The 72,089-nt window shown below is 31.2% G+C and overlaps 2 protein-coding genes across 2 annotated transcripts; one reads left to right on the forward strand and one right to left on the reverse strand.

The window, feature by feature from the left end:
* Nucleotides 1–6,838: 6,838 nt before the first annotated feature.
* LOC107436686 (uncharacterized) lies at nucleotides 6,839–21,820 on the reverse strand. Its single transcript, XM_043046088.2, has 8 exons — nucleotides 21,262–21,820; nucleotides 18,477–18,519; nucleotides 18,160–18,378; nucleotides 15,714–15,817; nucleotides 15,170–15,302; nucleotides 13,823–14,137; nucleotides 12,092–12,184; nucleotides 6,839–8,585 (listed from the first exon to the last, which is right to left on the reverse strand). Exons 1-8 carry the CDS (start codon nucleotides 21,451–21,453, stop codon nucleotides 7,693–7,695), a joined length of 1,992 nt encoding a protein of 663 aa, XP_042902022.1. The 5' UTR covers nucleotides 21,454–21,820; the 3' UTR covers nucleotides 6,839–7,692.
* Nucleotides 21,821–30,820: 9,000 nt separating this feature from the next.
* Nucleotides 30,821–51,074, forward strand: LOC107436682 (transmembrane inner ear expressed protein). Its single transcript, XM_043046093.2, has 4 exons — nucleotides 30,821–30,984; nucleotides 42,753–42,879; nucleotides 48,338–48,481; nucleotides 50,355–51,074. Exons 1-4 carry the CDS (start codon nucleotides 30,889–30,891, stop codon nucleotides 50,624–50,626), a joined length of 639 nt encoding a protein of 212 aa, XP_042902027.2. The 5' UTR covers nucleotides 30,821–30,888; the 3' UTR covers nucleotides 50,627–51,074.
* Nucleotides 51,075–72,089: the final 21,015 nt, after the last annotated feature.

Genomic DNA, 72,089 nt, shown 5'->3' on the forward strand with positions numbered 1-72,089 from the left:
TATCGGAGATATTGCAGATTAAAGTGAACAACAAACAATTGTGACGAAGTCTGTAAGTGACTTGATGTTGAATTTAAATCCACATTCGACCCATAGGAGAGAAACCTTTTTTTCTCGACAGACACTGGAAAAAGTTCGAATGTTAAAAAAAAAGCTCTTTTTATTCACTTAATATTATTATTATTTTTTTTTTTGGTTGATGGCGGGCACTTGGGTCTATTTCCCATTGGCCTCAGAAATGTCAGAATCGCTACTCTCTTCTCGTTACCCAGTGAGCACCTATGGTTAAGCCAAGGCGGCGGGGTAGCGTCGCCCACGTCATACAACCACAAATCCGTTTATAGGGCGGATTACATTCACACAGAAGAAGGGACGTAGAATACAGAGGGAGAAAGAAACATCCAGAAAAATTCAATTCATCTTTACAACTTCCTTTTACTAAAGGAAAAAAAAACATAAACCTTTAAAACAAAACTGCATAATGTGTTTATAGTTATAATTAATGATTTAAAATACATAATTGATAGAAAAATAAATGCTTTGTGAAAATATATTGTATTTAATTAGATTTCAAATCAGGCACGAGCTTCTGTTGTACCCTAATACAGTATCTTAACTTAATCTAAGGATTAAAAATGTCTAAATGACTCAAAAAAAAAAAAAAAAAAAAAAAAAAAAAAAAAAAAAAAAAAAAAAAAAAAAAAANAAAAAAAAAAAACCGCTGAAGGGAAAAAATTATGAATTATTGAAATACGATCTGCTTCGAAATGACTTGCTGTTACTATGTAGGCAATTTTAATTTAGACATGACCAATTTTGACAAAAAAAAAAAAAAACTTTTGATAAAAAAAGGAAACAAGTAAATTAAAAAGCGAGTGTGTTATATCGCAATGAACAAAGTAATTAAAAAAATTAGCTTAATTTTTTTTGCATACAATAAATAATATGCAAGAACACTGAACAGATGAATTGAAAATATTGCATTAAAGTATTGTAAAAATTTAATTTATTGAAAAATTGGCATTCTTTAATTATTACAAAATATTAAAATATTACATTAATATGTAAGAATAAGCATGATTCTTATTTCTTTATTAAAAACACGTCCTTCCCCAATCTTTTTGTGATTAGTTGTGCTGTCTATACTATACATATAAAAAACTATGAGACTAACCCATTAATGCCTACTTTTTATATAACTATTGCAAAATATTAAAATATTTAATCATTACATTAACATGTACAAAATATGATTCCTACTCTTTCATGAAAGGCACGTCATTACAGTCACTTATGTTATTAGTTTTACTGTCTATATCACATATTTTAACCCTATTTCTGTCGGATTCCCTCCTCCAAATTTTTGACCCCCCCCCCCCCAAAAAAAAGCATTTTGTAGCGCTGAAAATTACTATGTGTTCTATAGTAAATTCGAAATTGCAAAATATTTTTGTCAGCAAGCAGTTTTTTGCTTGACCTATTGGTAGTTGACATATGTCCACTTATCTCCAGTTTTCCCTGCAATGCACCCAAGTTTTATCCAAAAAGTACACTGTGATAACATATTTATTAACTCTATTGCTTTAAGGTGTTTAAGATAAATATCTGCAAAAAATTATTATTAAAATTAGGTAGGCAAGTACTTTATTTACGAAGCACCAGAGCTACACAATAGGCTATTGGCGACGGTCTGGGAATCATCCCTAAGGATGATCTGAAGACATGCCATCGCAAATTTGATCCTCTGCACCCTTGCTTTGGTAGCCCGACGACCTACGCGCGAAGTCGAGCACTTTACGGTAGAAGAGTTTAACGAGGACCGATACCGCGCACCCTCGGTCCCTAAGTAGACTGATCAAAGTGGTCTCCCCATCCGCTTACTGACCGCAGTCAGTGATGCTAGACTTCGGTTTTCTACTGGGAATCGTGTCCTAATGATCTGATTTGTACTACATATATATTACATATTATAAATTGTGGATTTGACTCATTAATGTCTATCTTTTGTACAACTATTACAAAATATTAAATTGTTACATTAATATCTAAGTATCAACAATATTCTTACACTTTCATGAAAGGCACGTCATTCCACACGCTTTTGTGATTGGTTGTACTATATATATATATATTACATATTATAAATTGTAGACTTAACCCATTAGTGCCTATCTTTTGTAAACTATTTTTTTATTGTGAAAGGCACGTCATTCCACACGCTTTTGTGATTGGTTGTACTATATATATATTACATATTATAAATTGTAGACTTAACACATTAATGCCTATATTTTGTGAACTATTTTTTATTGTTGTATTGTTTACGTAAAACTATTACAAAATATTAAACTATTACATTAATATATAAGTATCAACAATATTCTTACTCTTTCATAAAAGGCACGTCATTCCACACGCATTTATAACTAGTTGTATTGTATTAACAAGATTCTTACTTTTTTTATGAAAGGCATGTCATTCTGCACACTTTTGTGATTCATTGTACTGTCTATATTACATATTATAAATCGTGGACTTAACCCATTGTATATCTATTACAAAATCTTTTGTATAACTATTGCAAAATATTTAATTACTACATTTATATATAAGTATAAACAATATTCTTAGACATTCATTTTGTGATTCATTGTAGTCTATATTACATATTATAAATTATGGACTCAACCCATTAATGCATATCTTTTGCATAACTATTACAAAATATTAAAATATTTAATTTTCACATTAATATATAAGCATCAACAATATTCTTACACTTTCATAAAACATTTATAATTAGAAGATGCATTGTATGAACAAGATTCTTACTTTTTTATGCATGTCATTCTGCACACTTCTCTGATTCATTGTACAGTCTATATTACATATTATAAATTGTGTAACTAGCCCATTAATACCCAAGTTTTGTAAGCTATTACAAAATATAAAAAATATTTAATTATTAAATTAAGTTGTAAGAATAAAGAAAAGTTTTAATCTTTTAAAAAAGCCATACATATTATAAATTTTATTAATTCCTTAATGCCCAAGTTATGTGAACTAAAATACAAAATACTAAAATATTTAATTATTATATTAACATGCAAGAATGAACAAAATTCTTACTTTTTTAATAAACAAAAGAATGTCATTATTCCACTTGCTTTTGAATTTTAATACATATATGTAAATTTTTTAATAAGGTTATTGATAAAGTTATTAAAAATAAATTGCTCTTTTATGAAAGGCACATAATTCCACACACTTCTATGATTAGCTGTACTGTCTGTAGTACACATTATGAACCATGGAACTAATCAATGCCCAAATTTGTGCGCTATTAAAAATTATAAAAAATATTTGATTATTACATTAATTATAAACAAAATTCTTACTGTTTAATAAAAGTCATACATATTATAAATTTTGGAAGTAACTGATTAATGCCTAATTTTTGTAAATTATAATAAAACATTGAAATAATTATACAAAAGTCATCCACTTTGAAACCAATTAATTTATTAATTAGTTTAAATCAACTATTGTTATACTTGTTATATTTTGTTTATTTATTGTCATTTATAGAACATCATTATTGAATTATGGTCATTACATAATATTCTCATTACTACACATTATAATTGATTATATCAATTTCTTACTCCCACAATTGAGTGTGAAAGTTAATAATTGATTGTGATTCCAGTAAACAATTGATTATGAGATAAATGTCGACATTTTGTTTCAATTATTGAGCAAATAATGAAGCAGATATGTGTTGGAAAAAAATATTCGCAAAATTTTAAAATATATCTTCTACAACGCCTTTAAAAATTGCACAGTTGCTTTTGAGAAAATATTTTTACGAGCTTCATATAGCTTTAAAAGTTTCTAAGTCATTAAAAATATTTGCTGGCTAAGTCTTAATAATGTTAAAAGAAAACAACTAGCAAAAAAAAAAGTCCACAATTATATTTATAAAATTATCATATGTAGAATGCATTTTAGAAAAGATGTCAACATACAGGATGGCTTTAATGTAGAGGTATTAAAAATATAACAGTAAGAAAACTGCTGAACCAAATTCGAACAAATATAAAATCAATAATATTTAGACTAAAAGAATTTATTTAAAAATAAAACAGTTTAAAAAAATATGGCACATTGGAAAGAAGCTTAGATATACAAGGTAATTCAACATGAATATAGCGATTAAAAACGGCTATAACTATTTAATGAAAAAGAATTTATCGATAAAATTTACACAGAACGTAGAAGGAACTTCAAAATTTTGTATGCATGCGTCACAGATTTTCTATTTGACTTTCCTTGGTCACACAGACAACATCTAGGCAGTAGTCCATTTCACATCATACATTCTGAAGCATTTGTGCTGTCACCGACACAAGCGCATTACATTCTTTGAGTTCTTCAATTGTTTTGGGTTAGAGCCGCGATGGATTACTAAGTTTTGAGGATTACTAAGTTTTGAGGATTACTAAGTTTTGACCACTCATTAACGTGTGATACTGACTGGTCAAAACTTAGGACTTCAACTACTATCTAACAACATTAGATAGTAGTTGAAGTTCGTTCTAACTTCTAATAACATTTCAGAGCTGAGGTAGCTCAGGGGATTGAGCATTTGCCTTCCAATGAGATGAACCAGGTTCGAATCGCAGTCTATACAAATTCCGCATCCAGCTTGCACCGACCACTGTGCTGACGTGAAATAGCCACAGTTGTAGACGGATCATGGGTTAGAGTCCCCTTGCCGTCAGGTAAACCGTGGGAGGTTCACGTGGTCCATGTAACGCAAATGTGATTTAGCTCCATCAAAAAGACCCCCACGAAGGCAAATTTCTCCCAATGCTCGATCCAGGAGTTCCCTTGTCTTCTGGATTGCTCTCAAGACTGCAAGGCTACGGAATTGAACATTAGTAGTCGTAAACCCATAAAATTAGGTGGACAGTTCAACGACGGTTATAAAATAAAGCTTCGAAACAAGTGATAAACCGATAGTGCAAACCCGGGTGACATCACTTCGCAATCAAGCTCCAATAATAATTCAATATGTATTGTTATAGATGTATGAGCCTTGGTGGAATACTATTTCTTTGCTACTCTCATTTAGTCTTGCACCATTTATCATTTATTTTGAAGTTNAGCAAAAATAGTCAAATATTTGGAAAATTTACATTGTTGTTATTTACCATTTTTTTAATTATTTTGTCGTGTCCGGAGCAGTTGGCATCTCTGGTAAACCCATAAAATGTCGGTGTCGGATGTTCAACGACGGTTATTAAAACGACAGTTAAATAAAATTGTTTTGAGCATGGGAAGCATGCTAAAAAAAAAATAGACTTTCACATAACTCTATAGATAGAAACCGCAGGTTACAGATGAAATCTTTTCTGCACTGTGATAACAGAATGACAATTGTTAAATTCTAACATACAGAATGCTTTGTGCATGGAACTCGCCATTTTCAATAAAGAACTCGCGCATGTGCAGGATTCTGCCTCACTGCACCTTAGATAAAAAAATTTTGAAGCTCCATCTACATTCAATGTTAATCTTATGGATAAATTATTTTTCATTAAACAGTTATAGCTGTTTGTAATAACATTACTCATTTTGAATTATTCGGTATTATGAAATAATTGTTCATATAAACAACAACTAAATAAAAGGATGCTTTTTCTAATAAAAAAAAGACACGAAACATTGCAATCAATTAATAGAGCAATATATCTCATTTGTTCTTAGTTCCAGCCTAACACAAAAGGGAGGAAAAAAAACATAACATGGTTCAATAAAAACTAGCGTAAAATAATGAAAACATTTAACTATTACAAATATATTTCAATAACAGAAATAAGCTCACATAAATAGTTTCAAAAGTTTAACATTTGTTCTTTTAAAAAATATGCCGTGTGATTTTGAGCGTTTTTTTAATTTTTATTGTTGCTGAAATTAGTAATCACAAAGAACTGTTCTCATAGTCTTATACAGTTCCTGGTTAAATTATAAGACGCACTATAAGATTCTATGTAAAATCTTAATTATCAGGTGATACTATACAGCTTTATTGTTTTTAGGTGGCTGAAATTGGTTTGCACTTGTTTATGTTCGTGTATCAATTGGCTAACATTAAAATGCAATACGTTAAAAATAATAACAAATAGGATGTAATCTCCTGAATAAAAACCTATTACATGTAGCAGGGGTCTGTTTAGAAGAAATTTGGGTCCGTTAACGGACCCTTCACAAAATATCTTTTCATAAAANCTAATTATTATAATATACTAATATAATAACTGATGTAATAAATATTCTATATTTATACAATATCTCGTTTAATTAATCCAATCGTCGAATTTATATGATATATTGCCTAATTTAACCCATTGGTACACGAACGAAAACAAGTGCAAACCGGTTTCAGTAGCGTGAAAACAACAAAGCTGTATAGTGTCACCTAATAATTAAGATTTTACATAGAATCTTATAGTGCGTCCAGTAATTTGGCAAGGGACTGTACATGTATGCTCATTTCCCTTATATTTATATGGTGGAAAGTAAGCATTGTAGTAAGCACTGAGTTATCTTTGTGCAAAATCTGAGGCTCTGTCCCTGAAACTGGCTGGAAATTTGCCCACCTCCAGGTTGATGAGTGCCAGATTGTCTGAGAACTGAAAGCGGTCAGCGTGCAATGCCACCAACATTCTGTTAATCGCAAAATTATGATCCTCTGACTCCTAATGGGCAGTTACAGGAATGCTTTACTTTAAGTACAAATAAATATAGTAAATATTAAAGAAATTGATCTACATTCTCATAAAAATTCTCTTATATTTAGAAAAATCTATATGCTCAGAAAACACTTTACATAAAAATTACTATATTAATACAAACATATTTAAAATCTCATAACAACATATCAAAAAATGAAAAAAAAATAGAGTCACATGCCTTCACGTAAATTCCCTAAAACATCAGTTGTATTCATTTATAGCTATTTAGATAAATAAAATCCAAATTCTTGTTCAATAAAAAATAGTTATTTTTATACCTTCTGTTCAAGAATCATTGCAATTACAGCTTCATCATCATAAAAAACACAATCTTTGAATTCAACTAACAAATTACTTTCTTACTTACATTATAGAACCTTTCCAAGTTTTACAAAACCATTTCTTTAGAAAAGTTGCCTTTGTTCAAATTCGGTATTTAACAATTATTCTTTATGGACTCTTTGCTACAAAATTGGCAAACAAAAATCTTAATTAGGCACAGATTCAAAAAACTCATTACATTTTTCTCAAGTTATACAGTAATTTTAATTTCTGAAACATCAGTGTTTATTTATCTATGTTATATCTCAGTTTTATCAATTTTATTTCTCTTCATCATCATCATAAAAAACATAATCTTTGAATTCAACTAACAAATTACTATCTTACTTACATCATAGAACCTTTCTAATTTTTCAGAAAAGTTACCTTTGTTCAAATTCGGTATTGAGCTAATAAGTATTATTCTTTAAGTACTTATTGCAACAAAATTGGCAAACAATAATCGTAATAAGGCACAGAAGGGAAAAACTCATCACATTTTCTCAAGTTATACGGATATTTTCATTTCAAAAACATCAGTTTTATCAATTTATGGCTTCCTGGATATAAGTTATCTCTTTTCCAGTTCTTCTTTAATAAAAGGAGTGAAATAATTTTCACATTTTGCAGCTTGAGACTCATTATATAGGCTGCTTATGTATTCTTCCCAATCCTTTAAATAAATATCTCGATCATCCTTGCAAAATGCAGAATCATGCTCCCTACAAGTAACACGATCTTCACAGTCAACTGCCACATAATTATTCTCATTTAAGGATTGAAAATGCTTTTGCTCAAACCTAAGAGTCTTTGTAGTTCTAACAGCACACTCATTTTCCAAGGCTGTCTGTACGATTTTCATTTTGCCCCAAAATTCCTTCTTCTTTTTCACCGAATCTAGATCCCTTCTGGATAGTTTAGGGTATAAATTCGTAAATGGAATTAAAGGCTTGACATCAAGCAAAAAGCACAAAAATGACTTCATTTGTTTTGGAAGCTGATAACATCTGCCGATATCACTCAGGCATTCCGGTACCTGCTTTGTGCCTGAATACGGAAAACGAACTATGCAAAATCTTTTTTTCAAAGCGTTCGGTGAATTGAATATCTGAAAGGAAATGTAGTTCTTGGCATTAGGGAGTTGGTGGCACCAGTGGGACATTTCTTGGACACGGATATCCACGTCTTCTTCAAAAGTTATGCACAATCCTTCAGACATGATAAAAATAATTATGTCAGACTCGTTGTACTTACTTCTTATCCAGTCTTTCGGATCTCTGGAAAATACATATTCGCCGCCTGATTTCTTTTTAATCCATTTTTGCGGATCTTCAATTTTCCCATAAATTGTTGAAACATTAATTTTATGGACAGTTGTTAGGTAAGAGCCAAAGGAAGAAATAAAATCGTCATGAACAGGGCAGTCTTGAGAATAAACAAGCAAAGCCTGTTTGTAAGGGATTTCTAAAAGACGAAAAAAAAAATTATGACTATGTTTTTTCTTTAAAAAAAGAAAGGAGTAGGAAAAAAGACAATGTGCAATGTTTGTATGTATTTAAGAGAATTAAAAAAATAGAATGTGCATAAAATTGTATGTACATTTGTATGAATGTATTTACATAAAATGTGTGTTTATATATAAGAACTTTTTGAGGTGAAGAAAAAAGGATTCTACCTTTTTGAAATAGGATTACAAGGGCAAAGGTTGTTTGAAACATGCATGTATGTGTGTACATAAGTTCATAAAATGTATGGTTTTATGTGCAAATTTACATACATGTGTATGTATAAACTTATGAGCGTACAAAAAATATACTGTACAGTGCATCAAAAAAAAGAATCACCCGAAATAATTTTTGATCTAATGATCGGATTTTCACATTCTAGAACTCAGTCTTAATGGCTCGAGGAGGGTAACCTCACATAAGTTAATTAAGTGCAGATGATACTTTAAGTTGCTAAATTTGATACAAAAACATACTTTCTCTGAATAAACATACCATTTTTTGATGGATTCAGATTTCTGATCTCTAAAATATAGAAGGTAGCCCCAATCTGTAAAATATGGTTACCACAGTTTGGTCAGGAGAGCACTCCAAAGTTTGGACCGCGTAATGTTAATTTTATTTTTTGCGTATTTTGCTATATCTCTGAACCTAAGCACTTAAGCGAAATTAAAAAAAATTTTACAAAATTTTAAAATTCGTTAAACCAAAGATAATTCCATGCAAAAAATAACTTTTAGAAAATATTTATTATTTTTTATTATTTTATTAACTTTGGAGTCAAAAATTTTTTGAATTGTAAGATATACAATTTTTAACATCATTTTAAAAGTATGTAATTTTACATGGCAAAATTTGAGCGAGATCGGATTTTGCTCAATATTGTATTTTGCCAAGAAAAATTACGTTTTTTAAAAAGATGCAAAAAATGGTACATCTTATTCAAAAAATTTTTATGCCATTCTTAAATAGAATAATAAAAAATAATAAATCATTACTAAAAGATATTTTTTGCATGGAATTATCCTTGGATAAATGAATTTTATAATTGTGTGAAAAATGTTTCAATCTGCTTAAGTTCTTGAGATAAAATGAAGTACACAAAAAGGTAAAATTAACATTAAGCGGTCCAAATTTCGGAGCACTCTCCTGACCAAACTATTGGGACCATATTTTCCAGATTGCGGCTACCCTCTATACTTTTGGAGGTCAGAAATCTGAATCCGTCAAAAAAATTGCATGTTTATTCAAAGAAAGTACGTTTTTGTGTCTGATTTTGTAACTTAAAATATCATTTGTTCTTATTAATTAGCATATTTGAGGTCATTCAGCTATTAAGATCAACTCCTAGAACGTGAAAATCCGATCATTAGATCAAAAGTTATTCAGAGTGGTCTGTTTTTCTTTTGTGCACTATACATTACTGCATACGTTTGCAAGCAATGTTTGTATGTACATTGCACGCATGTACATACAACCAATAAAAAGCATGTAAATAAAATATATATTTGTTTGTATATTTGCATGCATATACACACAATGTTTTTTTGTAAGTATGCATGTTCATACAATGTATATATGTACATATGTATAAACAAAAAATAAGAAACCGAACACCTTAATAACTTTCAATCTAAAATTTGAGCTAATGAAACAGTTGAATGGTCTTTAGAAGTGACTTTTTGTAAATTTTATTACTCTGAAACAATTTGGCTGATTTCAAATTTTGGATTTTGCCATTTTTCATACTCCCAAAAGTTTTCAATCCAAAGAGTTCTAACTCACATTGAACTATAAGCATAATTTAATAAAAAGTAAAAGTTAGTTTACCTTACATTCAATTTTTTTTGTCCATTTATTAAATACAGTGCAGAACCCATTATCCGGAAATCAGAAAACCGGAAAACCAAAAAATCGGAACGAAATTTGATAAATTTCTCGCCATTTAAAAAAAAAATTTTTTTTTTCCTTTATGATTTTTCTTTCTTTTTTTTAAGATGTTTGCCTTACCATCATTTTGGAAATAATCATTAGTGTATTACTTCATCGTTTTTTCTTATTTTTAAGATTATTTCCAATTTTTTTTTTTTTTAGTTGGGTTTAACAATAAAAAAAACGGCTTTTTGTAGCCATTCAGAAAACCAGAAAAATCAGTTATCCGGAATAGCGATGGTTCCCTACTGTATTAAAAAGTTTTATTTACTTGTTATTATCCTATAAAATAAGGCTTTTGATTATGGAGAAATTTCTTGATCCACTAAAATAATTCAGTAAAATAAGCAAAAATTGAAAGTTGCACAAAGGGGACCAAATTTCTTACCACTATCGTGACTAAAGTATAGAGATCATATTTTCCATACTGAGACTATCCCCCATATTTTCAGGGTCAAGAATCTGTATTCAATGGGGGGGAAAAAGAGAAGTTTATTCTTAGAAAATAGATTTTTCTATCTGATTTAATAACCTAAAATATTATCATCACAAATTAATTAACATATTTGAGGTTAATCCCTCAAACTACTGCATCTATGTACTTTTGTTGTTTCATTTTATATTTTGCCCACAGCACAATTCTTTATTTTACTTTATTTATGGCCAAAAGTTTTTTAAAGGCTCTTGTTCCTAAAATTAAGTCTAAAACGATAAACTGGAATAGTCTTATTAAAAAGGTATTTAAATTAGTCTTTTAAATATTGCAAAAGAAAATATTGATGAACAGTGCGCAAAATAAAAAATAAAACATGAATGACGTTTTATCTTAAGATCAGACTTACATTAAGATTCATTGTTAATGATTCAATAAGCATTAAATATGGTGATTCAGGACTCTCCTTTGTGAGAACGGGAGTTGGAATCCAGCCGGTCGAAGACTCCCTGTATAGTAAATGGTGACTGGTGCATGCTAAATCTTTTGGGTCACAAAGTCCTCCATGTTCTCATAACAAATTATACCTCTGGGGGTATTGGATTGTAGATTGATCGTTCTCTGGTTCAAGTCAAAATTACGATCTGTAGATTAATGAATGGCTGTATGAATGGGTTTGCCCTACAAAACAGGTGTGGCAGAAGTCGAATTCTTTGCCACAGATGGCGCCACTGGAAAACAAGAACAATTGCACCTCCAAAGTCTTAATGGTCTACGACAATAACAACATTTGATGCAGATGACCTTTTAAGTAAGTAATTTTTTTTTTCTCAACACATGTGAAAAGTGAAATTAATACTAAGGAGCCCAAATTTTCAACTGCTATTATGAAAAAATCTTGTAGATGCCTCCATAGGTTCTTGAACCATCAAGATTGCTGGGCATTATATGAAAATATACTCACTAGATCAAAAGTTATTAAGGTGTTCTGTTATTCACTTTGTGCACTACACATTCAAACTACTTTTATCCTAAATATGTAATACATTGTTTTTTACATGTATATAATTCAGTCTATTTTAAAGTAGCATGCAACTTACCTTTATTGTAATACATATGGCAGCATTTTAGAACTGAAACCATAAATAGGAGAAGCAAGAAAACACTAGACACTACTAGCATCAATGCTCTACCTGTAAAGTGAATGCGATTAACATTAACAAGTTATTTTTAAAACTAAAAAGAAAAGCTTACAATTTGATCAATAGTTTATTCTAAACAGTTACAAAAGTATGTTATTGAATGGTTGACTAAGAATTCCTAATTTTCTTTTAATGATAATGTGATCATAACTTCCTGAATCATCATTTGGAAACCACATCTCTGAAGTCTTAAGTGGGTGCCATACAGCGGAAGAAAATTTTCATTCAGAATTCTTTCTCAAACGCGATGAGCAACCATACTACCACATAACTAATTTAAAACTTAAAAGAAAGAAAAAGTAAGCTATAAAGTTTCAATAGTTGAAAAAAATACTTCAAAGTATTAAAATGAAAACTAATTATTAGAAGAGAACTCCTAAGTTATCCTCTCATAATTTATTTCCATTTGAATATTTTAAAATTTTCTTTTCAGTATTTCACAACTTCAGGCGAGTCTGAACTCACTTTTTCTACACCTTAAATTTTAAATTAAAAATTAAAGAGAATTTCCTTTCACGGTATGGCGTCCTCTTAAGAAGAAAGACATTGTTAATCTATATTTGAACAGAAATAGTTCTGCTCCAAACATAAATTGGTCTGAAGGTATGTCAAAACCTATGAGCAGTTTCTGCAGGAGGGAATTTGCGTAAATAAATTAGTATTTGCATTTAAGTTCCGATTTTAAAAAAAGGAAAAAAAAATTTGACAGACAAATCCTATAAACGATCATTTAAGGTTCTTGGCAATTTCAGAATCCTCCCCAACAAATCAACAAAATCAAGAGCCCTCTCCCAAGCACATGTAAGAATGTCGTAACACCCCTAGGTTTTTCCTTTAACTTTGACACTAGAGTGCTCTAATTTTAGACTAAAATTTAAATAGTTATGATTTCAATTGCAAAATTTATGTTTCAATTCTTTTCATACAATTTTGAGCAAAATATTCTTCAGGAATTATTTGTGTTTTCCTTTTGTGAGGAAAACTCTTGACCTTTGAACTCATGAAAGAAATTTTCCCCCAACTCCGGAAATTTATTCCACAAATTTAATTCTTATATCAAATGTTTCCAAGTGTAACTTCTCCGAAATTTTTTTGTTCCCTTTTTTCTTTTAAATTTTTAAAACACTTTCAAAATAATGTGATTATAATGCCTTCTTAAAGCATTAATTATACTACTCCTCTCTAGTCAGCAAAAATAAGCAAATCTCCAACCTCCTCTTTCCCTACTAGGTAATTATGCAATATTTGAACAGAGCCCAATTAAGTCAAAATAATTGGATATGTTGTGCATAAACACATTAACTTCATAGTTGAAATAAAAAAAAAGTTTTAAAGACTACATTTGTTAAAACAAGAGAAAAGTTAACTAAAAACATTAAGTTAAAACTAATTTAATGTTTATTGCTGTGAATAAAATTACATAAATCCTTAGTGACAAATTTTGAGACACCTGTGCCTAAGCTAGTAAATGCACTTAGGTTTGGATAATTTTCCGTTTAGACCATTTTGGAGAATAAAACTCAAAGGTTCTGTCACAATTCAGCTTTAGATGTCCAACCAAACTGAAGTTTGGTAAGTGTACAAATATGATTCAGATGCTGATAGATAATTAGAAAAATATGTGCTAACCTATATTATATGGAGCAGAAACATAGAATGCCTGGGTAGCAGAAACTGAACAGGAAGAACTTTTGGAATCAACAGGCTTTACTGAAACATAATAAAAACCCTCCTCAACAGAAGAGAATTCCATAGAAATCATCTCTTCTACTTCTGGTTGAGCTATTTTATTAATAGTTTTCATAGAAGATGCATGAACTAATACCACTAAATATGAAGAAACATTAAAACGATGTGGAGCGGTTGAAAATTTGATCTGCACAAGTCCTACAGTCAGAGCATTTTTAAACACCATGATCAATGGCTGCCACTTGCATAACGAATCTGGAAGGAAAAAAAATCTTTATAAAAACAATAGTAGAGGATTGGCAAGTTTTTGCAGTGTTATTATTCATATTTGAAATTGAGCATTGTAGTGTTTAAGGTCAAATATTAAATACTAATTATAGTAAACAGTTTACCATACACTGAAAAGAAAATATCTTAAAACCATTTTATTAGTTAAATATACATTAAATATTAGCTTTTACATTCTAAGGAAAGATATGTTGTTAGCTCAATGGTTCTAAAGTTGCTTTAAATAAGATCTTTTAAATTTTTAGACATTCGAAAAATTGCTTTAAATGAGACATTCTTAGAAGATAAAATTTATTTATATTTAGTACTTAGCAGAATATGCTTACAGCAGTACTCGTGGCCTGAAGGAAATTTCACTGTAAAAGCGAGCGGCAGTCAACGTGTTAAACAGGGATGCCAACTTTCTATGCTTTTTTGTAAAAATTTAGTGATAGCTAAGTTACTGTTTTAGTGTATTATTTTTTATTCATTTACATTTATTTTCCACACCACATTGATCCAGGTTTTCTGTGGTGAGGTTTTTGATTGACACTTTCATACACTATGGACCGACGGTACGCCGAAATGAATTGTGAAAAAGTTGAATAGAACAATGTAAAGCACGCTTTTGCATAATATGTGGCAAAAATCGACAAGCTACAGAAAAAAAATCTCATTTTTGAAAACGGAAAAGTAAGCACTTCTTAAGAACACCCAATGAAAAAAGCACCTTTTAGGGCTTTTAAATAACGAAAATAAGCACCTTTAAGCACTTTTTAAAAACGCTACGCACCATGAAGTACATTACACAAGTTGTGAAAATTTAGAGTATATAACATGAATATATATGGGATTCAGAATTAGCTGCTGTTAACCTTGATGTTCTTGTCATTTGAAAAATGAGCAATTAAAAATGTACGTCAAGTTACATTTCTACATATTAAACAAAGTATAAAATGTTATACACAAATAAAATAAACAAAATAGAAATATGTGCAGATTAAAAAAAAAAACACTTACTATGCCTTAAAAGAGGAGGAATAAACACATAGTAGCTTAAACTTCTTTTCATTGGTAGAGATGTGAAAGTCATTGTTACATTTTGAATCATTCTTTCAGTCATATAATAAAAACAGTCATAAAATAATTCCATCTGAAAAATTACAGTAAATAAGTCCTTTAATAATACTAAAATAAAGAAGCAATAAATTCAATATTTTGTTGATTTATAAACTTGAAAGTGAGACAGGAATGTTATTTAAAAATTACCTAAAACAACAAGTAATCTAATAAATAAATAAGTAATGCTATAGTTCATTAATTAATAAATTGAAATTATGAAAAGATTATAGAATCAAGTTTTGACAAACCGAGTTCTGCTTAATCCAAGGGGTAAACTCATACAGAAGTTCAATTAGTTTCAATCCGAGTACTCATCAACAGCGATAATGTAAATTGTATTTATCTTAAATTATTGCATTTTTAATTTCAGTTCACAAAGATATTTAAATAAATCTGTGTATGCAAATAAATATACCAAATAAGATAGTCAAAAATTTCTTACAGGATAAATAACTCCTTTAGGGTTTAGGTCTTTAAAATCCATAAGTCTGCAAAAACTTTTTTTCCTAGAATTCTCTTTGATTGAGATTGCCAGACCTTTAACATCTATCAAAAAGAAATATTGAAAATTATAACAAAAATATGTATACAACTTTACCTTTCAATGCAATAATTCAGCTCACAGTATTATTATTAATAATATTATAAAGTAAATTCCAAAAACAGACCATTATTGGTCAAGAGGATAAACAGAGGTTAAGGTTCCATGATTTCATGACCAACATTATGATGGTGGCAATGTGATCAGCATTGTGTGATGACCACGTCTACTACCCAGACAAGTTGGAACACGCCAATCAGAAGCCTCAGGGAAATTCCCGCCACCATCGGGGCTAGAATTCTAATGCTATATAATGACTAAGTGCCTACATAATCATAAAATTAAGTAAGACTTCTCTCTAAATAAAGATGAATTTGATTATTCAATGATTTTTATTTAGAGAATTATACAGAAAACTATAAATTTAATTGAATCAGTTTATATTTGATGTCCTTAAGTATAGTATATAAAAATGCAAAGTATAAACATTTAAATTAAATTTTATTACTAAGCTTAAAAATATGAATTTTTGGGGTTTTATTTTACACATTTTAAAATAAGAATCTTTTAATTTCAAAACAGTTCAACTTATTTTTAAAGATACAAAGCAATACAGAAATATTAATGATTTGTTCATTCTTAAATGCATATATTAAAGAAAGCTTAAGACAATATTTTGATTTTTTAAGCCATTATATTTAATATGGAACCAAAATAATAATAATAAAAAATAAAAAAACAATTATTTTAGTAATCTTAGAAATATTTGCATTGTTATACAGAAAAAGTTGATGCTCGATTTAAGAGCCCCTGTTGTTAACATGAAAATGGATGAGGATGAAATAATTTGAGGTTGTTAACGATTATATAAAAATACCATATATATTTATAACTTAAAATGGTGTAAATTAACTGTAACAAAGCAATGCGTTACTTTAGTAAGAATAAGCTAACTAATAGGATAATTGAATTAAAAATAACATGCTTGCAAGTACCAATTTTGATAAATATTTTGAAGAAAAAAAAACTTTTTCGAAAAATATACATCCAGATGATTGCAAAGATCACATGTTTAACTCAAAAATAAACCACACCCTGAAACTAACGTTACAAAAAAAAGGGTGAGATAAATTTTCAGTAATAACATAAATGCACCCTTTACATAATGAGCCCTTTCTAACAGAATTAGATAGATAGTGAATACATATTCCGAAACTAAATAAAATACAAGACTTCATTCAGAGTTTTCCTTGACGATGCTTTTTTGTGAACAAGGCTTTTCATCTATGGTGACAAAATACTATGGTGATAAAAAAAACTAAATACAGGTGTCCATTATCCTTTGAAAACAACTTATTTTCATCTTTCTAATGTGGAGCATTGTATAAACAGATCTTTAAAAGTTTGTTTGGAAAACAAACGCAACCATCCCTTTAATTATGTAGACACAAACTCTTTATTTTGCAGCTCCCTGATTGAGAAATGCTGATATAGACTCTCAACACCATTTGAAGGAAGATAAAGTTTTTGTCACCAAAACGATCATCAAGTTGGCGACAGTCCCATAGTCAATAGTCTTACTTCTGTCTGCAAACTATTATAAGCTGTTAAAATACGGAAGAAAGCTAAGCTTAACCATGTACTTTGGAAAAATAGTGCATAGTAAACAATCAATAATTACAAATTTGTTTATTTCAGCAAAAAAGATAACACAAAGAACAGTGTTAACAAAGGTAAGTTATCGATACTTCACTAGCTGTGTGACCACTCATCAAGGCCACATAGGAGAAGAATCTATGGGATTGTGTCACTCTTTCTTATTTAAAAATGAATTTAGATGTTTCCAATTTAATGTGTGAAAACATCAAAAGAAATAATGGATAAAAAAATTTCTTAGAAACTTTTCTTAAATTAAATGACTAAATTTAAATCATGTTATAAGAATATTGCTGACATAAGGATGAGAGTCCAAATAAAATTGAATATGTAGAATAGCAAATCGCAATAACAAAAGGTTGGCTGCTTTAAGGAGGAGTCGTACTAAAGAGCGTAAACAGAATCTTCATAAAACTAAACTTAAAAAAAAGATAGCAAAACAAAAATATTAAAAGTTTTCACATTTTTTATTCAAAAAATTAAATCTGTTTGGCCACCCAACTTACTGATGTGGCTTATGTTATCACTAGCAGTGTGAAAATTTTATCGTTCCAAAAGTTATCCTCTTTTTCAAGTAAAAAAAGTCACTTGATTTTTTTTATAAAAAAAAGTAAAGAAAGACATTCTTTTAAAATTTGATTTAAATAAGTAAATTAAAAAATACCTATATAAACATCTAATGCATACTTACCATCTAGTATTTTAAATGTTATATTAATAGCAGAAGAAGCACTGAGAGGATATTTGATTGATTCATTATAACGAAGTTCACGCTCCTTAAATATTTCATCTCCTGAAGACAAATATAACAAAGAAGCATATGGCAACACTTGGACTGAAAACCTTGCCTCTGTTTGCGTTTCATAATCCACACTGCTACTCTGAAGTTCTGATGTTTTCTTATCACATACTAAAAAAATATTAAGGTTGTATGAGAATATAGCACATAATATATGTTTTAAAACCATAACAGGAATATTTTAAAAGCATATATATTTATAACATTACCATTCCTTGAGAAAACTGTGCAACTTTTTTCATCAACAGGGAACTAAAAAAATTTACTTTATTAAAATATTATGGTAATTCAGAAATAAAAAATATCTTATAAACAAATTTTTATTTGCAGAAAAATATAGTAAAACAAGTAAAAAGTAAATTAACTTTAGACATAAAAATATGTAAAAATAAAATTAGTATCAAATAAATAGTTTTAACTAAACAGCTTTCAACACATAAAAATTCTAAATAAAAAGTAAAATAGGGTTTAACAGTAAATACAGGTTGTGACTATAAAGTAATGATACTAATGCTCCCACAGAAGAACTATCCATGCGCCAAACAGGAATGACAGTGGTAAAGGAAGTGTGAACTTTCCCTTTCAAATGTGATCCTACCTACATTCCCCTGTGGCAGAATTTTTTCGAGTTATCTGCGACAAAACTCTCCAGCACTAATATCTTTCTGCAAGATACTTTTAATAATAACAAACATATATGCTACTAATTTAAAATAACAAAAGCGCTATGTTTACAAAAAAAAAAACTATACTATAATTTTTTTTATTTGAACATTTAATAATTTCTTATTCTAATATTATACGTGATATTCTTCCATTTTGTTGAGGGGGAGAGGAGATCATCACAATAAAAAATAATTAAAAATCAGGAAATCAGTAGTATACTAATTACTGAAAAAAAGATCGACGATTAAAGAGCGCAAATCGGACTCTCCAGAAGCGTGTTTTGTTTTGAGTTGTTGTTATAATAAATAGTATTGTTTTGTTTGTTGTAATAAATGGAATCATGAAAAAATATTGGAATTAAAAAACTATGGAGAAATCAATAGTAATAACTGCCAAAAATTCAATGGAATTATTGCCTTAAGAGTAGGCAATATATGTTTATCATGTAAATAAGTTTCTAGTGGTAATAGCATTTTCAAACTTCACTCACCTTCATAGAACTGGCATTGAAAAAGAAAAAAGACAATGTTTCTTGGCTCGTACCCCCAAAACATCACTGGTACCAGAGCACCCGCCCAGGAGGTGCACTCAACATTAGGTGCAATCGCAAGGATCAGACGGCACTTACCAGCAGCCACCTTAAGTCTCTTTCTTTCGAGGGTAGCGTTAAAATCTTTCCGAACGGCCCCAGGTGCCACAACATGCAGGCTTCTCCTCAACATATCCTTGACTGGACAAGAGGGACATTCTAGAAAATCCACTTTTGGTGGCCGACTTCCTCCGGGTCATGAATTTCATTGACATTGTTTAGCCCTGCTAACTTTGGGGATTAGGAAGAAGAAGCATTTTCAAGATGGCCAAGAAGACGGTGAAAATGATTCATGCCCAGGGTGCCCATCCACATTGAGAAACAGATAAAAGAATTGAAAAAAGTCGGTTTGCTGATTTATTCCGACTAATGGTTAAATATTCATGAGATTTCTGAAACTGTAGAAATTGACAAAAGATGTGTAAGATCTGAATTGTAGAAGAAGTGATGAGTCTTTACATCACAATGTTAATTATTCAGGGTTGGGTTTTTGCCGTCAAAAACTGGTTTTTGACATGACAGTGGTAAAAACCGTGTTTTTACCGGTAAAAACCGTCAAAAACCTACTGTTTTCTTTAATTTATGGCATATAGCGGACAATATGTTATTTTCACTTAATTGCCTTTATAAATGAATGTTGTAAATGATTGCTAATGATTTTGCAACTATATACATGTATTCTTATAGAAGGATATACATTCATACAGAAATATTGTAATATACTTATTGAAAATAGTGATACTTAACTTTTATCATTATAGCTTGATTTGCAAAGGATTCAAAATTTTGCACTTCTTAATTGTTAGAAATAAACAAACAAACAAAAAAGCTTGGAACTATTAATAAATTCAAGAACTAAAAAGAAGAATTTAAAATTTGGCATTTCTTAAATATTAGAAATAAGCTAAACAAAACTTTCAAAACTTGTAACTACTAACAAACTCTAAGTCAAGAATGACTTGACATTCTTCAGTAATGTAATATGCCAAACAAAATGATGCTTGGAAATGTTGAAAATTTTGTTTAGTATCCTAATATTTTACTTCAAATAGTATGTTTTGATATAATCATGTTGGGAAAATGCAAGAATCTGTTCTTAAATATCTTTTAACAACTTTTTTTCTAATTTTATTGCCCAAAAATGAATTAATTTTAAATTATAAGCAGTTAAACTCAAATAAAAATACAGTTTTACCAAAACTATGGGTTTTTGACAGAGGGGTTTTTGACATGACGGTAAAAACCATGGTATAAACCGGTAAAAACCGTCATGTGTCAAAAACTTGCCAACCCTGTAATTATTTCTATCAAATTACATAATTCAGCTATTTAAATCACTTTATTTTCAAACCTAATATATAACTTACAAATATATTAATCATCAGAATTAAAGTTTTCCTTCCCAGTCAGGAAATCATTTTAATGATCGACTTAAAAAAAAAATTCTAAATTAATAATAAGCTCTTGTGTTTGATAAATTTTATTTAGAATGAAAGGAAGTAAAAACAAAACAAATTTTCCTTCCAAAACATATAAAAAGAATGTTATTTTCTAATCATAATTTCAGTAAATTTTAAAATCGGCATTTAAAAAGTCAAATGTAATCCAATAGGTTGCATCAAAAACGACAAAAATTTAGCAAAAATTCTCTTCTTTTTTCGCATACAGTAGAAACGCGTAAAAAATTGAAACAGCATTAAGAAATAAATTTAATCTATTGATACAACAAACAAGTATACCATAAGAAAAGAGCAATCTTCCACTTCTTTACTTCTATTTTCATAGTCTTTTCTATTCTTATATTCCTCGATATAGCACATTTTAGATGGATGATAAGCAGCATCAACAAAAACCAACATTAAAAATCCTAGAAATAGCTGTATTGTTTTCATAATAAAGAAGAAATATTTTAATCTAACAAGATTTTTCATACGATGAAAAGAAACTAGACGTTTTCCTACGTTTGTGGTTTAATTGTTCTACCAAACTGTTTTAAATAGCACAAAAGTGAAACACAAAAGGTAGAAAAAATTGTTTTCTCATTTCAATTATAAACATACAAATTTCAAAGTCCGGTTTCATCCGTACCCTTGACCAAACCAATATTCAAGGGTCGTTGACAACATTTAGAGAACTTTTATTTTTAGCTTAATTTAAACTTCGATTTCATTAACTATAATATGAGTGAAAAATAAGAATTTCATGTTTGAAGGCCATAACAATTACGCAATTTACTGTATGTTGGTAATAATGATAAATTTTGAGCTTTATGCTTTTAAAAGTTTCAGCTTGTTGCTTGCAAAAAAGAAATTAAAACTGGAAACAGGTGGAGTTAGAGGCAGAACCAATCATGGAGGATCAGGGCCGCCTCGAAAGAAGGAGGAGTTACACTCTCATGGCGGCCCTGGGAGGATTCGCGATCGTAACGCTCGAATCCGCCATCTGGCGAAAGACCGGTTCCATGGTTGTATGTCAAGGCTTGACCCATCCATCTCTTCTTTTTCGCAGATGTATAGGAATGTATTTACTTTACTATGTTTTCCCCTTTCTTAATATTTTCTAAAATTTCCACGACGCTTTCGTTCGGAACTATGTTCAATGTAGTTTCAGTTCCATATAGTTTCCCAACTTAGAAATTTTTAATCTATTTTAAAATCAAGACAGAAACTAACGTACTTCCTTCTCCTATGACTCTCGAAACGCTAATAGTAAAGGCATGCGGAGAGGCAAAGAATTCTGCTCTACGCCACCTGTAATCCATTTCGATCGCCAATAGAGTGTTGGCTTCGTTATCATTTCATTCCAAAAACTAGGCTTTTGTTAATTTTCATTTTCTGCAAATTCAGCAACTGTTGCAGTTTTCACAATTTCGTCAGCTTGTTCATTGACTATTTCTAATATCTTAAGTTTAATTTATGTTTGACGAATTGATATGGATATTATAAAACTTGAAAAGTCTTATAAATGGCAATATCTGACGAATCCTTCTTCCTCACAGTAAACCTCATTTCAAAGTTGATCCTACCTCCCGCTACAACTACCCAGACTTCTAGTAGATAGACAAGTAAAGGTGTTACCGGTAACACATTTACTTCCCAAACGAATAAATGGAAGCACTGCCAGAGGAAGACGCTGTCGCTTCCCGGGTGACATTAAAAACATTGCCCTTAACTCAATTTCGTAAAAATAATTTTTTTTTTAAAAAATAAGCATTATAAAAAAAAATTTAAAGTCAATTCCTAACAAAGAGAAATCTTATTTCAGTAATTTTTTATTAACTAATTACAATTAATACAAATATGTAAATTCATATGACAGAATCACAATATTAAGTGGTAAAATAGAAAGCGAATTTTCTTGCAATTTTCAATTCTTCTTTCTTTATATGAAGGTGGACAATTATTTTTGATTGTTTCCATTTATTCACTTTCTATTTTTTTTTCGTTTCTAATTTATGAAGCTGATGGTGGTCTATAATTTCTTATTCTATCCATCTCTTGTAATGCTTAATTATCGCAAGGAACCTTTCCAGTGAGTTTCGAGCAGTCCAGTTCTTTAATCAATAGTCCCTCTAATGATTTCGCACGACTCAAGGCGACGTATGCTTGACCTGCTGCAAAGAGATTTCGTCCTCGATATCTCATTACTGCATAATCCACAGTGCTACCTTGCATCTTAAGTATTGTTGATGCCCATGATAGTATTAATAGTAACATTCTTCATTCAATAGTGCTGCAGCTGCTTCTGGCGGGGAATTGCACTGATATTGACCAGATTCTGTGAGCACCATTATTGCCAAAGTTCAATGTGACTGATGGAATGTCTTGTTCGGTGAAAATTAGTTCAATGACTTAACATCACTTTAGCTCCGACAAATATCTGTAATTCTGCAGGAGGACCACCAGTTTTATTGATGTCAGTTGGTATTATTTTACTCATATTTATCATTATTTTACTCATTACTCATCACTCGTATAATATGTAATCTTCGATGTTACGTGTGCGTGTAGTAACTACAAACTGGTTTTGCACTTTTGATTCTCGATATTGCAATTCCCTTTCTTCTGAAGTGTTGTAATACAGCATCATTATGTTTGTTACCTGGTCGTTGGTTGGGCCAATAACTAGTGCCTTTTCAATTGAGAACTCACATTTCCAATCATCATTGTTGCACACTTTATTCAATAGCCCTCGCATATGTCTCTGTTCTATCTCTCCGACTCTTAATGCATTTAATACTTCAACAAATCACCTTGCTGTCGCATATTGTCTCGAAGCTCTACCAACGTAACCAGTTGCCACAGATGTATTTCTAGAGCCATGTACTGCGGTTGATTGAAGACTTGTGATCCTCTGATTGGTAGTAGTTGCATCAAATCACCAAATACTATCAAATTGATGTCACCGAATAACACGATGTCTGTCTTCTATTGCTACAATCGATTTTCTATCATGCATAATGTCTCATATGGGGCCATTGACATTTCATTAATGAAGAGGAACTCGTTATCTTCCCACTGTTCACGCATGACTTTCAGCTAATTTTCTGTTAGCTTCTGCATTGACGCTATTGATGGTAATCTCAGTGTGATGTGTAATGTTTGTTGCCTCCTACCAAGCGAGCTGCGACATCCGTTAAAGCCCACACCTTTACAGCTGGCTTGCCCTTAGCATATAATTTATCTATTTGATTCCTCGGAAGCTAGAAGCTTGGGTGCAGCATTCCATGCTGCTTCAACATTATGCCACAATTCATCGACCGTAGCGACTGACGAGTGATGGCGTGCCAGTCGTTCGGCAACCATTGACCAGCCGTTTTCAGTTGGTGAGAGATCAGGAGAACGAGCTGGCCAGGACAACAGGCCAACATGTTCTGCGTCAAGGAAGGACAGGACAGTGCGGGCAACATGCGGTCCAATATGCCTTCGACGACGAATGATCCTTATTGCTGTTTGTTGATCTGATTTTTACAGTGATGACATAGTAAAAGCATTGGCTTGTTTCTTAATTCATCCGGTAAATCCTTCGTTTCTGTCAAATAGCATTATTAATTAAATTTAATTAATTAATTAATGTTTGAAAAAATTATATTAACATCAAGTGCCGTCTAATACAAGTTTAAAAAATGTATTTGAACTTGAGTGGATGAATAAAAGGTATTTTATTAACAATTGAAAATTTGAAGAAGATATATAAATATATATCGGGAGTATGAACGTGAACTAATAGTAGGAATTGAAAAAACAACAAAGCAAATCAAATTAATTTTCAATATAGTAATTGAGACGTTTCTTTAAAACTAAAGAGGCAAAATTCCACAAACGCAAACCAAATAATGAGCAATTTGAAATACAGCGAAACAATTATTTTTTTAGCATACTCTTAGCATAATAATATATCATACTTAGTACCGTAGGAAGTATTTTGGAGTATTTATCTCTGCCAATTCTATGCAGCCATACTTTCCTTCGTTCTTTATTGTGATCTCCAACAGGCAATATAATTTAAAGCCTAATTGAAACCTAATGTAACCTAATTGAACGATATAATTTAAAGCCTAATTTTGTCCTATTAGAACACCCCAATTGCGCAACAACTTGTCATTATTAATTTAAAAATGTGAAACAAATAAAGTTTTAGAAAAAAAAGCAAAATAAAAATAACAGATTGAATGTGACGATATTTCAGCTCTTTAACTAGTCAACAAAATGGCGACTGTTTACCCATGTGATCGGCGCTAGCCAATCTAAACCGAATGACGCACTTAGGTTGCAAGGAAAAAAGTGACGCTACTTAAACTAGATAATCAAGGGCTTTTGCCAAAATGACCCCCAGATGTCGTTCTAGTGTTAATTTATTTCCATTTCATTGTTTTTCCAAGATTTTTTTATCAGAGCTTTTTTTTTTTCAATTGCTGCTTTTGAGTTTTTGCCTAAGTTCTGAAATTTAGTTCTTGTTTAATGAATTAGGTTGGAAATAATCCCCCTCTCCAATTAGGAACTCCTGATTTAAAAGTTTGGCATGCTTTGAAAAAATAGCAGTTAAAAAATACAGTGGAACCTGTAAAAGTGACCACCTGAGTAAAGTGAGAGCCTGAGTAAGGTGACCATTTTCTGCAAGTTTTATTTAAAGAGTCCTTTTTAAAGACTCTTCATAAAGTGACCACCTCTATATAGTGACCATTTGACTTGGTCCCGAGGGTGGTCAATTTAGACAGGCTCCACTACTTGCTTTTATGTTATGTTATTTTATTTTATAACCGTCGTTGAACAACTGACCCAATTTTTGAATTTAACACTACCAATTTTCAACACGGCAGCCTTGTAATTTCGAACTCAATCCAGAAGACAAGGGAACTCCTGGGTCAAACATTGGATTGAATTTGGAGGACTTGTTAAGGGAATTATCCCGTATTTGCATTATATAGAGAGGAAAACGACGAAAGCCTCCCATGGTTATCCTGGCGGCAAGGGGACCTTCATCCATGATCCATCTAATCTACCACTGATAATATTTTGAGTCAGCCAGGTGCGGAATTCGCATCGACTAGCCATCACTGGGATTCGTATTGAAAAGATTTTCTGAAATATTACTTTCATGCTATTCAGAAAGCGAAATTCTTGCAAATAATACGTGATGTTTTTTAATCACAACCTTCAATATATATGTTTTAGAACCCTTTAAGAATGTAGTAAAAAATATTACATTTTATGAAACACAAATAAATATTCAAGCTAAAAAAGAACAAATAAACGCTTTTGAACTCTATCCAGTCTCTAGGGAAGAATGTGGGCTGAAAAACATCAAAACCAGTTTAATTGTCGGAGGTGCTGGATGGGAGTTACAACAGAATTATACCCTATTTCCATTAGCAAGAGAAAAAAGCTTAAACGTTCGAAAAATCAGCTTAAGGAAGCTTAAGTGAAAAAAAGGAGTTAAGAAAGTTTAAACCTGCTAGTGGAATGAGGGCATAAGAAACACTTTTAAGTTTCAACCGACAATAGTACAGGTTTTACAACCGTCTTCCTGATATTTCAATATTGTTATTATTTTCCTAACTGAAATCAAAATTTGCGCCTTTCACATGCAATTAATTTTTTACTTTGTTTTTGACAAGGATTTAAAGATATATTTCAAGAGCGGTGATTACGAAACACCATCAATATGTATGATAATTTTAGTTTATTTTATAACAGTCGTTCTTGGGTTTACGACTATTAATGTTCAACTCCGTAGCCTTGTAATTTTGAACTCAGAAAAAAAGGAAACTCATGGATCAGTACCCACAGAGGTATGATTTGTTATGGGAACATGGAGGACTTCGTGACTCGACAGATTTAGCGTGCATGAGTCAGCATTTGCTTCACGGGGAATCTTCGGTCGACGGGGATCGAACCTACTATCTCTTGGACATGGATCCAGTGCCCTACCAACCAGGCTTCCTATGCATGATATTTCTTTTATTTAACAGTAGTTTTTTGAGCCGCGATGGCTCAGGGGATAGAGCGTTCGCCTTCCAATGAGGCGAACCGGGTTCGAATCCCAGTCGAAACGATTTCCAAATCCGGCTTGCACCGACCACAGTGCTGATGTGAAATATCCTCAGTGGTAGACGGATCACGGGTTAGAGTCCCCTTGCCATCTGGCTAACCGTGGGATATTCTCGTGGTCTTCCTCTTCATGTAACGCAAATACGGATTAGTTCCATCAAAAAGTTCTCCACGAAGGCAAATTTCTCCTAATACTCGCTCCAAGAGTTCCCTTGTCTTCTGGATAGGGTTCAAAATTACAAGGTTAGGGAGTTGAACATTAGTAGTCGTAAACCCAAAATTTGGTCGACTGTTCAACGACGGATATAAAATAAAAAACATAACCGTCGTTGTAAAGCCGGCACAAATTTTGGGTTTACGACTACTAATATTCAACAGCGTAGCCTTGCAATTTTGATCCCAATCCAGAAGACAAAGGAACTCCTGGATCAAGCATTTGGAGAAATTTTCCTTCGTGGAGGACTTTTTGATGGAACTAACCTGCATTTGCGTTTCATGAAGAGGAAGACCACGAGAACCTCCCACGGTTAGCCTGACGGCAAGGGGACTCTAACCCATAATCCGTCTACCACTGAGGATATTTTACGTCAGAACTGTGGTCGGTGCAGGCTGGGTGCGGAATTCATATCGATCATCCATTGCTGCGATTCGAACCTGGTTCACCTCATTCGACGGTGAATGCTCTATCCCCTGAAGTACCAGAGCTCCATCATGCAATATTGCTCAACATTATTCATGGATGTATAAATTGGTTGTTACAGTCTAGGAACAACTTTCTTAACTACATTTCCTCTGATAACACAGCCGACTATTTCTGTATATATATAATATTCTTATGTTCTTTATTGTTTTTGCAAAATTGTTGCTATTTATTTAATTATTTTTAATTTTGAAAGTTATGGACATTAATTTATTTTTAAATTCGGAAGAATATTATGATATAATTTTATAATATAATCGTATAATATAATTTTAAAATCAAATATAATTTTAATATCAAACTTTTTATGGATTTGCACGAAAAAGAAATTTTATCTATTGATTTTAATTTTTAGTTTATTATTTTTATTTATTTAAATTACCATTGATTTAAAATTGTTTTACTCTATAGAAACGCGTTTTAAAAGCACAAACATAAACAAAGCAAACACGGGGTTTCAGATAGCTTTGTGATCTTTGAGCTAGTAAAAAATAATTTAATGTGCAGTATAAGTTGAAACAGAACAGTCTACAGTTTTATTTGTAACAATGGCTAATGCTGAAGTCATGCGAGAAAATCATTTTCCGAACATTTCTGCCTAACGGAATAATTAAAATTTGTAAACGAATTTTAGTATCAGCGGCTAAATTAGTACCTTCGAGTTTTCAAGAGTTAAAATATTAATTTTAACAGTAATAGCACAAATAGTTCTGAAGTTCTTAGAGATTTGACTGGGCGTTGTTTGACAAGGTCGGGCATAAACATAATTTTTGTAAAAAAATGTACTAGGTAAAAATTTATTTAGTAAAAAATGTGTTAAGACAAAAATTAGTGAGTTAAAAAAAAAATGGAAAAACGTAATAACAAAATCAAAATTTTTCTATTTAAAATTTATTGAAATGTATCTACGATTTTGTAAATGTATTACGATTGGATATCGATTAAAAATTGATATGCTTTCCGTTAATTAAAAATAAATCCGTTAATTAATCAATAAATTTAAAAAAACGTAAGCTTTTTTTTTAATTTAATTTTTTTTTTTTTTTTTTTTTAGAAAGCTTACCGAGTTTTAGAAAAAAGTAACGATTTCATTCGACATTTCCGTTACAAATACTTGTACTTTTTCCCTAAAAAAGTAACGAAAGTACAAGTAAAAGTACTAAATTTAAAAAGTAACGAAGTACAAGTAAAAGTACGTACTTTTTACTTGTACCGGCGGTACAAGTAACGAAAGTAAAAGTACTGCCATATATGGTCAGCACTGTGGTCGGTGCAAGCCGGATGCGGAGATCGTATCGACCAGCCATCCCCGGGATTCACACCCGGTTCACCTCATTAGAAGGCTAACGCTCTATCCCCTGAGCCACAGCGGTTCATGTACGATAATTTGCAAAAACTCCTGTTTGACAAAATCAACAATTTTTTTATAATTATCTTGTTATTTAAAAGGGAACCTAACACGCACTGTTTCCGCTCAAAGCTGATCAAATTTTTTATTCAAACAAAATAGTACTATTTCCGAAAGCTTTTCAGAAGCCTCTCCCTCCAAAACGGCCTTTAAAATTCTCCGTAATAATTTTCAATTGAATACAAAGTTAGTTATTTTAATTAGAACAATATTTTAACTTTACTTCGTTTTTACTAACTCGCTTTCGTTACTGTGAAGGTTAAATATTTCAATAGAATTTTTCGACCGTTTTAGACTAACCTGAATGCTTTTATCTCTACTGGAACTCTGTGGCTGAAGACAACATAAGAAGAAAATTTATCTTCAATAAAAATTTGACAGCTTTCAAACTAGCGAAAATGCTCAAATTTAAACTGGAGTTTTGTGTTGGAGGACAATACAACTAGCAATCGTTTCTTGACTGTTACAAGAAGAATTTATGTCGCTACTTTATCAACACTCAAATTTTTGACCACTTTTGCACATAAAAATACAAAGATAAAATAATAAAATAAGAATTAAAAAAATACATAAAATTTGTGATCGCTTTATTACAATCACTGGTTACACATTGGTCAAATGCTTTTTCTTTCTGGATTGACTCCGTTAAACGCCACAACATTTCAAATCATGGGTTGCAAAAACTATCTCAATTGATGTTTGTCGTCCGATTGGTTTTCAAATCCTGTGCCAATGTACGTGTTTTAAGACGTCACAAAATACTTTTCCTTCTTCAGTATTCATATTTATACTGAAATCACCTTCAGGACAGTAATTATACGTTAATAATAAAAAGAATATAAAAATGCTTAAAATTATTATCATGTAAATATATTAAAAATGCCTGCTAGTGAAAATAAAAAGAAAAACAGCAGCTGTCGCCATAGCAACGCACGTAATGACGACGCATGCGCACTGCTTACTATTACTCTTGAACACAATTGAAAAGTGTGTGGTCGCAATTAAAATCCAAACCAAGACAAAGTTTGCCAATGGGTAATAAAATAAATACATAAAAACTAAAAAAATTAAAAACAAGTAAACAATATTTTTTTATTCTTATTAGTCCTAAAACGAGAAACGCAGGACTATTTTCTTTCATAATAAACTTCTATCACCACTGAAAATCCACCTCATTTATCATAATCTTTCTCAAGTGACGTTGCCCTACGTTTTTAACATTTTAGTCATGAAAGAATTTTTTTTTTTTTAATGTACCTAAAAAACGTTTCAAAATTATTAATATACTACTATTATTATTTTATTTCAATAGTTTAAACAATACTATTTTCTATTAAAATAAAATAATAGTTTGTTTATGAAAATACTATTAATTAAACTAACTTTTTATTAAAATAAAATTGTTTTGTTCATAAAAATACTACTTAATAAAAAGTGCTAAGGATAAAGCCAATTGCTTTATTTTTGGTTCCTCAAAGGGCGTAGAATATAGGAGGTCATTGTAGAAAAGGCCTCGAAATAAAATATTCATACAAATCGTGAAAGCATCCACTAACATTGTCGCAAAAATAATTTCATTGTCTTTCACACACCTCCGTGGATAGGATAGCTTAAGTCAAACGCCCCCACTCCTATATTTTCTCTCTAACCAATGCCACCTAGATCAAAACTTATAAATAAATAAGGCTCTCATCTCAGGAAAAGCAGAATGAAACAGCAGACGATAATGGATAGAATTCTGGAAAAGAAAACTGCTTTGTTTGAAACTGTATCGTTTTCATTTGTTGGTTTCTGTCTTGGTCATGTAAGTAACTGCGTTTTTTTAAAAGTTTAAAAATTGAATCAAAAGACTAAGTTTAAAAAAGAAATATTTAGAAATTTTGAAACCAGTAAATGGAACTCCTTTCTAAAACTGTTTTTTTATTTTTTATTTAATGGTTCCTGTTGTAGTCATTTTAAATGCTAATTATAATTAAATGAATGGTGAATTTCAAAAGCAACAAAACATGTTTGTAGTACAATGTGTGGAAAGAATATTTCACGCAGCGTTACTTTTAATTTAATGATCGCGTTTTTACGTGATAAGCTGCAATATTAGTGGTTTTAAGTGCACTCATTAAATGTGTTAATTAATTAGTACTGCCTACAAATTAAGGCCACAAAAACATTCTCTCAACTATTTCTTTCAAAAAGGTATTAAAATATAGCCAGAGGAACTAACAAATGTTCTCTTTTTTTTGTTCAATTTTCGTTATATTTCTAAAACTAATCCGTAAGCTGCTCAAACAATTTCACTCATACTTCAAAGTTTGCTGTTTAAAATCACATTAAGAGGATATAAAAATGAGTATTTTACAATTCAAACATTTCTGTTAGCTATTTAATTCAATAGTAAAAAATTACTAAAACTAATTTTAGCATGAAATTATTTTTCAGCTTCTAATGTACTACTGAAGTATTAACAAGGTCGAGTAGGGATGATAGAATAAAATATTTTTATTCTTCCGAAAAGAAAAAAAAAACGAATTATGACATAGAAGAAATATTGCTATAACTAACAATTTTATTAATGCTTATATGTTTTGAAATATTTTTATCCCAGTGAAAGAAAGTCTAAAAACTATGGGCTAGGAATAAGATTGTTTTACCAGAATAACTCTCTAGTTTTTAAGAGCATTTTCTTATTCTTAACCAAAGCTGAGTGCACAGCAAAACTGTATTTAAAAATTTGAATACTTCAACCCTGCCCCCAATTACAACAACTTATTAAATTAAAACAATATGCTTATCAATTTATTTCACCGACTATATGTTGAACGCAGGGATATACTTTGATTTCAATTTTAGCTATTTCCAACAGATATCTGCGATATTGTTAATGTTTTTTTTATATATAAAATTTCAGAAATAATTTAAAATTCGTCTGACAGCCATTAAATCACACAAACCATCTTGAATATGAGTTCGGAACACTTCAGCAAAGTGGACAATAGAAGTATTAAAAAATTTTCCATCTTCATCATGGGATAAGATATAGTTTGTCTAAAGTAAGAACTCTCCTAGTCATTCGTCTGGACCCGTGGCGGTGACTATGGTAACCAGGTATAACTATTTAAAGTAGGGGTATGGGGTCACTGTTTAGGACAGGTTTTGTCTCGGTTCGGCGAGAGAAAGGGAATCTTTTTTTCGGCCTATTGTGTTAGCCCTAGAGTGAAGAGGAGTTACCCTCCCTGAAATGCGCTATTCTAGTTTCTATAGCAGAAGACGGCTTCAGACTTTGTGGCAGGGGCAGTTCTTACCATAGACAAACTTTAGAAAACTTATTCCGATGCTCCATTACGTGCTTTAATACTTCCTCATGCACTTTTTGAGCCATAACTATAACTGTTGCAGGAAAAAGGCAAGCCAGAAAGGCAAGAACCAGTAATTGGCGTGACATTATGAGGCACCATAGCGTTATGTAAAAATCTCTACAACCATTTTAGAAAGAATCAAAATAAAATATAAATAACTTCGTCACTAAATTTTTCTTTTCATAAAAATGCAAATTTATTCTAAATACATTTTTAACGCGCAATTAATTATTCAACACTACTGAAATTTTCACTTACGGTAATCTAACAAAATGAATATAGTGTTGCCAATAAATTGAGAAATACCCGAATTTATGATATAATAACACAATTGAAGAAATAAATTTTAAAATTATATTAGTACAAAAGAGAGTGAAATTATACACAGCCATTATAAGAAAGGTACTACGCATCAATATCTTAGACACACTTGCTCATATGTGAACGTCTTATGACAAAGTTAAAAAAAAAAATTTTAGGGAATATTTATGAACTAGGAAACTATTAATGTGTTGAAGTCATTGCATATTTTTTAATTAACTTAATAACTTGAAACTATTATTCTGAAATTTATAAATTAAGAGATAATTTATTATAAAGTTTATAAACATTAGATATTTTTCAGAATCGTGTTAATGTTTTATTAATAACTTCTCAGCGTTATGGAAATTTGACTTGAGATTTGTAACGAGCAATTCTTAAAATTTTTTTGTCCCAAAATACGCAGTATTGCTCATTTTTTATTGATTGAGGTCATGTGACTAAGATGGCTTGTTCAATTGATACACTATCTGGCCAAAAGCATCCGGTCAACCAGATGTCATAATGGTGGAAGCATATTAGTGAGGGGGTGTTTGGCCTAGGTTCGTTAGTTCCTGTGGTTGGACACATGAACTCTGAGATGTATGCGGACAATGCTGCACTCCCAACTTTATGGCAATATTTAGGGGAAGGCTCATTCCTCTTCCAGCAGGATAACTTGCCTTGTAATTTTGAACCCAATCCACAAGACAAGGGAACTCCTGGATCAAGTATTGGGAGAATTTTGCCTTCGTGGAGGACTTTTTAAAGGAACTAACGCGCATTTGCGTTGCACAGAGAGGATGACTACGAGAACCTCCCACGGTTAGCCTGACGGCAAGGGGACTCTAACCCACGATCTGTCTACCACTGAGGATATTTCACGTCAGCACTGTGGTCGGTGCAAGCCGGATGCGGAATTCGTATCGACCAGCCATCGCCGGATCGAACCCCGGTTCACCTCATTGGAAGGCGAATGCTCTATCCCCTGAGCCATCGCTGGTCCATAGACGTGGTTTGACGAAATGGGTGTTCAAAAATTGGACTGACCATGTAAATCCCATAGAACACCTTTGGGATGAATTAGGGAGCAAATTACGTAGCCAGCCAAACAACCATCTTTATTGCAAGCACTCACTTCAGTTGTGATGGAAGTCAATTCTTAAGGTATCCTATCAAATTCCAATCAAAAACTCGTGGAAAGTCTTCCTAGGCGTGTGCAGACTGTCATCAATGCAAAAGGGGGACCGACATCACATTAATATGTGACTCAGGGCACTCTTATGTCCATGCCACTGGGTGTCCGGATAATTTTGGCCAGATAGTGTATGAAATTAATAAAATTATTATCAATTTTTTAAAAAAAATTCTATTTTAGTAGAATATGGCATTATTATGCCTAGAAGAAGTATTCAAGAACAATACTTCATTTTCAAATATTCAATAATTTTTTTAAGCTTATTTCAACGTTAATTCTATATAGTAAATGGATTCTATAAAGTAAAAACAAGGAGGTATTATTGATTTTACAACCAACCATTCTTATTGATTGAACTGATTATTATTATTTTTTTTTAGTTTGTAGAATCAGTTATGTAATGTTACCTTTTTGTTTTGAAAAATATTTTTATTTAACTTCTAATACTTTTTACCTGAGAAAAAAAACTGTTAGGTAAATAGGGGAGAAATGTTGTACCTTGGTCCAATTTTAACTTTTTAGTCGTGAAAGTAATGTAGTAAATTTTTATTTTTTATTTTATTGAAAGTGACTTGTTACTTTTGTATGTCAAATGCTGTTTCATATGCAGAGAGTAACTCATTACTTTTGCATGCAGAATGCTGTATNGTATGACTATTTCAAGTAGGAGTGCGGGGTCACTGTTTTGTATAGATGGGTGATCGTGTAAAGCTAAGGGTGGTGGCGCTAGTGGTGAAATTGCTCTTTCCAGACTTCCGGGTTACTGCTTCCGATATATTTTTACGCCGCAGATTGAAAAAACGCGCCATCATATTATTGCATCATATCTTTTGCAGTATTTCACATGTACCGAGTTCTTTCTTTCAGCCTTTAAACTTCAGCATTATCATATTAATATTATAATCATTAGAATATTTTCTAATTAGGCTAACTTAAAAATATATTTTTCGCGACATTTTATTCAAATGTAGCCAAATAAGGGATAAAATACAAAACATAGCAAACCTTAAGAATTATTCACAATGAGATATTAACTTTCCAAAATTTTTTTTGGCCTTACGACCTCTGAGAATAAATACATTTCAGAAAGCTCTTATGAATGGTACAATTATGTTTAGATTTGAACTCAAATTACAATAACAAAACTGCATAGAATATATGGCTTGTTCACACATCGCCTCGTAGTCATAACATGAGCGGAGGGATACACCGGAAATTTTCTAAATTTCTTCCGGTTTAAGGACGCTTGTTATTGTTTTCATTAGACCACCCATCCATTGGTTTCAGCTCTTGTCGGCGAGAGATTGGGAATCTCTTTCTTCTTTCTATTGTGTTAGTCCTAGAGTGAAGCCACCCTCCTTAAAAAGCGCCATTCTTGTTTCCATAGCACCAGACAGTCTCAGACTTTGTGGCGAAAGGAGTTTGTTATCTCAGACACACTCGCACATATGAGAAGCTTGGTGGAAGAACCGGCTATAAGCAACACTTATAGTTTGTCTAAAGTAAGAACTCCCCTAGCCATTCGACTGGTACCGTGGCGGTGACTATGGTAACGAGGTATAACTATTTCAAATAGGGGTGTGAGGTCATTGTTTAGGACAAGTTTTGCCTCCGGTCGGCGAGAGAAAGGGAATATTTTTCTTCGGTCTATTGTGTTAGCCCTAGAGTGAAGAGAAGCTACCCTCCCTGAAACGCGCCATTCTTGTTTCCACTGCAGCAGACGACTTCAGACTTTGTGGTGGGGGGAGTTCTTACCATAGACAAACTATAAGCGAATTTGAGTAAATGAGCGCTAAAGTTTATACGCTCCTCCCCTTTCTTCTTTCGTTCAATCGTTATGTTTATAGTATGTTTGTGAAGGTATAACACAAAAATTTTTTAGGGGTCTATTTATTTGATTCTAACGAATTTATAAAGGAAAATTTTAATGAATTTTTGCGCAGTATTTGCTCGTTTTCAAGGACGATTTTTAATGTTTCTCATCGAATATAATTTTGTTTGAAAAGATAGAATAAATGTACATATATTTAGGCATATATATTCATAGAATAAAATTTTAGCAATCTTAATTTTGAACAAACTAGTATAAAATTTTATCTAGCCTTGTTAATCGGAAAACCGATCAAAAAAAAAAAAAAATTCAGAGGCTGAACTTTCGTGAGAAGTTTCACCGGTATGTATAGCTTAAATTGACAAGAATTCGACAATTCTTGATTAAAAAAAAAACATTCTTTTAAATTGCGCTGATTGAGGCCAAAATGTAATGTCATTTTGTGTGTGTGTGTGTGTTTCATCTAAATATATATCTGACATTAAATACAAGTATTTTTAATTAGTTTTAAAACTAAATATATCTAGGTATAGTTGCTAAATTACAAATTATTTTCAATTTCATTAAAAAATGATAAAGTGTCATGCAAAAATGACGCATTTTAATTTATAAAAATGCTTGTAAAACAACTTTGGGCTTTTTTTTTCTATCCTTCGTACACTACGCGTTCATGATTAGTTACGCGATTCTCATTTTTCATAATTTATGGTTTTAACTTTACGAATTTCGGCCGTTGAACACTAATCCACTCATTGAATGTGCAGCTTTTTTTATTTTCAACTTCTTAAGCTTGAACTTTGAAGACAAGAGAACATCTTTTTAGAGAACAAAGTCACATTCACCTTCAAGAAGAATTCTTTTTAGTGAAATTAATCAGCATTCGCATAAAATAGAGATAAAAACTACGAAAACTTCTCGTGGTATGCCCGATGCCAAAGGATGGAAGTCAATTCCTATGACCACCTATTTGTAAATGGTGGAAAGTCTTCCCAGACGTGTGCAGTCTGTCATCGATACAAAAGGGGGTACCAACATCACATTAATATGCGCCTCAGGTCTCTCTAAGTCCATACCACTGGGTGTCCGGATACTTTTGGTCGGATAGTGTATGAAATTTATAAAATTATTATCAATTTTAAAAAAAACAACATTTTTTTCGTTTTACTAGAATATGGCATTATAGCTAGAGGAAATATTCAAGGACAATATTTCATTTTCAAGTACTGCAATAATTTTTTTTAAAAACTTATTTCAACTTTAATTTTATATAATAAATGGATTCTATAAATTTAAATCAAGAAGGTATTATCGATTTTACCACAAACCATTCTTATTGATTGAACTGATTATTATTATTTTTTTTTAGTTTGCAAAATCAGTTATTTAATGTTGATTCATGATTTTGCTTAGAAAAATATTTTTACCTAACTACTAATACTTTTTACCTGAGAAAAAAATAAACTGTTATGTAAATAGGGGAGAAATGTTGTATCTCGGTCCAATTTTAACTTTTTAGTCGTGAAAGAAATGTAGTAAGTTTTTATTTTTTATTTTATTGAAAGTGACTTGTTACTTTTGTAAGTCAAATGCCGTTTCATATGCAGAGAGTAACTCATTACTTTTGCATGCAGAATGCTGTATTTTAAGCAGAAAGTAACTTTTATTTTTGCATGCAAAATGCTGTTTCATATATAGAAAGAAGCGTTTTACTTTTGTATGCAACTGTATTGTATTCTACTGTATTGTATGCAGAAAGTAAATTCGAGGTTTGTGGAAATACGTCACATAAAATTATTATTATTATTTGTAAGTGAATTTTGCTATGCCCTTTAGGAAAAAAAATTTAATAAGAAAAATTTATTTAAACTTTTCTATTCATAGTTAATCTAATTTACGACATGATCTATACTGGAATCCTTTTTGGCTTGCGGAGGTAAAAAAAATACATATAAAGTGTTGTCATAACGCGATCCTCAGTTCATTATGTTTTTAATTAGTACCTATTACTTTCCTGCTGCTATTTATGAAATAATTATTACATTATATAATAAAATGCAATTAATTTGATTACGGATAAGGACAACAGTGACCTTCTCTAATTTGCTCATTTTTCAATGACTCTTACATTTTGTTTCGTGTTGACAAATGAATGAAAGAAAATTTCTTACTCTGAAGCTCACACGGTGTTAATTAATACGTAAGCGAATCCATAGTTAATTAGCTTTATACATCTTCCATTAGAGAGAAAAAGTACGACGACGTATTTGTATTCAATAAAGATAAAAGCACTGAATTGAATTATCATGTTTGTTATCAGCTATAAACATTTTTTGGGTGTGTTCTGAATGCAGAATTAGCTCTCAAATTTTAGTTAACACTCTTAGTTCAGTTATAAAGTAACCTGTTATTTTCGGAATAGAAGTCATACTATAATGAACCTTAAATTTCTGTAACAAAAAATATGTTAACTAAAATTTGTGAATTTTAAATCGAAAACATGAAAGTTGTTATAACTTTTTCCTGCAAAAACGAAAACATGAATTTAAAGTTAATAATTATAATTTATAGAAAAAAGGGTTATGATAGTATTGAATTAGTCTTAACCTTTTATTATTACTTTACTGTTTTTATTTATTTCTTTAACGTAATTGGTTGTTGTGACTAAACTCAACCTCGTGGAAGTCGAAAGAACTTTCTCCTAAAGTTGTTTCTACAGATAAATGGTTTAAGGAGAAGAAGAAATAACTTACAGTTTAACAGGTTTTTTAAAAAACCTGATATTGTAAAATTCATTTAGTAAATAGGCCGGTCCTCTGGCAAAAATGCCTGATATGCTGTAAGAAAGTTTTTTCGGCAAAGCCCATGGGAAAAAAAAAACTCGGGATAGATTGTCACTAAGATGTAACAACTGAGTTGAGAATAACATAAACATTCTTAGGGTTAAGAATTGCAGAGTAGTTGCTAAGTGTAGAGATGCCCACACAAGGCTGTTGAGCCATTGTAGAAGAAGAAGAAAGTTATTTCTAATGTTCATGCAATGGAAAAACTAATTCATATCACTAAGGAGTCGTCCATAAATGGTAGTACACATTTCTGGAACTTGACCACCTCTCTCCCTTGTCACCAAGTATCACGCTTTACCATGTCCCTTCCCCCCTCTTGTCACAAGTCACATTATATTACATAAATATATACGCGCAGTCAGGAAACAAAGCACTATGTTATTGATCATGTTGTAAATTTTATTTTCAAACTTTAACTACGCGTGTTAATGACGCTTGCGAACATAACAATAATAATTATCATGTATTTACTTATTTTGAAGGAAGAAAAATATTTAACTTGCTGATTTTAAATGTTTTTATTTAAACCCAAATGTGGAGTATCAAACTTCTGATTACCCATCCCCCTTGTCACAAAATTTCCCAATATCATGAATTTCCTTCCCCCCTCCAAGCGTAATATCATTTATGAACGGGCCTCATATGTTGTACGATATCTGTTGAAATAGCTTTCAAATGCTATTTACAAGCTTTTGCCGTACGATAATTTCTTTTAAAGTGTCTTATTTTTACTCAATATTAAAACTGAAAATTAAATAACAGTCAAGAGAATTTACTATTGTATTCTTGAGAAATAAGTGTTCCTTTTGTCACCTTTTAAGTTAACCGATTCAGTGTATGCTGTAAGTATGCTTTGAGCTAAAATTTCCCTGAAATTTATCTAAAAGTGACCGAATCATGACGCTTTCGGTCTAAATTTACGGGTAGGTCAAAGTCGGTTACGGTACTTATGAAGTAATTTAGGTGTTTGAACATACTCCATTCGCTATCCTGCATCGGTTAGTGGCATTTATTTAAATGAAACATACATTTCAAATATCTTCATCTAGTAGCATTCATTTGGTGTTAAGACACCGAGGAAAGTTCTTGTTAAGGGAATCGCAACTGTATTATGTACACTTTTATTTGTGCTTTATTTACGTTGTTGTGCTTTATTCTAAGCACCACAAAGTATACCATATCCTCTTTTAGGACTTTATAATGTGTATACTCGTTTTTTGTGCTAAGTTTTGATCCCTATGTAAAATATAGTAATAAAAAAAATTTAAACATCCCTTTATGATTAAATGTCTCTCTTGATATAACTTAAAGAGATCATAGAATAGAACGATTCAAAAAACCTATTTTAAACATTGTTTTCTCAAAAAGTTCTCTATTTTTCTCCACTTAAAATTTTTAAGCCATTTGTTTTAAGGCTGTTTTTCGAAGAATCCGTCATATTATAAAGTGATGCTTTTTTGCTAATAATATGCTATTTTAATAACTGCTGAGAGTTGGCAACTGTTACTCATGACTGCTAGGTCAAGTTTAGCCTATCTAAAGCCAGCGCTTATTTTGAAAATGGCGCAAAACGTCAATATGGAGAAACGCCACAGTTTTGTGAAAATGAAAAGCGTTTTGTGGTCTAATTTTTTTAATATTTAAAGACTTACTCCAATGCTGTATTACTTGTGCTCTTAAGAATTTGCAAAAACTGAGAATAAGACAGTGGTTTTGACAGGTCCCGACTTAGCCTAATAGGGGCCCGGGGCAAAAACTTCTTTGGGGGGGTGGCATTGCTTCACTTGCTTAGTAATGAAGAACCTGACTTTATAAAGGTATTTAAATTTTCATCTCTTCATAAATAACAAAAAAATTGATTAGAACCTAAAATAGCTATTCAGTCCCCCCCCCTCCGATGTCAGACCAAAAGTCGTTCTGTTCATTTTATTGTTTTTCTGGCAATTCTATGTCCATCATGTCGAATGCAGTTGTCTGATTGTTAACTTCGTCATCTAACTGCGGAAAATTCATATAGAACGGAATTCAGCTAAAATGTCGCAATTATGATGGCTCAATTAAGCCAACAAAAATCCTGTATCTTTGTAAACATATCGCATTTTGCGATATGTAAAAACGCAGGCTTTTGATTTGCCAAAATTGTCCATTATTAATAGCGAAAATTTAGCAGAATTCCACCCTAGAAAGCCATGGATTTACGAAATATAGATTGTGTTCATATGATAGATTAACGAAAAAGCTGACATAAAACTGATGGATTGCACATAAAACTGACATTGTCATTGACATAAAACTGACGGTAAACACATTGCACTGATAATTTGTTAAAAAAAAGTTCATTAAAAAAGGGAAATGTAAAATAAATTTTCTATTCGATTTTGGGGACCCCTCTGATGTGGGGGCCACGGGGCAGCCGCCCCGCATGCCTCTGCCTTTGTCAGGCTCTGGGTTTCGATAATTTTCATCTAGGTGGGAAAATGTCGGCAAATTGGCGTTTTTTAAAAGTTTAATAACATTTAAAATATTTAAGTTAATTTTCTGTTGTAAAGATAATTCTTCACTGTAAGATTATATATATAGTTTAAAATCATCGCATTGCTTCAAGTGTAAGGCACTTAAACTATGGCTTTTTTATTTTCCTTGGCGAGAGAAATTCGAAAAGTATCATTAAAGGAAAAAAATACATTTCAAAACACTTTATCAAGAGTTGACGTGTTCCTTGTGTTAAGTTTTGAAACACTACTCTACGACAAAAAAAGATATAATTGTCAGTTTCACAAACTTAATTAAAATAATTGTTTTCTTAAAACTTATGATATTTCGTTCTAAAGCCATTTTTAATGAAATATAAATGCATATCTCAACCCTTATCGATAACGAAGTCTTTTCTGAACACTATGCTACTAAAATAATTAAAAAAAATTTCACGAACTTTTTTTTATTATCTTGATATAATAGATATAAACGCAACAAAGCACATCAACACAGAATGTTAATAAAAGCAGAACAGATGAAGCTACTTAAACTGAAAAGCCTATCTTGTGACGGTGACGCCCTCTATATCATTGCTTGAAACGAAGGATTAAATATTTTATGTAGGAATTTTTAATCTTCTTTCTTAGTTTCATTTCGATGAATTATGCAACGTGTTTTCTAATTTTCTCTTTGTAGAGGGAAAATGAAAATATTCTCTTGAATAAATGTAAACTCTTTAATAAAGAATGCCGTCCTCTAATGGGAATGTTTAGAAAAATTCTTCAGGAATTCTTGAATTAACTTATTTCACGAAAAATATAATTTAAAAAAAAGATTGTTTAACGCATCTCGCAAACAATTGATTGGAACAATTTGTAACTCCAAAATTTATATTTGGTTTTAGAAAATAATATTTCAAGCTGTTTTTCAGAATTAAGTGTGTGTTTTTTAATTTCTTAAAAATATTTTTTTTTAATTATTTATTAAAAAAAACTTAAAAAACAATTTTTTAACAAAATATTTTACTTATTCTTGAATTGTAAAAACAATTCAAACATTATTATTACGAGTAAAATTTTTTACTAGTGCACCAAAATCTGCAACGAATTTTAAAATAAAATTAATAAAAAAAAACCGGTGAGATTGAAATGTACGGCTTAGGTTGTTTAAAGTTTGTTTTGTCATGTATCATAATTAGTTACTAAGTTCGTCATAGAGCTTTCAACTTAGGAAAACTTTTGAAAATAACCAAATTTGAGCAACAGCGTGATGTGCATGGGAACAGAATTGGCTGGTACTTGTAGAAATATTTCTTTTGAAATGGTTTGACTTGGAACAGAAAACACTGTTTTGTAGTTTTTCTTGTAGGCTACCATATATACTGAGGTACTTCGTAACTAATTTTGAAACCTGATGGAAAAAAAAAACTTCTAAATAAAACGTACTTACCGTTTTTCTGGAGTTGATTCTTCAAGTCATCGGTCGGTCTTGGAGTTTCTGGTGCCTGAAGAATTTGATGAAAAAGTGTCATTACCACTTTAAACATTGTGTTTTTTTTTTTAAATATGATAGGAGTGCCCGGATGAAGTGGGAAAGCAACCGACGAATCCTGATCCAGGATGGATGGAGAGTGAAGTTATAGCTGGCTTCAGAGTTTGGCAAATTCTATTCCTCATTGGAGCTGGAATCTGTACTCTCGGTATGATTTAATTCTGCAAGATATTAACGGAATTCTGTTTTCTCAGAAATACCTATAAAAAAAACATTTCTAAAATTTTTAAAGATATTTTTTAAAAACATTTAATTTGGTTTAAAAAATGAAAATATATATTTAAATACATGTCAAGTAATTTAAAATGTGCCGGGTATCTTAGTTATAGTCAGAAGTAACTTTATTTCGATATAACAATCTATCCACCCATTTTTACATGTCCCGCAGTGAACTGATTGTAAAGACACGGTTCTCAGAAGAACACCTATAGTTTGTCTAAAGTAAGAACTTCCCAGGCCATTCCTCTGGACCCGAGGCGGGGGATATGGTAACGAGGCGCGGATATACTTTGATTTAAATTTTTGCTATTTTCAAGATATGTCTGCGATATGGTTAATGTTTTTTACATATGAAATTTTAGAAACAATTTAAAATTTGTTCGGCAGTCATTGAAACACACTAAAGCATGAGTTCGGGACATCAGCAAAGTGGGCGATAGAAGTATTAAAAATATTTCCATCTTTGTCGTGGGAGAAGATATAGTTTGTCTAAAGTAAGAACTCCCCTAGTCATTCGTCTGGACTCATGGTGGAGACTATTTTAACGAGATATAACTATTTCAACTAGGGGTGTGGGGTCACTATTTAGGACAGATTTTGGCTCGGGTCGGCGAGAGATAAAGAATCTTATTCTTCCGTCTACTGTGTTAGCCCTAGAGGGAAAAGAAGCTACCCTTCCTGAAATGTGCTGTTCTTGTTTGTATAGCAGCAGACGGCCTTCAGACTTTGTGGCGCTGGGAGTTCTTACCGTAGACAAACTATAAGTCAAGCATCACTGGCTGCGNAGAAGAAGATTTTTAAAAATACTTAATTGTTACTAATAATATTTAAAAAAATATTACATAAATTATAAAAATTCGGGCTACAATAACTTTAATGTGCACCTATGTATTAAACAATTAATGTGCAACAGACATCTAATAGTTAAGATATAAACTTCAAAAGGTTGGTATTAAAACTTACATAGTACCACACAAAATGCTTAATGAGAAAATTGAGGTTTGTCTGCTACAACCACCAGAGAATAGATATTTACATCCTAAATTAAAAATTTACAAATGTGTGTGTAAATATTTTCGTCAAAAATGAGTGGTTTCAAAAAGTTTAATCGGAGAATTTCTTCGAGAAAATTTCTGATGCACACAGGCTGAATTATACTCACAAAATACAAAAAAAATGAAATAAAAAAGAGCAACATACACGATTATTTTTGTATTTGAATAAATATTTTCTTAAATGCAAAAGCCGAGAAAATAAATTTGTATAATAAATTGGTATGTTAAAAATAAATTGGTATGTTCAATTTCACAGAAACGAAGAAATTAGGTTTCTATAAACGAGAAAAGTATTTTAAACCCATATAGATTTTCTACGAAAATTGTCCGCAAAAAAAATTTCAACTAATATATTTTAGTCCGCGGGCCGCAAAAAAGGGCTTTCTCGGGCCGGATGCGGCCCCCGGGCCGCCAGTTGGAAACCGCTGCTCTAGACCCTTGGCGGTGGCTATGGTAACGAGGCGCGCGTTATACTTTGATTTCCATTTTTGCTATTTTCAAGAGATGTCTGCGATATTGTTATTATTTTTTACATATGAAATTTCAGAAACAATTTAAAATTTCTCCGGCAGCCATTAAATCACACTAAAGCATGAGTTCGGGACATCAGCAAAGTGGCCAATAGAAGTATTAAAAATATTTCCATCTTTGTCGTGGGAGAAGATATAGTTTTTCTAAAGTAAGAACTCCCCTAGTCATTCGTCTGGACCCGTGACGGGGACTATGGTAACGAGGCATAACTATTTCAAGTAGGGGGTGTAGGGTCACTGTTTAGGACAGGTTTTGGCCCGGGTCGGAAAGAGAAGGGGAATCTTATTCTTCCGTCTATTGTGTTAGCCCTAGAGGGAAAAGAAGCTACCCTTCCTGAAGTGTGCTGTTCTTGTTTCTATAGCAGCAGACGGCCTTCAGACTTTGTGGCGCTGGGAGTTCTTACCGTAGACAAACTATAAGTCAAGCATCACTGGCTGCTGTCAGTAAGCGGGTGGGTGGCGACTTTGATCAACGTGCGTAGGGACCGGTCCTCGTTAAACTGTTCTACCTTAAAGTGCTCGACTTCGCACGCAGGTCATCGGACTACCAAAGCAGGGGAGTCGTCCCCTCTGCTGAGGATCAAAATTGCGATGGCATGTCTTTGGAACATCCACAGGGATGTTAACCAGACCGTCGCTAATAGACTATTGTGCATTTATAGTGCGACGTAAATAAAGTACCTACCCACCTTTTTTTCTTATTCGAACTTTTTTCCAGTCCAGGTGGAGCAGGGAATGAATTATTCCTTCTAAATACGTCTTTGAATATATTTTCTTAACATACACTGTTTTACAATTGCTGAGGAACAAGTAAGTGATTTATGCAAAGTTGTGTTCCAGAAGGCCGACCAATAACAGTAAATTAAAGTGTCGAGGGCATGGTAGAGCAATGCTCGTTATCTGTATAAAAGAAAAGGTACACAATCTCTTCATTCTTTCGAAAATCCATAATGTTAGGTATTTGATCAAAATAGCACCATATGTTGTTGAAGTGCCGCGATGACTCAGGGGATAGAGCGTTCACCTTCCAATAAGGTGAACCGGGTTAAAATCCCGGCGATGGCTAGTCGATACGAATTCCGCATCCGGCTTGCACCGACCACAGTGCTGACGTGAAATATCCTCAGTGGTAGACGGATCTTGGGTTAGAGTCCCCTTACCGTCAGGCTAACTGTGGGATATTCTCGTGATCGTCCTCTCCATGTGATGCAAATGCTGGTTAATTCCAGCAAAAAAAGTCCTCCACGAAGGCAAACTTCTCCCAATACTAGATCCAGGAGTTCCCTTGTCTTCTGAATTTGGTTCAAAATGACGAGGCTACGTAATTGAACATTAGTAGTTGTAAACCAAAAAGTTGGGCCGGCTGTTCAACGACGGTTATAAAATAAAATATGTTGTTGAAATTATTTCTGTGAAAGGCTATGTGGTGTTGCAATTATTAAGTGCAAAATTTTAGAACGATATCATTTGAGTTTTTACGATCATGGAAGAGAAGTTAAACGATCGGTCAAAATATCACCTTTGTGGCTGCAGTAATGGGAGTGTCCTCTTTCGACCACTGAAGCTGGAAATGCCATGAGAAAACATGCCGGTAGTCGTGGTAGGAACAACACACCTCAAGAGGATCGACATGTATCCCTAGTGTGTATCCCAGAAATGTCACTCCTAGTAAGATAGCTGAAGACCTGATAACCACTACCGGTACACTGGTTTCTGCTAGAATTAACTCACGGTGATTAAAACAAGGTAGTTCGTATGCACGGAAGCTTGTTCGATGCATCTAGCCTTAACCATGCCATCGTTGAGAAAGATTGCTTTGGTGCAAGGAACGTATTATTTGGGATAAAAAGTTAAGGTCCAGAGTTATTAGTCCAGTTAAGGTTATGCTCTCCGACGAATCCTGATTAACTATGAAAAGTGATTCTAGCTATCAGTTAGTGAGGAAAGAGAATGCAACACGTTGTGCATAACAATAGGTTCATGAACGTAATCGGTATGGCCCAGGCGTGCCGGTATGGGCAGGTGTCAAGCTCGATGCCTGAACACCGCTTCACATCTTTGAGCGAGGTAACGTTACGTCTCAGCGGTGTTACAGAGAGATTATTCTCAATCATGTTCGTCTTATTTGAGGTGTGGTAGGTTCAGAGTTTCTGTTTGAGGCCGACAATGCGTGGTCACACAGGTGGGCTAGATGTCGCACTAGAAAGTAAAGATATTGACTGTCTGTGTACTTCTCGGACCTAAATCCTATAGAGAATGCCTAGGGTGCCTTTGGTGGACGTGTTTCACAAAGAACATATCTTCTCCAAACCGAGCAAGAGCTGAAATCCGCATTGAGAGTGGGGTAAGACAGTATCCCACATTTAGTGGACAGCATAAATGCCAGATGCAATATGTGCATTAGCGTACAGTGTGCAAAAAAATATGTAATCACCTTGAATAACTTTTAATCTAATGATTGGATTTTCACGTTCTAGGATTCAATCTCAATGGATCGAAAGAATATGGGAAATATCGTAGCAAAAATTTGGCCAGGAGAGCCCTCCAAATTTTGGACTCCTTAATGTTAATTTTACCTTTTGCGTATTTCACTTTATTTCGAGAACTTTTTAAGTGAATTGAAGCATTTTTGCACACAATTTTTAAAATTCGTACATCCAAAGATAATTCAAGGCAAAAATAACTTTCAGTAAATATTTGTTATTTTTTTATTATTTTATTTAATAATGATTAAAAAACGTTTGAATTGTATGGTGTAAAGAGAATAATTTTACAAATCAAAATGCAAAATTGATTGAATTGTTCCTGAAAAATCGAATTTTAAATTTCTGATTTTTTGAAATTTAATTTCTTCTTTATTCAGAGAATGTACGTTTTTGTGTCTGATTTGGTAACTTAGAATATCGTCTGCGCTTATTAATTAGCATATTTGAGGTCACCCTCTCAAGCTATTAAGATTGAGTCCTAGAATGCGAAGATCCAATTATTAAATCAAAAATTATTCATGGTGGTCCATTTTTTTTGGCGCACTGTACATTACACATGAGGTAATCATTTCTGTTTCCTCTCTGTCAAGATGATCAATTTTTCATGGCTGTTTGGAAAGCATATAGTAAGCGTCTATTTTATTTTTAACTTTATTATTTTTCTATACGGCGATATCTGATCTATTTACTAATTATTTACTTAGTTTCATTTCATCAATCAACGTCTATTATGAATTATTTCGAAAAATGTAACTGTTACTCAGCGATTGTCAAACAGTGTACATTTTTGATTCACGTTTTTTTTCCCGTCTAATTATGGCCAAAATCCAAGTCAGCTTCATTTAAGTCAGTTTTAAACTTAGGCGATTGATATTAAAAGTAAATTGATATAATAGTTAGATTAGAAGATGCAAGAACCATAAAGGTTTTTATAAAAAGTATAATTTTTAATTTATACCTATTTACGTGTTCAATAACACTGTCTAGATAAAAGCATTGTTTTTTATACATTTTTTTATTCTAAATCTATTTGAATCAATATCGATATAAATTATAGTCTCAAGATTTTATGCGTAAAAAGGTATTAGTCAAAAAGTATACATATAGGTTTATGCTACGTTTTACAAGTAATGTTAAAATTTCATTAACAAAAAGAAATGATATATCAAATGAATAAATAAATCTAGGTAGGAAAAAATATTAAGTAATTGAACCCTCTAAAAAGGAGGTAACAAGAATGTGAAAAATATTTCACTAAATAAATAGAAGTTTGCAGCAATACCGTTTGTGATTCAATATTTTTTCTATCATTTCAGTGATTGTCGCCTGCTGTTTTAAACGGTGTCGAATTCCACGGACACGCCAAGAAATCGAAGCGAATCACAAAAGATATCAAATCACTCTTTTGTTCAGGTCATATTTAGACAGAGTTCCTTGTGAAGAAATCGATCTAATGTGGGGTAAGTAAAATAATATGAAGGATGTTCATTAATTACTCCCCTTAAAAGATATTTTCCGAACCTTTTTCAAAATTGAATTTAAAAAAAACTACACTGTAGAAATGAAAAAATTAACCTAACATAAATTGTACGAGAAGCGAGACAACGGTTAATCAAAATTTATGAATCATTATCGGGAAAGGCGTAGTTGAAAGCAAGTTTCAGAAACATCTTTGAGCTTTATGGCGCCATCAAATTGCTTTTGATGTTTCTGAAACTGCCTTCCTAATTAGTGATTCGTCACATTTTTATACCGTTTTTTTTCTCTCTCTTGAATATTAATTTGGACCCCTATGGGCATATTATTTTTTACTTTACTTTTTCAAGAATTCTAAAAAATATTTGTTGTGGAAGTAATTACCGAAACAATCCATTTATGTGTTCAATCCATCATTATCGGAGATTTAAAAATCAATTATGTATATGGATATCATTAAATCATAATCAAGTATCATAATCAATCTAAGACCTTAAGATTCGTGTGGCTACAGTGTAATGAGCAGCATACTTGCTACATGGCATAGGGAACTCATGCGAGATTATTATATGGATTGATATAATAACTACCCCTATTATAGGAATTGTCTCGAGAAGTAATCAACAAGTGTACAGATTTACAGGCCTGCCTTAGTTCCATATTCTTTCGAAATCTACCTCCTTTGATGATATTAGGCAGGGTCTTCCTCCTTCGATTATCCCACATAGGGAAAGTATGAAAGTATCATTCCTGCAGTACAGCCCAGGTGATATTGACCTGAGTCAGTATGATCTGGAAGAGAAAGATCTCCCACCCATGATATGCTTGAGTGAGGATGGAAGATACAGATTGAGAAATGCGACTGCTGATAATATTACGCCATTTATTTCTGGTGTTCTGGATAAAACGGAGCTCATACTATTCTTGCCAGACTTATTCATAGCTGTTTTACCCAGCTTACTGTTCTGATCCAGTTTACCAACTCATAAACCATAATCAAGATCATAATAGCATTAAATCAAGAAGATATAGATAAATGAAAGCATCGGTTTAGATGTGCATGAGCAGCCAGTTCATAATGAAGATGCATTCTAAGAGACATACAATTACATTTCTTCTCATTAAATTCTTCTCATTATTTCTTCTCATGCAATTCAATTCTCTATAAAAATTATTTGCCCTACGTACCCTCTAATTTTGTAGTCCCTGTAATAAATCACCCTGCCTCTAAATTTAACATATGATAATGTCTGAATATTTACACGGAATTTTAATCGAAACTAAATTTAGATTACCTACTGTCTTTTCTAGAAATTTTTACATAATTCGTGATCGCAATGCTCGAACACACCATCTGGGGAGAAGCCCGGCTCCATGTCTTGACTCTCCTCCCTTCCATCTCTTCCTCTTTTCAGTTGTATAGGAATGTACTACGATATTCTCCGATATATATTTTACGATTATATTTCACGATATATATTTTTCGCATTTAATTGTCACAATTTAGAAGTATCTTTAATGTAGTTTTCAGTTCCATATAGTTTTCTAACTTAAACGTTTTTAATCTATTTGAAAATCAAGACAGAAACTAACGTACTTCCTTCTTCTATGACCTTCCACACGCTAATGGTGAAAGTATGCGAAGTGTTGTCATAGGTAGAGAGTTCTGCTTTACGAAGCCTGTAGCCCATTTCGATAGCCAATTGCAGGGTTTTCGAGAATATTTTCAACATATCACTAAAGCACCAACAGAAAATCACTAAAAAGGGTATAATGGATCAACCTGATTGTTGTAATACGCAGAAAACGAAACTTCTAAACGAAATGCGCAATCCTGACTTTCATTTTCTATTTCAGCGCTGGATGTTGTTAAAGAAGCAGCTGAGAAGCGGAGATCGAAGAGGAAAAAAAAGAAAGTGCAGTTTCCAGACGATGTGACAAACAAGTCGGGAGAAGACGGCAGTTTAGAACAAACGGAAGAAGAGGAATCGGAAGATGTGGATCGACCAAAGAAGCCTCAAACGCTTGCTGAGAAGATCAAAGGAATTTTCATCAGGCGTCCTCCAATAGAATTCAGTGACGATGAATCAAACCAGTTCAGCAATAGTTTGGAAAACTGCTCGCTCTGAACGAAAGATTGTAATCTCTAAACTCTATGTTCAAGTTTCGAGTTTGGCATCTAGGTTCACGCCATTTTTTTTCTTCTTCTAAACAATTAACCCAACAATCAAGCAAGCAGGTCACAAGAAATAAAACAACATACCTAGGTGGAGGCTGAAACTGGACTAATATTTTATCATGGATAAGAGATTATATTTGTGACAGCACTGCTGCCATCCATGTGAGCATTTGTGCTGCCATCTATGTACACAGTGATTCTCAACCTTTTTTTTTTGTTGCGGCACTCTTTCAACGATTTCGAAATTTGACGGCACACAATGAAAAAAAATTAGATTAAAAGTTGCTTAATTACCCATCTTACACTGTGTTACATAGTTTGTGATAATAATTTTGAATGTGAAATAAAATAATATGTACTACAAAAGCACATTTATTAAGGGATTAATTATTTCTTTCGACCAATTTTTTANTCGAAATTTGACGGCAGAAAATGAAAAAAATTAGATTAAAAGTTGTTTGATTACCTATTTTACACTGTTTTAAATAGTTTGTGATAATAATTTTGAATGTGAAATAAAATAATATGTACTACAAAAGCACATTTATTAAGGGATTCATTATTTCTTTCGGCTAATTTTTTATCAGTTAGTAACAGTTATTTAGTTTTTTGCTAGTTATTAATTGTTAGCTTGTTTTCTATAGTTATTAACTGTTAGTTTTTTTTTATACATTAACTGTTATTTTTTTGTGATTTCTTGTTAACTAGGTTTTTTGCTAATTATTAATTGTTAGCTTAATTTTTGTTAGTTATCCTTTTTTAATTTGTTTTTTATACATTTGTTTTTTAGTTATCCTTTGTTAATTTGTTTATTAATTGCATAACTTACTCTAATGATTAGCTCTTATACCATTTTTTAAAATTGTGTGTCATATACAATTTAAATACTTCCATCTTATTTTAAGATTGTCAGAGACAAGACAATCGCCGACAAAGATGTTCATGTGGTTAAAGCGTGAAAAAATTATAAAAAGTATATATATACACTTTTCTTCAATTTAAACTTTACTCATAATAAAAAAAAAGCATTATAATTTTTATTGTATCATTTCTAATATTTGGCGGTACATTTTAAGAATTTGGCGGCACACAAAAGTGCCGCGGCACAGTGGTTGAGAATCACTGATGTACATCAATATAAATTAACTCATTCAACATTTTCTTTTCTTTCTTTTTTTTTTTTTTTTTTTTTTTTTTTTTTTTTTTTTTTTTTTTTTTNTTTGAATTAACATTTCAGGTGATGTTAGCTTCGTTCAACCGAAATGTGCGTATTTTTTCGAGTTAATTTACAGTCCCTTGTCAAATTATCAGGCGTACTGTAAGATTCTATATAAAACCTTAATTATCAGGTGATACTATACAGCATTTTTGTTTTTACGTGGCTGAAACCGGTTTGCACTTGCTTACATTCGTCTATCAATTGGTTAACATTGCAATGCAATACAATAAAAATAAATACAAATAGGAAGTAGAAAATGTCCTGAATAAAAACCCATTACATGCATGTTTATACATAAACGTATTGGATATAAGCTCGTCCAAAATCGACAATTATTAAAACACTAATAGTTTGGTCTAATTATTATAATATACTAATTTAATACCTGATATAATAAAAATCTTATATTTACATAATATATCGTCTAATTTAACCAATTGATAACACTAACGTAAACAAGTGCAATCAGTGGAATAAAAACAACAAAGCTTTATCATCTGATAATTAAGATTTTGTCCGGGGGCTGTATGTTAATTTTCAGATCATTAATATGGAATTGATAAATGATTAATATGGAATTCATAGTGATTAATTTATACCTTAAATTGTTTGTTAAAATTTTCTGAAGGTATTTATAAGCAAAAATAAAGTGATTTATCTTCTGCAGGGTTTGTTATTCTTTGTTTGTTTTTCCTCGTTTGTCATTACTTGAATTTTGCTACCATGCTCCTTCCTGTTTTAAATTGCTTGGATTGATTTCTTTATTCCAAATTAGAACAGCATTAACACTTAGTTTGGTCATCAGGTGAGTGTGATAATCAGAACATACCACCTTTATCAGCTTTATTTCAAATTCACCAAACAAGTTCTGATTGTGAGCATAAATTTATTACGTATGTTTATTGATTATTGTTGAAATGATGAAGTCAAATGGCATAAAATATGATTGATTGATTTAAAAGTTTATAACTACTAAAAAACTCGAAAACATTTGAGCCTGCTAGAAAACATTTACAATTACTACTAGAAAACATTTGAGAGCCGAAAAATTGCTAAATTTTTTGAAGTTTTTGCTTATTTTTCCTCATAACATCTAAAAATTCCTCCATACAAAACATTTAATTCATATAAAAATTAAGATCAGTAAATTTCATACCTAATGATCTACTAAAACATTAATTTTGGCTTTCGCGGTTTGATCAGAATCAGTAATCAAAAACCAGCAATCCCCGTGAAATGCCACTCCCAATAAAAATGTTAAAAATGAAATGCTTAGAGCATCAAAGTCTGCTTTCCGAGAGCACCAAATTTCACAATTTTGCTAAGTTAAAGCACTGAAACAAGAAGATAACTTAATCATAGCATATTGGTAGAGGAATCTATTGGGTTTCCATAAAAGGGAGGAGGTGCTCTGTAAATCATGGATGGAGAAAGTGAAGGACCTCCCTGTTCTACATTTTCTCATTGAGTTCACATGACTCTAGTTTTCACATGGATTAGATTAAGTATATCATTTAATGGCCAATTTATATTTGTACCAAATGGCGTCCTCAAGCATCATTATACAATCTACAGTGAATTAAAAATTATTCCTAAAAGTGGAATTAAAAAGATTATATAAGCTTTCATCCTACTGCAAGATAAGCAGTCTTTTCCTTACCATAGTAAATGCAATTTCCAAATGCTAAAAAGAAAAGGAAGAGGTAAAGCAACGTAGCGACAGATTTAGCGTTACCCAGGGTGCACCACGAGGAGGCCTGTCGCATTACACCCCGTTTTTTTTTTTTTTTTTTTTTTTAGAAATTTAACAAATTTTTTTTCGAAATGTAATAATTTTTTTTTTACAAAATATAACAAGAACTTTTTCTCTTTTTTATGCATAATTTATTATACGTATTACAAACAAGTTTTCTTAAGTAGTAATTTTTTTTTTTTGTAAAATGCAATGGGAATTCTTATCTTTCCTTTTTTTCGCATAACTTATAAAACATATTAAAGACAAATTTTCTAAAGTATTTCTTTTCTTTTTTTTGCAAAATATAACAAGAATTTTTTTTCTTTTTCAGACATAATTTTTTTAACGTATTGCCAACAAATTTTCCTAAGAAGCTTTCTTTTTCTTTTTTTTGAAGATACTATTGATTCATTGGCTTGTTTATGAAAATGCTCTAATATGGTATGGCCAAAACATTCTTCAATATTTCCCAACAACATAAACTTCTTTACAACTTTTGGAATTCCTTCTACTTTTTTGATGTTCTTTATATTGTGCATTCAGTCAATCTTTCTTAAACAGATCAACAAACGTTCTTCTGTAAAAATAATAAATTCGCATAAATTATAATTTCTTCGCGCGAAGTTGTTTTGTTATCAAATTTAATCGTATTTAAAAAAAATTATTGATATAAATAATATAATAATGCGAATTTTTAACCTGGAACAAAAGTTTAAAGAGGAAATGAAGCTGTGGAATCAGTTCAATTAGGAACTGTTTCTAATTATAATAAGTCTTAATAATTTGTAATTTACGGGAGAAAGTGTAAAGGCGTGATTATTATATACTTTATAATTATGCAGCTATTATTATGTGTCTCAACGAATTTAACAATCTGGAAAATAATCATTTAAAATAACTTAATAAAATGCGTTCCCGCATTGTTAAATTAATATTGCATTCATAGTTCAATTGCATTATGCATTGCATTAATATTGTACTCAGGATTCAGAGCAGAAAAAAGATCGAGTGCTTTTTATAAACATATCTTTCTCAAAAAACGTGCCCATTTTTTTACAAAATTTGTTTATGGATTGTATTAGCATTGATCAATAGTGCATCTCTTCTCTTTATGTGAAGACTACAGTGCAGGCCAGATACGAAGTTAATGAATAATAAATAATTAGAAAAAAGATCTTAATTGTTTTTAAAGTTTTAATTGTTTTTAATTGTTCTTAATTGTTTTTAATTGTTTGGGCGTAATATGAATATCTGAAGTTTTCCCCTCCCTCCAGATTAAACTTAGCCGCCATCTTGAATTTATTTGTGGCAAGGAGTCAAAAGGGATAAAACTTAATCGTCATAAACAAAAGATGTTTTTTTTTTAAATTTCCATACTAAAATCAAACGGATTCTAAACCAAGTCAATAGGACTAATAAATCAGAAGCTTTTAGAAATCTATTAAGTATTAATTAAGTTTAAGAGAGTACAATTTTCGATCTTACCTGTAAGTGCACAATTTTAGAAGAAGAAATTTTTGAGCCAACCATACAAATTACTGATGGATTCAATGAATCCTTTTCTCTCTTTGACTCTTTTTCTCGCCGTGGTTTCAACCACGGTCTCCACAATCACCTCAACACGAGTTTTTCTGTAAAAATCATTAATATTTTATTAATTAGGATTTCTTATTTAGTCAAAGAATAAATTGCATTAGAGTAAATATTGTTGATAAACTACTCTAATACGAGAAACTAACTTGGTATCTAACATTAAAGTCCGCTATCATGTAACTCCATGTGTAACAGTAACATAATTTTCGCCGCAATCTGACAAAATTTATATATATATTTTAAGTGATAAATAACAGAAATATTCTATTTGTCTACACTACGACACGTTCTCGATAGCCCCTCCCTCCCATACAATAGTAAAAAAAATTTTTTGAAAGATGAAGAAGAAAAAGTTTCAGCCCTAGTAATAAAATAAATATGAAACCTGTTTAAATTAAAATTATGAATGAAAATAAAATCTACTTGTAATTTTTTAAAGAAGAATTACAGACAATTTCATTTCATGACTTCATTTGTTATATATAATTATTAATAGTTTAATGTTTTGAATGCATAGAAAAAAAATTCAATTCACTTTATTAAAAAAAGTCAAACATGAAGATAAATGAGGTTTGATTGCGATTTCATAATAAATTATACCGAAATATTTTTAAATCATCAGCACAATATTAATCATTGAAATATATAAAGAGTTAATTACCTATCCAATACACCATGACTGGTTCGCTCATACAATCCTTTTTCAAGAAGATCGAAATCTTCATCGACCCAATTCATAGAACTAAAATTATAAAATAAAATAATGAAATATACTTGTATTCAATTAAAAAAGAAATATTTGCAATCTCAGTTCTAGGATAAATAAAATATCTATAAATATTTAGAATTTGCAATTTTAATTGCCATGGAAAGAAAATAATTTATTACATTAATTATGTCAGGAAGGAAATAATAATGATTGATTACAATTTGATATGAAATTCCTCTTAAATATTTTTTTTTAATTCATCAGTACAATACTGGTATAAATCAGTACTAATTTATTTTTGTTTAAAGAGTAAATGACCTATTATTAGCCGAAACATTTATGTTCATACAATTCTATTAAAAAATAATAATAAATAATTTAAAAAAAACGAATTCTCTATTATTTCATTTTCGATGTGCGAACTCAAATTATAAATTATAAAATATTAAAAAAGAGTACGAGTATTCAGTGACAGAAAAATTATTTACGATCTTTTTTTTTCAGATAAATTAAATATATATTAACTAGAATGGCATATTATTTTAAATGCCTTCAAAAAAAAATTATTTTAATTGAATATATTAAATATGACAAGTTTTAAAACAGGGAGATTGCTTTCAATTTGGTAATAAATTCGAAAAAAATTATTTTTTTTATATCATTAGCACAATAATAGAAGAAATCTGTATTAGTTTATCTGAAAAGTAAATAACCTATCATCAACTGAAACACCATACCTGGTATGTTCATACAATCCTTTTTCAAGGAGATCAAAATCTTCATCGTCCATCTGGACGTGATGCAAATTATTGCAATCATTAATGTCAGACAATTCATCGCCAGACATATCAGTCTGTTCATCTCCGCTGCCATTGCAGCCCTCATCAACATTTACAACAACCTCAACTACAGATAAAAATAAGAAGAAAAATATTGCAATACTTACAAGTATAAAACAATTTAAAGAAACATAATGCCGAGAGCATTAAAATGCAGAAAAAAATACGATTTATTTTATTTTATTTACTTTTAATAAAACAAGGTAAATATTTACTAGACAATGTAAGGTTCTGCAAAAAAAAACATAATTTGTTGTAACTATCATATTATTCTTTTAGAAAGTTCGTATGAAACCTAATGTCTCTAACTTACCATATTTATTAACTTACTATACATTAGGAAAGACTGACGTTTTTCTGTAAAAAATACTTGCCAAACCTTAAAGTTCTTCAACAGATGTTTTATTTTATTTCTTGTTATTTGAAGAAATAAAATAAATTATCATTATACAATTCTTACTTTTTGAGAAAATTATATTCTGAGATTAGTGCCCATGAAATTTCGGCAATGAAATACACATTTTACTACCTTTCTATTAAAATTAACATATTTTATTCAGTATTAAAAATGTTATACTCATAATCAAAATAATATTATCCATAAAGATAGATCATGCAAGCAAATGATCCTGTTATATATTAATTTCGCAAATATAATAATGTGTGTTAATGCTCTCTTTTTGTAATTTGTAATTTTTTTATCCATATGAAGCTTTTCTACAGTTTTTTATTTACATCTGTTTATTATACGATTAACCTTAACGATTTTTGACATAGTGATATAATGACATTAGTGCCAGGAACATTCTTACAATTAACTGCAAATATTATATTGCCTTGTTAATATATTGATATTTTTATGTTAATTTATAACATATTGATATTTTTATTGCTAATATATTGATATTTTTTATGAAAAAGTACAAATTTTTACAAGTAGTCGACAAAAAAAAAAAAAAATCGCCAAATCTAAGAAGTGCCCCAAATTGTAAACCATTACCTGCAGCACAGCAAATTTGAATTTTCTTTTTTTTTGTAGTTTCAAAATGAAGCTATTAATTCTTTATAAAGAAACGTGCTTGACTCATAAGAATTATAAAGAACAATCATGTAATTTTTTTGTGAAAGAAAACTTACAATCTTCAAGTGAATTTGTCGGATACCTCGCTTCCTAATGCATCAAGAGCATCGAAGTTCAAGAAGGGAGATAAAGTCTTTTATTGCACGAAACTTAGCCAAGATTGCTAAATTGTAAGACTGCAATCGCCAAATAAAGATAGGTCTTTTTTCCGTTTTGAAAATGGTGAGTTGTAAACAAAAAAAAATTACAAATTCATTATTTAAGCTAAACATACACAAAAAATACATATTTTCATCTAAAGTACATACTGCATTTTTATCATGCTATTGACAGCATACATTTGAATTTTGTCACTCAAATTTTAGCTATATGAATTAAGATATAAAAAGTATGTGTTTTGTACTTACATAGAGGTCGAGGATGTTCTTTCAACTGGTTTAACCAGTGATTAATAATGGCTCTTTTATAAAGAGGAAACCTCATCCTCGTCTTAAGCCAGTAAGAAATCATTCTTTGGTGATACAAATCACTCATAATTAAACACTTTTTTAAAGCTTTTGAAAATCGCAGTCAAATTGACAACCTTTTCTGAATATAGCTCAAAAAAGAATGAGCATCAAATTTCATTTATACCTTTGTTACAGTTCTCAACAATTACTATGTGTTTGGCAACAATGTGCAACAATATAATTTGATATATATTTCTCTGACATTTCAATAAATTTAAGTATTGTTGTAGTTCTAAAGTGAACATCTTTTCTTGTTTCATTGTTGTAAATTAAATACAAAAGCTAACATGGACATTGCTGAAAAATTCCAAATATTAGATTAAAGAAAAAGGACTTCTGAATACAAGAGACTGATATTCAAAAAAGATATCTAAATTTTGCGCAAAACACATATAAAAGAGATTAAAACATATGTAAAACTTTTAAAAATTAATCTGACATTAGTATTTCTTTTCTTTATATTTTCCTAATTAGTTTATTCTAAACAAAAAATTCGAGATATCTGGTAGGGGCGAATCGGACTTCTGTCTGATGCCTTGTATATCACACAATTTCATAAATGAACAACTATGTATATTAATAATCTCTTGAATTAATTTGAATCTACCGCCAAATATGTTAACATAAAGTCCCGTTCCATGAAACCTTTTTTTTCATATTTAAATTATTTTAAAATTAGTCAGATATAGTTTTAAATTATAAAAAACTTTTTATTACATAAATTAAAGCTTTTGAGCAAAAGTTTGAAGCACAAGTATCTATTTTAATTCCGTCAAAAATGCGTAAAATAAAAAATTCCGTAAAAAAGTGCACTAATAAACAAAAAGTATGAAGTACAGTGCACTTCTACAAAAATTATGAAGTACGAAAAAGTCTAAATTTTGATTCCTTTACTGCTTCGCTATTATTTGTTTTATATCATAATGCATATTAACATTTTTGTCAAAAATAAAGCCAAATGCTTAAGAAAAAAGCAAAACGTCATCGAAATTTATCAAATGTACATTGCGGAATGTGAGACTAAAAACATAAAAAACTCGTGTATTCGTAAGAAAGAACGCAGTAAATAACTCTAGGGATAGAAACAGATCCAAGTTTCCTCAGGAAATCTGATTGGTTCTTTTGTTTTTCATTCCGCCTTCTTGACTAATGATTTGGTTCATATGAATAACGTTTTGTTTTAAATATAATTATGCGACCCCTTCTGAGCACACTCTTTTCTCACATAAGTTTTGCTGATGATTTCAAGTTTTTCATTAAGGAGAATTTTATTTTTACTTTCAAAGTTAAGCACGGAAGAAAAATACTAATTTCTAGAAGTCAATGGCAATCAGAGAAGCAGTAAGTCGTGTAGAATTATTAGAAGGAAGAATACAAATAAGTTTTGAATCTGGATATCCACCAAACACGTTTTTGAATCTAGGTATATGGAGAGCAGGTATAGTCGTAAAAGAAACTGACTTTATTAGTTTACAGGAGATGCATTTAAATGCAGTAGAAAGGTTTTTGGAACATCCCTACAATTTGTTCTCAACCTAGACGTGCTTCTTTTGGTTTCCAAAAGATCACCTTCTGAAAAATTGGATGTGTGTCTTGTAGTCAGGCGTATTGAGGCAGGACAGTCTAACACATACGTTGCTCGCTTCTTCGGCACCCATGATTCCATCATTTTACGATTATCAAAACATTTCAAAACGAGACAAACAGTTGTTCGAAGGCAAATGGCTAAGGAACCTTCCACATATATATTAATGTAGCTTTCCATTGATAAAACGATATTTGAAAGCATTGTACAGCGAAGGCTACACATGAAAGAATTGTAAGCCTAGTATGCCCAGGCGGATTACTGCGTGACCGCCTTTTTAGCTGGTCACCCTAGGGTACCCAGCAGACGGAGAACCCTTACTTCATCATTTCTGCAACATCATGTAGACTCACCTTCTCCAGTCAGTTACCATCTTTCCAGTACGGAGGTGGCCTTATAAACCAGGTACTCCTTTGAAAATATTCTCTAGTTTCCGCAGTTTCCTAGGTACAACGATTTCGTTTTATTTCTTTTATCTATACAATCCTGAGGGGCACGATTGAAGTTATAAAACCAGCAAAGTTTGGTGGGTACTTTATTTACGTCACCCTGGAGTTGCACTATGGGTCATTGGCGACGGTCTGGGAAACATCCCTGAGAATGATCCGAAGACATGCCATCGCAATTTTTGATCCTCTGAAGAGGGGATGGCTCCCCTGTTTTTGCAGCCCGACAAACAGCGTGCGAAGTCGAGCCCTTTATGGTAGAACAGTTTAAAGAGGACCAATACCTCGCATTCTCGGATCCCTACGTAGGCTGATCAAAGTGGTCAACCACCCTCTTACTGACAGCTGCCAGTAATGCTTGACTTCGGTGTTCTACTGGGAACTGTGTTTTTAACATCGGTACACTGTGGGACGGGACAAAGTTTGAAAATTATAGTTTAATAATGCTTATATCCGAAATATTATTATATAGAAAATGTTTCTGTACGAAAACTTCAGCGATTCAAATTTTTTAAATCACTTCCTAAATAATATTCTTTAAACAAATGAAGTTTAGTCACAATTTCATCTAAGAAAAGAAAGGGGAAAAAAGGAAGAAAGAAAAACGCTTTGTCAAGAACAACATATTCAAAGAAAATAACAGCTCAAACCCCAAAGTATATAGCTCTGTTTTATAGAATTTATCTCGTAGTAAAAATTTAGGTCCAAAAATTTGAAGCATTCGAATTTCACAAAACATTTGCCAAAAATTCCTTATATAGTTAAATATGAAATAAAAAAATATCAATATTTGATTGCCTGGTTAAAATCAGAGCTACAATCAACTGCGTGTGTACCATTTTGAAGTATGATAATCGTAGAAATTATTAATGTCCATAAAATATAAGTTTTGTGTTGCATATTTACAAAAATTTTGTTTAAAATGTTTCTTGTAACTATTTTAGTCACTTTATTTTCGAAAAAAATAAATAATGTACACTGCACGCCTGCAGATAAAAAAAGGGATGGGAAGATAATGTAAAATAATGTAAATATGTATAAGAAATAATATATTATACAAGGGGGTTCTGACCATTACTCGCTACGCTCATCAATCCCCACAACTGGAGCTTTGGGACCTTATATGTATATATCAACTATATCATCAACAATTTCTTCAGTTTAACGCTATTATACGCACTTAGAAACATAAACATACTTACATAAATATTGTGCCATTTTGTGGTCCTCCTATTTTGTCTATAATTATTTCCTTTGTTTAGGCAACATGAGTAATCAAAAACGAGCAAAATTTTTAGCCCGCTTGAAAAAAGAACTTCATTCACATTTAAAAAAATCCCAATGAACTGTAAATGCCAACTACCATTAAAAATGTCAGAAATGAAATGTTTAGAGCATCAAAGTCTGCTCTCCGAGAACACCACATTTTATACATTTGCTAAAAACAAGCAAAAATTAGTCATCGTTCTATGCTTCGTATATTGAAGGAGAAATCTACCGGGTTTCTATAAAAATGACGAGGTGCTCTGTAAATCGTGGATGGCGTAAGTGTAGGACCTTCCTGTTTAGTGCTTTATTTTCCCACTGAGTTCACCTGATTCTAGTTTTCACATGGATTAGATTAAGTGTATCATTTCATAGCCAATTTATCTTTTACATATTATTGTTTTATTTTCCGATTTCACTCACAAAGCAGCGGGAGGTTTTGAAAAAGAACTTTCTTTTCAGGCAATTTAAAATATATATTGCTAATCAGAAATAGTAATAGTTAAAAAGAAAGTCACAATAAATGTTCAATGAATTAGGGATAAAAACAAGTGTTTAATAGCAATCTGAGTACCAAAATAAAATAATAATAAAATGTAATTAATAAGTAAATATGATATGAATAATATATAAATACAGCAAGTAATTTATAAATAACCACATACATAAAAAATACATAAAAGGTTGTTGGCGAAATTGTTTCATTTTTTAGTAAAATGTTTTCTCCATGGCGTAAGACAATCCAGAAATATTCTTTCATCTGCTTCAAGAATGTCCCATCCAGATCTCCACGCTCGAAGGAATTTTGAAGTGAGATCTTCTTTGTCATACGAGTATGTTTCCAGCAATAAAGTATGATCCTCATGTAGACAGTCATTAAAAGTAGGATCCTTACAGTTCGCATTGAACATTTCATTCCAGCTTTGCCACAAGAGCAAAATACTTTTTTACAGGAACATGAAACAATATTCAGAAGTTCTGGAGGCTATTTGATATCAGAATTTACTTTTGGTTAGTCCCTCCAGTCCCAGTCCTGGGGAACAAGTAAGATTTCACAGTTGCTCTTGAAGGTATGCCCCCAAGACAGCTTCGTCGTGACGGTAGGTTACGAAAAGCTTTGCTGTCTCTATCTAGATGGATTATAAATTTGGCAAATGCATAATAAACCTGATCAATCGCATCTTTAGGATAATGAAAAACAGAAACATGCCTTTTAAAACTGGAAATCTTTTGGAAATCGTTACAGCATTTTGTTTTTCCATGCGTGAAAAAAATCGAAGTACCATCACAGCTCCTAAAAGCGTGTAGGAATAATAATAATAATCTTATCCACGTTCTCTTTTATTCTCTTTTCAAACATTCTCTTTTATTCTTTATTCAAGCATTCTCTCCTTAAACAAGCGGAAGTACTATCGCAGCCAATGAAATATTGTAAGAATATCAAAAACTGTTCTCTTTGTCCTTTCCACGTTCATTACATATGAAGCAAATAATGTGTTCAGTAACAAAGAAACACCGTCTGTGAAACCGCGGATGCTCAAATCTTTAACGGCCCTCAAAATGGAATCTCAAAAATTCATGAAAAAATAATTGATTTTCGTAATTTTTTTTTTAAAAAGTATAAAATACTTCCAAGAGTAAAGTTTTATTATTTTCGTTTAGATTCATTCAAAAATTTTGAATCAAAATCATAATCAAATTTTGAATCTTTCAAAAATTGGAGGAATTGGAAAAAAAAACTATATTTGATCTTGTTATTTCCTTCTGGCCCTCAGTCAAATTCCTAATTTATCTTAAATTCCTAATCTATCTTCTTCCCCTAAACTCACAAACGCTTGCTTTTTTTTAACTAGTTTGCTGCCACAAAAATAGGCATAGGTTGAGGTTTATTTTTGCTAACGCATTAGATTAGTGCAGTAATATAAAGATAAACCTGAATCGACACTATGTTTTGTGTTATCACGTTAGTGCATATGTTATTGCCATGAAAAAATATATTTTCTGCCAAAATAGTTTACTGTAACTGAATAGAAAAAAACTTAAAAAAAATATTTTTTAAAAAAATCCTTTTGATCATTTTTTTCCCCGGGATCAAGGAGAAAACAAATTTTTCTTTTTGCTTGAAAACAGCATTCGCCAATACTTTCTTCAAAATAACAAAAAAATTTTTTTTCCAAATTTACAGTTTGATCGGATTTGGTTAGATAACAAATATGATTAGCACAGGCTATGTATCTATAAAAAATCATATAAATAAGTATATCATTTGTTTGTATAATAATTTAAAGCCTACTGTATACTTTTAGATTTTTCTGTCATTATTTTTCTTCCTTAATTATTGAAACTTTTTATTGCCAGAATTCTATACTAAACACGATGGGGGTCTTGAAACGACAACAAGCTTCGGAGTGAATAAGTTGGTTGCTAAGGCGTCAAATAAACAGTTCTTATCGATAATATATAACTATGACGCTCAGTGGCATACATAACACCCCTGTGGGGTGCACGAGGTGTGAGGGCACCAGAATAATAATGAAAGAGTGCACCAAAGTAACATAAGATTTAAAGAGAAAAAGAAGAAGAAATTGCATTTTCTTCCTTTTTCGAACTTTGCAAGTTGTTTAATGAAGGATAATAAGTCAGTTTGTCAAAAATGCATGACTAACCTTCAATTTACTTTATTGATTGATGTATCTATTTCTTACAGTAAGTAATACCTGATTATTATTTTTATTATTTTTAGATGGCTTTTGTATTTATTTCTTTTTTAATCAGTATTTATTTCTTTTTTCATTTCTTTTTTAATTCTTTTTTTCATTTAACTAGCTTTCTTAGCATGATGACTTAGAATGCAAATAATTCCTCCTATTATATTTAGATATGTAATATTAAATTCATTAGCAGGTAAGATTATACTGACCTAAGAAGATAAGTAATTGTTTCATAAATATTTTAACCGAAGAACGTAAGATTTGTCGTTTAATTAAAAATTGTCATAAAATTGGGTTCAGGCAATAGAAGCTTAAAACTTGTGGTTTTTGAGTTCCTGTTTTAAATACATACAATAAACATGTTTATTCTGCCATTTGTATTTTGATAAACAATTTTCTTAATTTTAATATTTATTCTTAGAAGTGTATTTTATCCCGATAGTAAAATTTAAATCTTTTACAAACTGATCATCCGCTTTGTAGATTATCCACAGGCTGATTCAAATGAATCTTGCTTTTACAATAATATAGAACAATATTTCTAATAGATAAGCAACAAAGAAGGTAAGTAAATTATTTTTTAAGTTGTTTAAATGAAAGATTCTAAATTACAATGAAGAGCACATGACTCTGAAGAAAAGACTGTTAATTTGAATAACATGCCTTTATACTAACACTTATTTAAATGAATCAGTTAAAGTATTTTATTCAATGTTAATGTATGTTTATCTGGAATAATATAAAAACCTATTGTTGATTTAAAAATTTTTCTGGGCAATGGATCTTGAACAAATGAATGTTCATTAAATAAAAAGAACTTTCAAAGAATATAATAAATTTGACTATTATTTTTAAATTTATCTGACTTATAAGTCAAAGCTCAGAAAAATGTCCGTAAAAACGTTTTAGAATTTCTTAAGCAATTTTGCTCACATTTTGAAGAAAATTTTTTTTTAAAACAATGTAATGTCTGAAATATGATTATGATTTATTCTCTAGAAAATCTAAAAAAAAAATATGTCGAATATCTTAAGTTATTCAGTCCACATAAACCTATATTTTAAAGATTTCTTCAGATTATACTTTGAAGATTTTCTTCAGATTCTATTTTGAAGATTTTTTTCAGATTCTGTTCTGAAGATTTTATTCCGATTCTATTCTTAAGAATATCTTAAGTTATTTGGCCCACATAAACCTTAATCTTAAGTTTATATTTTGAAGAATTTCTTCAGATTATTTTCTTAAAATTTTCTTCAAACAACATTCTTAAGAAATTTTTAGGAATAAGTGGGGCAAATAACTTAAGATATTCTTAAGAAATTTTTTAAAGAATTTCTTAAGATTCTTTTTAGTGTGGTTGGACTTTCGCAAGTCTTAAGTTATTTAGTCCACATGAGCCTATATTTTAAAGATATCTTCAGATTATATTTTGAAGATTTTCTTCAGATTCTATTCTGAAGATTTTCTTCAGATTCTGTTCTCAAGAATATCTTAAGTTATTTGGCCCACATAAACCTAAATCTTAAGTTTATATTTTGAAGATTTTCTTCAGATTATATTTTGAAGATTTTCTTCAGATTCTATTTTGAAGATTTTTTCAGATTCTATTCTGAAGATTTTCTTCAGATTCTATTCTGAAGATTTTCTTCAGATTCTGTTCTTAAGAATATCTTAAGTTATTTGGCCCACATAATCCTAAATCTTAAGCTTATATTTTGAAGATTTTCTTCAGATTATTTTCTTAAAATTTTCTTCAGGCAGCATTCTTAAGAAAGTCTTAAGAATATGTGGGCCAAATAACTTAAGATATTCTTAAGAATTTTTTTAAAAGAAATTCTTAAGATTCTTTTTAGTGGGGTTGGACTTTAACACGTCATCTTGATTTTAAGCTATCAGCTGGCAGTGATGTCATAGGTCACGAGTCTGTGTATTAGTGATCGTATTCTTCTCGAGTTGCAAGTACACAATTTCATTATTATACTCAATTAAATCTAATTGTTAGAAAAAATGTTGTTCTAAAGCAGGGGTTTCCAACTTACATGAGACCGGGGGCCGCAATGAAAAACAACAGTCAGAGGGCGGTCCGCAACTTTATCAAAATTTTATATTGGACGCTTTTATGCTTGAAGGAACATTAAATATTACTGTCAGATTTTTATTAAGTTGTAAAAAACAAAAGTATTGAATTTCAAATTAAAATAAGAAGTAGATTTTTAAAAATATTTAATTGCATATTAAAAAATTCCGGCTACAAAATTTACAAATGTAAATAATTTCGTCCAAAATGAGTGGCTTCAAAAAGTTAAATCGGAGAATTTCTTCGAGAAAATTTGTGATACACACATGCTAAATTATATTCCCAAAAAAGAAGCAACATATACGATTATTTTTGTATTTGAATAAATATTTTCTTGGGTGCAAAACTTGAGAAATAAATTTTTTCTACGCCGTTGGTATGTTAAATTTCACAGAAACAAAAAAATTTGTTTTTTATTTTATTTTTTAAGAAAGAAAAGTATTTTAAACCCATATAGATTTTTTACGAAAATTGTCCGCAAAAAAATTGGCAACTAATATATTATAGTTCGTGGGCCACAAATGAAGGCTTCGCGGGACGCCAGTTGTTAACCCTTGTTCTAAAGCATTCAAATTTAGATTATTAAAAAGAAAGTTTTTTAATAGTCGCAAGTAGAGAAGTTTTAACAGGAGAGTTTTAAGAAACAAAATGCATCATTTCGGAGGGAAATGCACAATGAAAACTAATGCTTTAAACAAAAAGATATTTCTTTTACATGGCATTGTTTTAAGACAGACATAAGTTTCTTTTTTGTGCAGCGAATATTCTTCAAACTTAACGAACTGACATCCTCAAAACTTTTCAGTGCTTAAGACATATGTTAAGACTTTTTGACTTATGAAAGCTGTTGCAATATTTAAAAAAAATGAGTTTGTTTACTTAATCTTATTAGAAATTCTTTTTAATGAAATTCGATATTGATTTTGTGCTTAAAGATAGCATCGATAATTTTCTTTATCAAACATTCAAATATTAATTTTGTTAATGTGTATAAGATAGAAAACGTTTTAAATCCATTATAACACAAAATCGATTAACTTCTTATAAGAATAATCTCAACTAAGCTTTTGTAACCGGCTCAGATAATGAGAAAATAACAAATTAAAGTCATTTTTTGGAGTTCTTCGAAGAATTGTTCGAGTTTCTTTGACATAACAATGATGACAAATATAATACAACGTCCAATAAAACTTTTATGCAAAAAATCATTTTATCCTCAATAAAGAATCTATTTTCTATGCTTTTTCTGCATGTTCTTATTTGTTACTTTTTTGTTACTGTTTCAAGTACAATATGACTCAATATTATGAACTTCTAATATATATTAGTATTAAATTTAATATTAAAATTATTATTTTTAATTTTTTTTTGAATTGATGAAATTGATTGAGTATAATTATTATTTGAACAGCCGTATTTTGCTTTCTCTTAATATTTAGTGAACTCTTTTGTTTTCGTTGAAAACAAAGCGGCTGAGTAACGTCAGTTTAAAAACAAATGTACTCATAAAGTTATCACTTTTAAAAGTTTTTATTATTAAACTGGCAATAAAAAAATTAATAAATCGAGTTGAGTAATAACAACTTGGATAAATAATAGTAATTTTAATAAAACAATATATGCAAATAATAAAAACTTTGAAAATATTGTCATTTTCTTTATTCATATAAAAATCTACTTGAAAATGTTTATTTTCGAAATCTACACATCAGGCTATCAGATTTGCATCTACAAGACCAGAATTTGAATTTCTTTTTAGTTCTGTTTTGGTGTACTTTCTTGATACATAACTTTTTTAAACAATTTAAAATTACTTTTTTAAACTGACATTTTGAAACAGTTGATATATAGAGCTGAGTAATAACAATTCGGATAAGTAATAGTAATTTTAAAAAACAATATACGTAAATAGTAAGAACTTGGAAAATAGTATAATTTCTTTTCATGGAAATAAAATCTACTTGAAAATGTTTATTTTAAGAATCAACATAGACTATCAGATTCACATCTATAAGACCAGAATTTGAATGTCTTTTTAATTCTGTTTTGGTGTACTTTCTTGATACATAATTTTTTCAAACTGTTTAAAATTACTTTTTTAAACTGACATTAAAAAAATTTGATTAATAGAGCTGAGTAATAACAATTTGGATAAATAATAGTAATATTAAAAAACAATAAACGCAAATAATAAAACATCCCTGAGGATGATCCGAAGACATGCCATCACAATTTTGATCCTCTGCAGAGGGATCTCTCCCCCGTTTCGGTAGCCCGACGACCTGCACGCGAAGTCGAGCACTTTACGGTAGAACAGTTTAACGAGGACCGATACCGCACACCCTCGAACCCTACGCAGACTGATCCAAGTGGTCTCCCATCCGCAGCAGCCAGTGATGCTTGACTTCGGAGATCTGCTGGGACCCGTGTCGAAACGATCAGTTCACTGGGGGGGGGAGGGGGGTAAATACTTGTACAAGGCTAGACAGAATCAGTTGCTTAACTGTTACGCTTCAGGGTTGTCAGAACATCCGAAAATGCAAATGCAGAGTAGTGATTCTGATTCCAACCGTAAACCTGAATGTATCGATTTATGTATTTATATTTGTTGTTACGCAGATATACCCAGGCTTGTGTGCTTATTGCAAAGCTTGCCTTGAACTAGATGGAGAAAGACAGCATACGGTCTGGGACAAAGTGGGATACGAACCCACTTCTTCCGTGTTACAATAAATGCTGCTTTGTAATTCCTTTTTCTAATTTGAGCAATTTGTTCTTTAAATCGACAAGATCTTATAATAAATCGTATTTTGTAATGAGCACACAAGCCCGCATGTCTTTATGTAATAATGAATAAATGTTCTTTTTTAAACAATTTCTTGCAGCAGTCTCGTCTCTCAGTCAAACGCTATTTAAAATGAAAGTAGCGGGTTCTTAAAAAAAACACCTTAAGAAATCTTAAACCTGAAAAAACATCAGTGTAGGATATACCGGGCAGTGGCACTTAACTAGACCTAGTATGACTAGACCTTTGGTTAATGTCTGAAATATATACTAGGTCTAGTTAAGTGCCTCTGCCCGGTATACATCTACCCCGTATAACCTACCCTGATGTTTTTTTAAGATCAAGGGCCACTACCCGGTATACATTTGCCCGGTATACCCTACACTTATGTTTAAGGGCAAGGGCCACTGCCCGGTATACCCTACACTGATGTTTTTTTAAGGTTCAGTGCCACTGCCCGGTATACATTTGCCCGGTATACCTTACACTGATATTTTTTAAAGGTCAAGTATCATTGCCCGGTATATATTTGGCCGATACNTTTTTTAAGATCAAGGGCCACTGCCCGGTATATATTTGCTCGGTACACCCTACACTTATGTTTAAGGTCAAGGGTCACTGCCCGGTATACCCTACACTGATGTTTTTTTAAGGTTCAGTGCCACTGCCCGGTATACCTTACACTGATATTTTTTAAAGGTCAAGTATCATTGCCCGGTATATATTTGGCCGATACCCCAAACACTGATGTTTCTTCTAATCTATGAATTAAAATATCGTATAAATGCAATTATATCCACGTATAAGTATTAAAATATCGAACTAGTATTAGTAAAATTATCGTATAAGTATTAAATATCGAATAAATGTAATTATATCCACGAATAAATTAATATAAAATCGAATGTAATAAATATTTCGGACATTCACCAAAGCAACTATGTGATTGTCAACATTCACCGTTTTCGGTCATTCACAGTAACATGCACATCATTTACATAATAACCTCATCAGGACGTTTATTTCATACTTTACCTAAGTAGCATCCGGCATTATATATAATCTCTAGGCAATGCGTGAAATATAAATCATTTCATACTTTGCCGGCAGGCTTTAGGACTTATATATAATGCCTAGGCATTATATATAATGCTGGATTTCATACTTTGCCGGTAACAGATACACTATATTTAGGCTCAAGTGCTTAATGCAAAAAATAGCTTGTCTCTTGTCAAATTAAAGTTGCAATTTGGTTTAGATACACTATATTTAGGCTCGTGTGCTTGCAACTGCAAATGTGGTTTAGATACACTATATTTAGGCTCGTGTGCTTCATGCAAAAAATAGCTTCTCTTGTCAAATTTGAACTGCACAAAAATAAGAAAAACAGGACAAATGTAAACCTGCCACCTTAAAGCTTCAGAGCGTTTGGCAAAAGTACAACACCCAGCGGGAATAGAGGCCCCTAATAATATATGGTTATTTTAATTGCTCCTTGCCATGCAGTATTGCTTGTCCATTATACTGCATGGCAAAGTATCCACTATATAGCATGCAATCATTCTGAAGCTCAGATGCAGTGGGCTCAACTCCTTTTATGACACTAAAACGCATATTCTTGCTGTCTTTCGCAAAATTGTGCAATCTGTTTTTCTAACAGAAAGGAATTTTTAAGCCGTTCTTTGTACTAACAAAGAAATCTTCAAATGTATGTATATGAATATATACCACTATCCCTATAAAAGATGTATAAACCAGTCAACATAGTTTGATACATCTTAGTTTATCTTTAAAGCACTTTGATTAAATATCTGAATCCATCATTAAAGCTCTCCTTATGAGATATTTTGGAATACCAAATTATTAACTCTAACTATAAATCATTTAAACTAATCGCGATTTCAAATAAATGGAACTGTAAGTAGATTATTATTTGGTAAGAGGTATAGACATCAAAATTTTAAAATTACCAAACAAATGGTGAAAGTTCTGAAGAACATTTCGGCATTTTTATAGTGATACTTTCTTTAGAACTTGGCCAACAAAAAACTATTTGTTTGGTTATGTTCATTTCTCAGTTTTGTTTTAGTTACTAAATGTATAATAATATGAACTATAATTGCAAAAACAAGAATGTCTGGAAGATCGTTACCACAACGTATGGTAATATTACAAAATGAATGGTTTAAATGCCGTATATTTTGTTTTAATTAAACGAATTATCGTTTCTTTTATTAAAGATGTATTTACCATACAAGCAAAGTAATCTTGCCAGAATTTGTTTATTCTTGATGTTTCCAGATGCAAAACATTTGCAAATATTGTTGGTCTTCAGAGGGCTCTATCTCTCGAAAGCAAAACGTGAAAAAGTTTGCAACAGAAAAAAAATATTACAGCTATTTTAGCTATTATAGGTATTAATCACTATCCTAAAATAATGATTGCAATCAATATACAATATCTCAGAATTAAATTGCATTTCATAAAACTTAAAAGGCTTCTTCATTTTAATAGCATAAGTGTTGTAATCCAGGATAGAACACGTGTAGCATAGAGCGCGAAGAGTGTAAATATTACAGTGCAAATACCACTTTGTAAGAAAATATCACCAGCAACTAGTTAAGGCAGCATTACCAATGTGCAATTAGTCTGAAAGTTGTATTGGGAAAACCTACAGTTCCGGGCCAAATTATTACACGCACTAAAAGATTCTATGTAAAATCTTAATTATCAGGTGATACTGCACAGGTTGATTGTTTTTACGATGCTGAAACCGGTTTGCACTTGTTTACGCTCGGGTATCAATGGGTTACAATGGACGATATATAAAATTAATTCGATGATTGGATAAATTAGAC

Source organism: Parasteatoda tepidariorum, chromosome 5 (assembly GCF_043381705.1).
Source record: "Parasteatoda tepidariorum isolate YZ-2023 chromosome 5, CAS_Ptep_4.0, whole genome shotgun sequence".
NCBI classification, from domain to species: Eukaryota; Metazoa; Arthropoda; class Arachnida; order Araneae; family Theridiidae; genus Parasteatoda; species Parasteatoda tepidariorum.

Bases quoted from the DNA above. Each gene is read 5' to 3' on its own strand.
- LOC107436686 (XM_043046088.2), bottom strand. From the start codon at position 21,453: ATGAAAAATCTTGTTAGATTAAAATATTTCTTCTTTATTATGAAAACA. The intron at 12,185-13,822 runs GTTAGCACATAT...TTCACTTTACAG, and splicing joins TTCTGCTCCATATAATATAG to GTAGAGCATTGATGCTAGTA. The intron at 8,586-12,091 runs GTAAGTTGCATG...TTCGTCTTTTAG, and splicing joins CCATATGTATTACAATAAAG to AAATCCCTTACAAACAGGCT.
- LOC107436682 (XM_043046093.2), top strand. From the start codon at position 30,889: ATGAAACAGCAGACGATAATGGATAGAATTCTGGAAAAGAAAACTGCT. The intron at 30,985-42,752 runs GTAAGTAACTGC...TAAATATGATAG, and splicing joins TTGGTTTCTGTCTTGGTCAT to GAGTGCCCGGATGAAGTGGG. The intron at 48,482-50,354 runs GTAAGTAAAATA...TTTCTATTTCAG, and splicing joins AGAAATCGATCTAATGTGGG to CGCTGGATGTTGTTAAAGAA.